Source organism: Tasmannia lanceolata, unplaced genomic scaffold (assembly GCF_043159265.1).
Source record: "Tasmannia lanceolata isolate RefF3 unplaced genomic scaffold, GAP_Taslan_0.1 ptg000019l, whole genome shotgun sequence".
NCBI classification, from domain to species: Eukaryota; Viridiplantae; Streptophyta; class Magnoliopsida; order Canellales; family Winteraceae; genus Tasmannia; species Tasmannia lanceolata.
This window is the reverse complement of record NW_027518696.1, coordinates 28448394-28520482: the sequence shown is the minus strand read 5'-3', so window position 1 is coordinate 28520482 and position 72089 is coordinate 28448394. Positions and strand designations below refer to the sequence as shown.

General features: G+C 36.8%; 5 protein-coding genes across 5 annotated transcripts; 3 read left to right on the top strand and 2 right to left on the bottom strand.

Annotated features, from left to right (window-relative positions):
• Nucleotides 1-26882: 26882 nt before the first annotated feature.
• Nucleotides 26883-28706, bottom strand: LOC143852729 (protein LATERAL ROOT PRIMORDIUM 1-like). The gene is made up of 2 exons (XM_077362300.1): nucleotides 27606-28706; nucleotides 26883-27497 (listed from the first exon to the last, which is right to left on the bottom strand). Exons 1-2 carry the CDS (start codon nucleotides 28204-28206, stop codon nucleotides 27178-27180), a joined length of 921 nt encoding a protein of 306 aa, XP_077218415.1. The 5' UTR covers nucleotides 28207-28706; the 3' UTR covers nucleotides 26883-27177.
• Nucleotides 28707-31010: 2304 nt separating this feature from the next.
• Nucleotides 31011-31436, top strand: LOC143852471 (uncharacterized). The gene has a single exon (XM_077361856.1). It carries the CDS (start codon nucleotides 31011-31013, stop codon nucleotides 31434-31436), a length of 426 nt encoding a protein of 141 aa, XP_077217971.1.
• Nucleotides 31437-32555: 1119 nt separating this feature from the next.
• Nucleotides 32556-33429, top strand: LOC143852470 (uncharacterized). Its single transcript, XM_077361855.1, has 2 exons — nucleotides 32556-33273; nucleotides 33380-33429. Exons 1-2 carry the CDS (start codon nucleotides 32556-32558, stop codon nucleotides 33427-33429), a joined length of 768 nt encoding a protein of 255 aa, XP_077217970.1.
• A 3462-nt stretch (nucleotides 33430-36891) lies between these two features.
• LOC143852469 (uncharacterized) lies at nucleotides 36892-38256 on the bottom strand. The gene has a single exon (XM_077361853.1). The coding sequence runs from the start codon at nucleotides 38254-38256 to the stop codon at nucleotides 36892-36894; it is 1365 nt and encodes a 454-aa protein (XP_077217968.1).
• Nucleotides 38257-41580: 3324 nt separating this feature from the next.
• On the top strand, nucleotides 41581-52983 carry LOC143852468 (uncharacterized). The gene is made up of 8 exons (XM_077361852.1): nucleotides 41581-41806; nucleotides 41866-41968; nucleotides 47594-47721; nucleotides 47891-47948; nucleotides 48035-48164; nucleotides 48437-48511; nucleotides 52458-52532; nucleotides 52777-52983. The coding sequence occupies exons 1-8, from the start codon at nucleotides 41581-41583 to the stop codon at nucleotides 52981-52983; spliced, it is 1002 nt and encodes a 333-aa protein (XP_077217967.1).
• The last annotated feature ends 19106 nt before the right edge of the window (nucleotides 52984-72089 follow it).

The following is a 72089-nucleotide window of genomic DNA, read 5'->3' as shown; positions in this document are numbered from 1 at the left end:
ACTTTCACGCCCAATTATAGCCATAAATCCAACCCCAATCTGGAAATTCCCAAACCCATATAACCTCTTCCATTTTTTGGTTTTTATATCCCATTCATCATCACCAATCTCAGCCGCTAGCACCACGGATTGCTGACGGTCATTCAGGAATTATAACCAGTTGCACTCAATACAGGTAATACCATACCCTCATCTGATTTTTTTATGCTATGTCAATCTTGGAAAATGGTATAGAATGAGTTGGTTTATTTCCATTTATTCGTTGGAACAGTAGGTGGAAGGGTGATGACCTTAGATTTTCTTTTCCCTCCCATGGAAATAATAAGAGAAGTGAAGGTGTTGTAGTCATCAGGGTAAGGAGTTTTCGATCAATGATCCCGGCACTACTATGTTTTAACAGTTGCGTAAACTCAGCTTGCATTCTTCTCTTTATTCTAATTCTAATCAGTTGTCTAAATATTCTTCAAAAAAATCAAAGACCAGTTGAGTTAATGCAACTGATAAAGCATGTTTGTGACGATATCACTTCCCTAAGGTAGTCACGAGTATTGATATTCACATTACCATAATTTTATGATGACGCAGATCTAGTATTTCGCCATATGGTAATTGGATTCCTTTCTTTATGGCAATTTTAAAATTCTTGATGTCTATAGCTTAGATCACATCCAAATGGGTTTGGGATTTAGAAGTTTGGGGGGTTTGGTAATGATAGATGACTAAATATGTTTAATAATTGCATAAGCCAAATGTGTTTATACTACCCTATTCGATCTTCCATGACCCCTGGATTGCCCAAAGAACTCTAAACTCATACAACAAAGATAGGCTTACTTGAGGATGGTGTTGTTGCTTAGGGGTTTGGCATCTCACTGATTCTTTGTGCAATTAGATATGAAGACCTCGAGCTGAACGATTATTCCCATTGGTTTTATTGTATCCTTGTATGGGCAAAATTTGAGAGCCATCTAGCACCCCTTTTATCTTCCCTTTTATCTTCCCTTCGGCATTTCCGTTGATATTTGAGTTTTATTTCATTCTTCTTAAGTTTCCTCTCGTCTAAGTGGCGATGACGGAATGATTCTTGAGCCAACCCTTTGCCCTTCACATCCTCTTTCCCTTCTTGGGATTCTTACAGGGTATAGGGGTTTTCCCTTCTTTATGAGGTCATCATTTCTTATAGGATTCAGGGGTTCCACCTTGTCTTCTTCTTGGGACTACTCTCTTCACGTTTCTTGGGATACTCTTTGCATTTCGGGATCCCATTGATTTTGGGAACACTTCGTCACTCCTCTCGGGTCAAGGCAACAACGGACGGAAACCTCCTGAGCCAAACCCCCCCTTTCAATCAAAGGGATAAAAAAAGCAAAAATCTAAAAACAACAAATAACATCAAAAACGCCAAAAACTTTCGAACTACGTTGGCTTGATCCCTTTTCACAGGGTACGTAGGTAGCTTGGGTCCACCCAAGTTCAGTCAAACCTTTTTAATAAATATTTTCAAACATTTCAAAACAAAAACAAAAATGGGCAAGGATGGTGATTGCCAGGTCACTCGGAGTCCCCTTTTCATTCATTTTTCGATTTTGATCATGGTTTTCTAGTTTTCATCGGTTTTTCGACGTTTATCGAGTTTTGGGACGGTCGATGACGTAGCGTGGCCCCTTCACAGGGATTAACCTCGCTGAGCCCAACGATAGGTCATGACGATCGCGAGACTTGTCCGATCTTCAGCAGATTAGGATCGCTGGGCTTGATTCCATTTGAATCGCCATGTGAGCCTATCGTGTGTCCGTTTTCTTTCCCCTGGCATTTTTGGTCATCGTTTACCTTTGATTTCCTGATTCCTTTATTTTCTTACATCTTGTTAGCTCACTATGGGTTTGTCTTTGGTTTATTATGAATTACTTTTTTTTGTTTGTTTACTGTTCTAGCATGTGATTGATTGCCATTTTCTCAGCCTTATCTCTTGCATAGGCTCGCATGCTAGTGTGTTTAATTTACTACTTTGATTGCTTAGCTATAGCGTTTATTCATTTGTCTTATCTTGATTATCTGTATAGTTATAGCTCTTTACTGCTTTCCTTATCTCATTATATCTATCATTGTCTGATTAGTTTCTGCTCTGCATGCGGATGTTACTGCTTTCCTAGAATGTGATGAGTTAGGTTTAGATGCGATGAGTTAGGATTCGGATGTTTATTTTCTTTTGCCCATACCCGGGTCATGCATGCATAGATAGACGTTTTCTCGGGGATGATTGTTCCCATTTCACATGATTTTCGCCCAAAACTCTTCAAAGTTAATTAGAACTGGCATAAGAGACCATGTGCTTGCACTTGGGCGAATTGGGGGTGCTCTTCGGATCTTCCTCATTCGTCACCAGGCACGGACCTTTGGTATCTCTAGTTATCCGTTGCAACAGAGTATTTCATGGGATCCAGGGCCGATTTCCTTGGATGGCGACTCTGAGCTATTTTTGGGTGCGTCTTGGTTTCGAGGCTCCTGTCTCCTGATCAAGAGGTATCTCATACATATCCATCGCCACCCATGATGTGAGTGGCATCATGTTTCGAGAGTTCCTTGATAGAGCTCTCCTTCACATTGTGGAGGTCTCAGAGGATTGACTAGGGGATCTCGCGTCCCTCGCTCACCGTCCTCTCGGGATCGGGGTCCACAGGCAGCTTCTCATCCCATATTGTTGGCCCTCTGTGCTCTCAAATGAGACGACACCTGATCTGGTGTGAGAGCACTAGATGAACCATCGTTTGAAGCGTTAATTGCCCTTGCAATGCCAGTAGGCCCAAACCCATCACTGTGCATTTTATCCATCAAGATCCTGCATGAGGCTTTCTTATGTAATGTATTATGTGAATGGTGCAAATGTGTCTTCAATGGAGATGTAAGATCATGGCAATGTTCGTCCACAAAAATTCTAACTTCCCACTTCTCCTCTTTTGTGAAATTGATCTCCATCTTTGCCTCGCAAGCCTCTCTTGTTTCACGACGCCGCTTCACATCCTTCCCAATCTGTCTCTTATCATTAGGATTTCTCAATCCCTCTTTATCACATATGTAACTCTTCCTTATAGGTTCACCTATTTTTATGGACCTATTGGTCCTGCCTTTTCGAATTCCAAAACCTGTAGTCAACGCATATGAGTTATAGAATGCATACGCATCTTCACAATTATCAAAAAGTTGGCCTTCAAAAGGTTTGCTAGCTAAAACACTCCCTGCATCATCCTTACTAGGCGTTTCTGAGGTACCAGATCCACCCTCGTCATTATCCACCCAACCTAGAGGAACCTGCAGTTCCTCTTCATCACCCATTTCTAATCTATTTCCCTTATCAACACATAACCTATCGGTTTGCGACAATGTATCATCACCCATAATTAATCTATTTTCATCAACCTCCACAATAGAGAGCCCCAGCAGATCCATATACTCCAAAGGCGGATGAAAAAATCTGAAGATGCAAGTGATCAACCATACAAACGCAAAATACATCAGATCGAGATAAACATATAACTTCAAAATTTAGAAAATTGCAAATTGATGAGAGATGTAATTAAATAGAAACCTGAAAAATGAATCTCACACCAAAAACCACCATCATAAAAAATAAAAAACCAAGAAGTGTATATAGTAGCTACTTATAGAAAGCATTGGTTCATCTACAACTCATGTGAAACCCTAATTGCGTATTTTAGGGGGATTTGGTTAGGCCCTAACCAAATCCCCCTACAATACACAACAACACATTAAAAAACCAACATCACAGCCCAAAAATCATTTGCAATCAATATAAGTGGAGAAAGGATTAGGGCAGATGGGAGGAGGAGAGATTTGGGAGGGCACGAATGGGTAGAGGGTGAGAAGTGGCTAAAAAACAAGGAAAAAATAAAACTTGGATTGAATGGTGTTCAAGGTAAACGTACGTGTGAAGGCCACTTGTTTTGTGATAAATTTAATTTTTTGCAAGGCTTTACCATACCCCAAAATTTTCCGACACTAGCGCATGTTTGGAAACAATGAAAATAAAATTCATGAAATATATTTGTGTATGCAAGGTAAGAGAAGGGTAGAGAAGGCTTGTGAGAAAGGGCTGTGAGTGAGAGCATGTGATAGGGTTGATAAACAAAGAAGAAAAAAAACTCCCTATTTACAAGAAAAATTGGATTTTTTGTTTTCCCAATTTTCCTTCCCTTTCTCATGTTCTCCTCATTCACCACCCCTCCAATATCTCTCTATTTCTCTCCCACCTCTTTGCCTCCCTTACATTATTTAAACAAATATTCCATGATTTTTTCCATGGTTGCCAACTATTGTAGACACCCCATTTTGACCGAACCCTAATAGAGTCGTTAGGGTAGAAACCCTATCAAATTAGTGTTTTGATGTCCCAAATTTGTTCCCAAGCTAAGTTAGGGTCCCAATAAAGTTCCCGTAAAATTTCGTCGGGATCCGAGCACGTTTGCCTAGTAAACGAACCGAGGTAAGTGTCGTGGTGCAAGTTTATAAGGGTGGCGATTTAGCCAGAAATAGGGGTGCGCTGGAACCTAGAAAACCAGTTCAAATTTTCTGTAATGGGCTGTCCAGGGGGATACAAGGGGTATACGGATTAGTGTGTAATAAAATTAGTTAGAGGAGAATCTTAGGAAGCTTTCTAGGTGGTTAGGATTTCTTTGATCTTAACCCTTGAATCAAAAGGTGATTTGAAGGGTTAAGATCAGAGGGAGAGGAGATATTTTTTTGCAAAGATTATTTCCCCCCTGTTTTCTACATGGGCACCCCCTGCCAGTATAAGAAGTTTTGAAAATACATTAGAAGTGGTTGTCTAAGTAAATAAGGGGGGGTGCGAATTCATCACTTCCCATTATAAAAAAAAACCCATTCTCGTAGGGAAGGAGCAAAAAAAAGAAAAAGAAGGAGAGAATCGCAGAGAGAAAAAAAAATCACAGAGAGAAGGAGAGAGGCCGATCGTCTTCTCCGACCATCCCTCTCGCCGTCGGCAAGCATCCCCGACTCCACCCTCAGCCATCATCTCTCCTATCCTCTTCTCCATCTCCATCATCCACCACCACCCTTTTCTTCAACCCTAAACCCATCTCTGCAACTCCCGAGCTCCGGCCTCCTTCTCCGGCAACCTTGTCGGATTCCGGCCTAGCCTCCTCCACCATTAGCCTCTTCTTCATTCATAGCAGCCCTAGACCCAAACCCCTAATCATCGAAACCCCATCTTCACCATCACCGACCCCATTTCCGGCAGACCACCTCTTCACAAACCCTTCTCTTCCCACCCTGCTCGACCTCCATTAAATCTGATTACCACCACCACCACTACTAACTCAGCCACCATACCCCTTTAACCCCTTCATTTCCACCATTACTCCTCTGCCATTTCCCCCAAAACCCATTTTTTCACCCCCAGCACCACCACAAACCACCGCCTCTGCAGATTTTCTTCTTCCCCTTTTCAATCACCATCCTTATCTCCTCCCATACGAACCATTTTTCACCACCATCTTCTCCACCAAACCCACATCTCCATCCCTCTGAAATTTTCTCATTCGAACCCCTTCTATTTTGCTTCAAAACCCATCTAACCCACCTCTAATCCAAACCCTCTTCTTAAACCCTTCACCTACACCATTATCTTCCCTTTTCTAATCCCAGCCCCCATTTTAGTTGATACATAGAGAGAGAGAGAGAGGCCTTTGTCTCCTTCTCCCGCGATCCCTCCGGAGATCCGATCATCATATTCCGGTCACCTTGCCGAAGCTTCGATTGACCTCCACCGCTTCTACTCCACTTTCTTCCCATCAGATCTAGTCAATTTGTTTTTAATCTAAACCCTCTTTTACTCACAAATCCTCACATTTCTATCGATTTCAGCATCTATTTCATTTCTCCGGCCGTTTTGCCGGAGTTCTGACATTGTCAAGGCTCGAATTGGCGAAGGAAAGCGAAACTGATCTCTGTGTGAACAAAAAAAAAGGTGTTAAGAGTGACAATCTAAAAGACTCAAAGAAGAGAAGATCGAGAGATTACAAAACGAGCAGGGTATGATTTTCCATTTCTTCTTTCCTTTTATTTTTATTTTATCACTATTTGTGTGATGGTTGGGCCTTTCATTTGGTTTTTCATGTTTTCTTTTAGCTTCATACGATCCTCAAACGTAATGTATGCATCTTCAATTCAATTGATTTTAGCTTTTCTCTAGTGTTTTGTTTTCTATCTCTAAAAAAAAAAGGGAACAAGAAAAGTACAGGGGGCATTAAATCATGGTTTCGGATCTTGATCTTTAGTCAATGTGTTGGGAATATTTCTAAGGTACTTCAAATCATTGATACATTTATTTGCTTATGGTCTGTGTTAATCTCTAGTAGTTCGAATGGTTTGGAGTGCTTCTTGATCTTCACTTTCTTTCCTCATTTTTACTTGTTAGGAAATAATAAAAAAGAAGAATTTTGAATAAAAGACATTAGTCATGTAGATCGTCTGTTTTCAGAATGGTTCTGCTAAGATGTTATCTTAATTGATTTGTGGAAGTTGGGATTTTGGCTTTTCTTTCAGCTAGTGGATTGGATCTGATTTATTATAAAGAATAATTAAGTGGTTTTAGCTTGTAGATATTGGGCTCCTGAATTTTCAAAGAAAGCAATGGGTTATTGGTATTGGCACTGTCATGAGTTGATAATTACACCAATTTAGCTTGTCCTTTTCCAATTAGACTTTCAGAATTTTAAGTATTTGTGATATTCCTCAATGGTTGTGTTGGTGATGGGAAGAAAAATAAGTTTAGTCCGGATATAAGGTGATGCATACAGTGGTTTATTTGCTTCAAATTCTTAATGAAGGGCATTACTTAATGGTTGTACAAATCTAGCTTATCCCTATCAACTGTTCCTATTGGAGGCATTTAATAGCATAGGTAGTAGTATATATAGGACCCTCAAACATTTGCTCTATTAAAGGAACAAGATGTGTGGTGCAGGTTTTTTAGGTGTACTGATATTCATGTGGTTGCTCCCTTGTGTGTTCTATATCTAGCATCACGCAATAGCACGAAAGTTTCTTGTCATTTTTCTGTTTCGATCAATTGCCCGTGGAATAGTTTGGGGAGGCAACAATAGTTTAGATGGTTGATTTGGAATAATTGTTAAGACATGTTAATGCCCATGGTGGCTCCTTCACTTGCCTACATTGATGCCAAAAATGATTTGGATTTCCATGGGAGACGGAGCGCAAGGGAATGTCGTGAGGGGTATTGCCGGCAGGCTGGGGTCTGCTCCTAGGAGAGCAAGAGAAGAGAGAGAATTTTTCAGGTATGGATGAACGAAGAAAGACATTTCTACCTTCAGGTCTTTTAGAATCCAAGAGGGCGATGAAGGCGTTAGCCCAAGCCCATCATTAGAGGGACTTACCTGGTTGTGGTAGTACCCTCTTCTCTCTTCTTCTCCTTTCAGGTGCCTTTAAATCTTAGATGGCCCTTTCTCTTGAAAGGGCGATGAAGGCGCTAGCCCAAGCCCATCCTTAGGGGAGTTGCTCAGTCCAAGTAGCATACCCCTCCTTTGTGTAGTAGACTTGCCTAGTCTTTTAGACGCCTTTTAGATATTAGTAGCCCCATTCATTGTGGGGGGCGATAATGAGGATACTTCGAGCCTACCTTTGTATATAGGAGACTTGCCCAGTCTCATCAGATGTTTACGTCATTTGTGTCTCGGAGACAAGCATTGTCTCGTATAGAGAGTTTCCCCTTTAGGAGACTTACCTAGCCTCATGTTAGAGTGGCCTCCTCTTTTAGAGCAAGTCTTTGACTTGGTAGTGTTATTAGAGAGTCTTTGACTCATTTGTACTCCCTCCCTAGTGTTATTAGTTAGGAGTTTTTTTATTAGAGACTAACTCAGTCTTATTAGAGCTTTGCTCGTTTGAGATCTTAGATTCGTTTTCTCTGTTCTTAGGACACTTCTTTCATGTTGTGGTGGTCCGTCTCTTTGAGACGCTAATTGCTTGTTGTTTGTTTGGGGTTTCCCCTTTAGATTTAGAACTTTGCCCTAGTTTGTGGTGTTACTTGCGTGTTCCCTTTAAGATTGAAAACATTTAAAGATCCAGAGCATTGGAAAAGCTTTAAAATCCAAAAAACATTAGAAATTTGAAACTAAAAAACATTTGAAAACTTTAAAAATATCAAAAACATTTGAAAAATATTAAAAAACCTTAAATCAGCTAAAGTGTTGAGTTTTATAGCGTATTAGGAGAGTTCACTTCGAACTACGTTGGCTTGATCCTCTTCCACGAGGTACGTAGTGCAGCTTGGGATCTTCATCCCAAGTCCAGCCAAACTTTGTAAATAAATGCTTTTAACCCTTTTTCTTCAAAACCTTGTTTTCAACAAGATCTTCCTCTAAAGTTAGAAGTTTGTCCTAGATAGAGAGTTTTAGAGTTAGAAGTTTGTCTTTGATTCGTTGTGTGCTTGTTTGTGTTTGTTTTAGAGTTAGGGGTTTATCCCAGAGTTATAGGGGCGCCTCCGTCCGGTCAGTTGGCGATCCACATCGCCGACTGATGACTAGAATAAGATGCGTTAGTGATCCCATTGTTTTCCTTAGGAAACACAGCCTAGTTACACATAGGTTGTAGGAACCACCTGCATTAGCTTAAGGCTAACTTGCATTTATTTATGGCATATAGGGTGTCCTAAAATCTACAATTCACTGAAATCTAAATGATCGTTCAAGAAGGAACTAGTCCGGTCTTTTAGGTCAAGTATAGGATAGGGGTTTAGGTGTCTTAGGCATCCTAGCTTAGAATAGGCGTGAAGAACTACGTTGCTCTGATTCTCGTGGAGGCGGAGATACGTAGGCTTCTTTGGATGAACATCAGACCATCCGAGGACTCGGGCTAAATCGTTTAGAGTTTTAGGATTTGTTGTGTTGTTATATTGTATATTTTGTTGTGTTTTCTTACTTTCTTGTTCAGACCTATACCCTTAGCTGTAGCATGTATGCGTTTGTCCACCAGAACTTAGACACCATTTAGGCATGTCACTCATAACCTAGCTATGCTTAGGCGACACATCTTTTATTTTATCTTATATGTGTTTAATATTTTATCCCCGAGTCATGGATGATTAGGTAGACGTCCACTCGAGGATATTTCGTTCCCATTTCATATGATTTTCGCCCAAAACTCTTCGAGGTTAATAATAAATGGCATAAGAGACCAAGTGCTTGCACTCGGACGAATTGGGGGTGCTCTTCGGACCTTCCCCATTCGTAATCAGGCACGGACCTTTTGTATCTCTGGTTATCCGTTGCATACCGAGCATTTATTTTGGTTCCATGGTGTATCTATGGATGGCGACTCTGAGTTATTTTTAGGTACATCTTGGTTTCAAGCCCTGGCTCCGGATCAGGATGTATCTCATTCGTTTTTTTTATCGCCACTCATGCTATGCTGTGAGAGTGGCACCTATTTTGAGAGTTCCTTGGTAGAGCTCTCCTTCACATGTGGAGATCTTTGAGGATTGCAGAGGGGGACCTCGCGTCCCTCGCCGCACTCGTCTTCTCGGATCGGGGTCCACAACTATGCCCTAAACAAATAATCCACTCCAAATTTAGGCCATGTTTTTTTATTTTTATGATAAATTAGTTTGTCAAGTGGAGAGAATGGGTAGAGGGTTTGTCAAGTGGAGAGAATGGGTAGAGGGTGAGAAGTGAGGAAAAACAATAAGGAACCGTAACCCCTTCCAACAATCCAGATTTCTTGAATTTTGAAACCCATCTTCCCCTCCCACCAAAGCTAAAAAAAGAAAAAGAAACCATAACCCCTATTCCAACGGATAGAATGGAAGAAAATGGTAGAAAACCCACATTTTAGGTCACAAAATAAAAGAGAAAAGGAAAGAAAGTGTAGAGACACCCTTACCTACGGGAGGGGGATGATATCCGTAGAAGGAGATGCGGGACGGAAGAAGGCTTTTGGATTTTTCGTTTTTTTTTTGTTTGCTATATCGTTGGTTTCTCCTCAAAACCAGTGAGTGAAGGAGACGACGAAGATGGGTTTTTTTCCTTCACTCGTTGGTTTTGGTCGACGCCCTAATTTTCTCAAACATACACGGTTGAGATCAAAGTGATCCAAAGGCTGTTGTTAAAAGGGGCTTAAGAGGTTACTATTATGTAGAGAGTTTATCTACACACTTGTGTAGGAACCGTTTTCTCTATCTATAAATATAGATGTCAGAAAAATATGATTTCAAATTCATCTGTTTTATGAAAGACTACTATATTTGAACTTAGCAGTGTGAGATTTGACCCCTTGAATCCTAACAGAATGTGACTAAGTGAACTCCGATAATCAACTTGTGATGCACTTTCAAATCCCTGATATCTTATCAGATTTTGACTTTATGGACTTTGATATTTGATTTATGCCTTCCATTAGAACCCTCTGAATTCTATTGGATTGTGACCATTTAAGTTTTATCTCTTGTTCTGTGTTTAGAGAGAGACTTATCTCGTATGTATTAAATCTAGTTTAAAATTTTATTCAATAAAACGTAAGGGACCTCTATCGTTATTATGAACCATTGAACCATTCACACTTTGGATTCTACCTTCAGGAATGTAATGAACCTAGAAATGAAAAATAAAATTCTATTTGAAACATATAGGTGTGCTATTAAGCTGTACTTTGAAAGCTATTATTAGCTACCTTAGTAAGGGGATTAAATGAAATTGTTTGAGAGAACACGGTGAATATTTTGTGAATCCTAGCCTAGAGCTATATTTTCTCCCTAGGATACTATGTGCTGGCATTATAACAGATGCCCCTCATTAGTAATTGTCCAAGTGTGCGAAGTGAATAAAAAAAAGTCAAGTATAGAATTATATCGCCCCGTGTATTGCAACTCAGCTTAAGAATTGTTTAGAATGAGAAAGCTAATTTAGTGGGTAAATTTCGAGGATGAAATTTTTGTAAGGAGGGTAGAATGTAAATACCCGATTTTTGCCCTCCCTTTAAAAATTCATTCCCCCATGTGAACCAAGGGTATTTTTGTCATCAAGAGTTAAATTAGAATTAGGGCTTCTTTAGAAAAGCCTATAAATAGTCTCTTAAGGAGAATTGAACAGCCATTAAGAAACCATAAACCATTTGTTCCAACCTTAAGAGGAGATTTGCGTGGAGAAGGAGAAGAAGATCACGATTTGGAAAGAGAGATCGCGGATTGAGGTAAGACTTATGATCTTTACTGGTTAGATGAATAAAAAGAACCCTAAAATTAGGTTCTAATGAGACTTGTTAATATGATTTAGATGATTAGGTTTGGCGTAAAGAATTGTATAAGAATTTAGGGATAAATTTATGGATCCCTAAGAAACTAAGAATTTAGTTTTGAAACTCTAAGAATCTAGGTTTCGGATATGCTCTAAAAGCTTAGATTAAATATGGTAATTAGATCTGAGGACTTCAGAGCATGAAATTGGGTTCTATGGATTCCTCTCGTCGATACGAGTCCAACAGATCCGACCACGTGCGATTTGGAGTTCAAACGAATGAGTTATGGTCGTTTTAGTGTCAGAAAGGGTGAAAAATCACGTTTCGAGAAAAACTGGGTCTGCACAGGCGCAGACTACGGGCAAAAATGGCGATCATCTGACTGTGTGCAGTTGGGCAAACTGAAAGGTTCCCGGACGTCCGGCGCTGCAGTTTTTCCCTTGACAGCTTAAACTTCAGAAATTCATAACTTATTCGTTTCTCGTCCGTTTTCGATGCTCTTGTACTCTAAGGACATGCTGGAAATACGTTCTTTCTGTTAAAAATAGTTTCAAAAGTTTTGAAAACTTTATAATGATGATAATTCCAAAATACTAAAAAGAACCATTAGATAGTTTACTGATTCTTTTCCGATTAAGCACCAAAGGGTGTCTTGTGTCAGTGGAATGATATATATGCCTAATAAGAGCGAAATTAATGATGAAACTCATGGAGAATATTCATACTCTTGATTGTAGGTAACTAAAGTGATTAAGAAAAGAAAAAAATTTCATTATCAAGGTACATAATTTCGTACTACTTTAGTGTTGCGATTTACAATTCGATATCAGATCTTTTAATCATAGTTGCCTAACATCTTTTGAACAAGAATAGAATTTCATATCTTTATTTGGGTCTTGCATGCTTGACCATTTTCGTTGATTAAACTTTATGGAATCTTGCTATTTGATATACTCATTGGATGTATCTCTCTTAACTTGGAACTTTTGTGAAAACCTTCACAGTCTCTTCAAAATTGTGAACCTTTGGACTATTAGACACTCTCTACTATATGAAACCATTGTGGAACTCATGTGAAACAATCACTTCGAACTTTGAATACCTTCTTTTGGACTATGTGAACTTTGGACACCTTTTGAGAGGCTTAGGTATATGTGAACTTTTGGACCCGCACTAATAGGGATAGTACGTTGGCTTTTAAAACCCGTCGTAGGTCTATATGCTGACTTTGTCGACAGATATGTGAACTTAGGAACTAGTTCTGACACTGTGGGCGGTCTGTGTAAGCAATAACACGCCTTTTGGACCCGTAGGCAGTCGGGGTAAAAATAACTTGCTTTTTAGACTAAGCCGATGATCTTGGGGTGGGATCGTACCCATATTGATTACCTTCAGTGATCCTTTGAATATTGTGACCCTTTTGTTTTGACACTTTGACCTATGCCTTTATAGACCTTACTCTTCAACATTGAACTTGTGTTAACAATCTCACTTGTGGCTTATATCCTTTTATTATGTTACGAACCTCTCTTTTGTAGCATGCATGATTCAACTTTTCTAGTGCGTTATTATGCACTGAGCTTTTCAGCTGACTGTGGTTATATTAACATTTTCAGAGTGTGATCCTCGTGCGGTGAATGAAGAAGAAGAAGCTCAGTTTTGAAACCGTAGGAGCTAGGAGATTTTATTTAGCTTATTTGCTTTTGTTTCAGACAGTGAGTGTTGGTAAACAAATGCGTAAGACTACGTCTATGCTATTTAGTTTTATTAAGGGGAGAGCTGATTTGACTATGTTAAGACAACATTATTTGAGAATTTAATATTTTAATTATGAAATGCCCTGTTTATTTATGTTATTACTTTGTAGCCTTGCATGCCTGTGGGATTTATCTTGCTGATGCACGGCGCTGCCACGTCCTACACCTAGGGTGGGGTTTGGGGCGTGACAAAAAGTATCCTCCTTAAGCTCTTGGATGAGCTTTATGAAAGCCCTAGACGAACTGTGACGGCAGGTCTTTTTTATCATAAGCTTTTTTTGTATTTTATTTCATCATTAATTTAGCTTCATTAATCAGAGTTTATATCTCAGTGATAGGGTTATAGTGTTTTACTTGATTTCTTTTATTAAATTTGCACCATTGATTTTAGTTTCCACAACCATAGTTCACGTCAGGGTGAGAAGGTTATAGTGTTTTTATCTCTTGTAGTCTCTTACAATCAGAAGGTTTTACTTGAAAAGGTTATAATGTTTTCAACTCTTGTAGTCCCTTACACAATCAGAAGGTTTGAAATTTACCATTTAAACATGGATGGAAATTTACCGTTCAAACAAAAAAACAAGAGTTCATGGATGAAAATTAAGACCGAAGAGAAGAGACGAGACGAGACGAAGAGGGCAAGTAGCTGTATATATCTATTGCCAAAATGCCCAAAATGTGTCTTTACTAAAAATGAGGGTTTTATTTGAACAAAACTTGGCTCCACAACGATGGAGAGGTACCTCAACCGCAATGCTCTAAAAGCAAGGGAGAAAAAGGGGTGTGGTAGTATCAATTAAAACAACAGACAATGTAGTTGACATTGCCAGACCCGATGCTGTTGGTGCATTGCGGACGAAGTTCTCCGCAACACTGCGGAGCCAAGTTATGTTTGTACTCAAAAGCGTATGAGACGTGGCCTTGATTTATTGCCAAAAGGCCCAAAATCGTTTCCTAAATTAAAGGAAGAAAACTTGGGCAAAAAGAGGGTTTTATCTCTAACTAGGAGACTTGTGGAACTGAATTATTGGGCCATGTAATTGGACTGCACAAACTTCCTGCAGCCCGTACTAGAGCGAAGTTTTGTTCCTGTTTGTATTGCTAAAATAGTTCGAAAAGGAAAATATTCCTAAAATTTCCTACTTTCAAAGGAAAAAATATAAACATAACTTTTAACTTTAACTAACCCTATTCAATTTTTACATGGAAGAACCTTCTATTTATGACAATATCACTCTTAATTAACCATAACATCATCATATCATCCTAAATCGTGAAAGAGAAAATTATCCAAAGATAATTTTCCTGTCAGAAATATTTTCTTACAACCCAAAAGTTAGCTAAAACGAGATTGTGTTTCTTACATTTTGTTTTTGAATATGAGATTATGCTTCTTACATTTCATTCTAAATTTCACTTTGCATCTATTCCTACAGCCTTTTGAACAATCTTTTTAAGCCCATCATTGCAGGATTTCCATCATTTTTTTAGAATATTGTCCAGTGAAAACGACCCCATTTAAGGGAGTGAACAAATTAATATTCCTATAAGGTGATATACTTTGGCACTTTCATCATGTACAAGAACCTGATACCGAATAGAATTCATAGTTTTAGAATGACAATAACTGCACAACATATTAAAGATAAGAAAGAGCAATACCTTAAACCAAGAAATAAATGCTTATGGTAAAAAAGGATTAACGCTGATTGCGGCATCAACTTACACCATTCACCAAGTGCTTAAAAATTATGCATCCCAATGAGAAAACATCCGATATATGAATCAGAATATTAAGATACTTTTTGAAATAAAAACTAACAAATAGTACAGTAATTATGCTGGATAGACATGGGTTTATTTAACATTTTAGTTTACATTCAAATCATACAATCACAATCAGTTCGATTTATTTTTCATGCAACATTATGGTTCTCTTGAAAACATAGTGGAAATCTACAGCATAAGTCGTTAAACTTTACAATCATATTCATTCCATTTCTCATTTGGAATGGTCTCTCTAATTAAAATTAGAATCTTGAGTTTTTTATATCGGACTGTGAAGACCTAGGTACAAGCAATGCCAATGTATGTTTATGTCCTTAGCTTAATCCAACAGTTATTGTTACACAGTTCATTTTCAAACTGTTCAACAAATTAAGAGGAGCATCAATATTTACACATCTTGAATTTCCTGGTGCACCGAGTTTTAGAGATTTCTGGTAATCTGGGATTTTCTTTATTAGCAATCACCAGTGCTTATATAAGCACTTACAGATAAACATCATAGAAGACAAAGATAAGATCAAGAGATCCCAATCTTAACCATCTGTCTAACTATTCTCTCATCTAGATCTAACGGTCAGATCCATCGATGCTCTCTAACATGCCTCCTCAAACGTATGTGGATTGAAAAATCTGCATACGTTTGATTACAATAAAAATATTCCCAAAAGAATTACTATCACGCCCCGACCCCACTGTGTAGATATTGTCTGGTTCTGGGTCATCTACCCTCCCCGGTTTTGTTTTCCAGCAGCACTAACCGTGCCCGACCCACTCCGCAGGGCCCGTCCCTTGGAGATGCTGAAAACGCGTCTACAAAGGGAAGGGGGAAATCCACATATATAGCCCAGTAACTTTTCCTCCCTTTCCGATGTGGGATATCACAAGCCACCCCCCTAGGGCCCAGCGTCCTCGCTGACACACCGTACTGTATGGGAGGTCCCGCTCTGATACCATTATGTCACGCTCGCATCAGCACTAATCGTGCCCAACCCAATCTGCAGGGCCCGCCCTATGGAGATACTGAAAACGCGTCTACAAAGGGAAGGGGAAAATCCACATATATAGCCCAGTAACTTTTCCTCCCTTTCCAATGTGGGATCTCACAATCCACCCCCCTTAGGGCCCACAGCATCCTCGCTGGCACACCGTACTGGATGGGAGGTCCCGCTCTAATACTATTATGTCACGCCCCGACCCCACTGTGTAGATATTGTCCGGTTCTGGGTCATCTACGCTTCCGGTTTTGTTTTCCAGCAGCACTAACAGTGCCCGACCCACTCCGCGGGGCCCGCCCCTTGGAGATGCTGAAAACGCGTCTACATAGGGAGAGGAGAAATCCACATATATAGCCCAGTAAATTTTCCACCCTTTCCGATGTAGGATCTCACAATCCACCCCCCTTGGGGCCCAGCCTCCTCGCTGGCACACCGTACTGGATGGGAGGTCCCGCTCTGATACCATTATGTCACGCCTCGACCCCACCGTGTAGATATTGTCCGGTTCTGGGTCATCTACCCTCCCCGGTTTTGTTTTCCAGAAGCACTAACCGTGCTCGACCCACTCCGCGGGGCCCGTCCCTTGAAGATGCTGAAAACACGTCTACAAAGGAAAGGGGAAATCCACATATATAGCCCAGTAACTTTTCCTCCCTTTCCAATGAGTTGTCCCTCTTCTTATGGTCGGTTAGATGCAGAGAAAAGAAAATATCTTTACCTCACCCTTCCCTAACCTAAAATAATGAAAGCTGAAAGGCTTCCTGATATTCTTTACGTCCTTGGAGTTTAAGTAAGCTTAGAAGCCACGAAAACCCTCGATGATTTGGGATTCGCTCGGTGACAAAGAATTGGGATTTCACTCCAAGATCCCATGACTTGTGAAATCAAAGCTGCACTCTTTTATTATCTACTATCGCCAGAGATTTTATAGTTGTGTTCTCACGCTTAAAAGATGGAAGAAGAGACAGGAGGGTTTGGGGGTGTGGTTTGGGAAGGAGGCGGAAAAAAAAAGGTTTTTTTTTTTTTAAGGAAAAGCTCTGCTTCTTTGGATAGGGACAGAAGCTTCTCCACCAGAGAGTTAGGGTAGTAAGTGTTTGGATTTGCAAAGGTGTGGTGGGGTTGATGGCTGCCGGCGGACGGCTAGTTCGGCCGTCCGCCGGAGAACGGAACTACTGGTGTTGTTGTCAACGCACGATCGGTGGCTCTGATTAAAGAAATCTGCTATTCTAAGATGTTTTCATAAATGATAATCAGTGCTTAATATAAGCAATTGGAGATAAACACAGTAGATGATAAGGATAAGCAAGAGAATGGTAATCCTAATCTAAACAACCAACCAAGAGAATGATAATCCTAATCTATCCTAACTGCCCAATCTATCAATACAATCTAACGTCCAGATTAAACAGATCTAAACAGATTTGATATTCTCCAATAGTTCACATTTGCTGTATACACTTTTTTTAGAGATCTTAGAAGTCTAAAATATGCTTATTAAGGTTCTATTTAACCTATTGAATTTTTTTCCTTCAGGCAACATTATTGTAAATCTACTAGCGGAAATTAAACTTTATAAGCACGCTATTTCTGCTATTCATTTTGAATAGTTTCATTAAGATTAGAATTTTGAGTTTGTCTGTGAAACCGGATGGTGCATGCAATATGACCTAATATGCTGTTCCATGTTTTCCGTTTAGTCAATAATTGAAATTTTTTTTATGAAGGTTTTCTCTAATCTCCTCACATTGGAGTTTCACTTCTTGTTTTTTGTTTATTTGTTTCGCAAGGAACCGGGAATATCTCACGAGTCAAGGCCAGGTTTGGAGAGGATGCTAAGATGTAAAATCTCGAGTTTGGAAATGGTAAGAAGAAAAGATTAGGCAAGTTTATCCAAATATTTCAGCATTTATATTGGCATCCATTATCCAAACGGAAGGATGAAATTAGTATAAACGGAGCCATGAATTCAATTCCTTCCATTAACAAGTCCTTGTGTCCTTAGTAACATTTTTCATGCATCTCTAGTGTTAGGGCTTCCTCAAAATAGATGCTGAAAGAAGAGAAATGGGTAGAAAGCACTAGTGATTGAAATATCTAGGTAAATGGTGACTGATAATTCTAGGAAAATGACCATTTATTCATGAAATCCATCAGATTGAGACATATTTTTGTCTGCAGAAGTTAATGATTCAATGATAAGTGGTATGGATGCCAAACTTTAGTTCGGAAATTAGCATACAGAATAAGAAAGGTGCTGATATTTTACGCAACCAACTTTTTCGAACTTCTGAATTATACAGTAGTTTATTCAAAAAATCAAAGAGCTAATTGTCAAAAGTAGGAAGTGCAAATGCTATTTCTAACAAAAATAAAGCATAGTGTGTGATATTTTCCATATTGTTTAATATATTCTCCATTGACATTCATTGTTCGCCTTTCATTTATATTGCATTCATTCGTCATAGATGCAGAAGCATTTGTGCACAATGCAAATGCGAGGTGTACAAGAATTAGGAAATCTCAAAAAAGCTGAGAAGTGATGAAATTCAAAAACTACTATTGATACACAAGAAAATGTACATAAAACAAAACAACATATTAGAACATAAACGCATAAATAAAGTAAATGATATGTATGAGATACTCATGATTTTTAATCAAAATTAAATTACTCATCATGAAGCGAATAGAAATTCATAAAATGAGAAAACAAGATTTAGCTAGAAAAAGGATTACTAATAGACTTCAGCATTAATGTCAGCAGACTCAAAATTTCAATTGCAAATATGATTAACAACAAAGGATGATTTTTAATTTAAAGTTTAATTGGAAATATGAAACGCTAAGAAACAAAATACGACGATTAATTTTATGAAACGTATTTTATTTTGGGTGTATGGTGCAATTCAAAATCCAATTCTCATCACGTGTACACGACATGCATCATCCACACACCTTTGTTACAGCTACAAAATTTCTAAATGATAGAAAAGTAAGTAAAATAAACTGAAGTCATAACAAATCAATATTTAAGATTTATTGGCATATATTTTATTTTTTTGGACATATAATTAAGAGTTGAGGGAAACAATGTCATGGAAGAGAGATGGCTAGCTAACAACATCATGGGTGTATGATGAGCCGTTTTAACTTGTTGTTTCCCTCAAGACTCTCCTCAACCACACATTAAACAACTTGTTGTTTCCCTCAAGACTCTTTGCTAATACCCTCAAGACTCTTTGTTTCCCTCCTATGGACCTGGGTGTATGATGAGCCATTTTAAATAGTCTCCGGTTGTTTATGGTCGAAAATTTTAGTTCATAATTTATAAAAGAAGAATATTTTAGTGGTGTTATTTTTCAGTGAATCAAGAAATAGAACAGCATTCTTCTCTAATTTTTCAAGTTGGTTTTTTGGCAAGTGTCCTATATAGTGAGCATGGAAAGAGAACAGGTTTCTTCTCTTTGTATCCCGAAAGTTGTTGCATAAAGGTAACAAGCATATTAATTTTTATTTATTTTATGCAGAAGCTGTTGGAAATTGTAGATCAAAATGAATGTGAATGGTTTTGTGAAAAGACTTTGCAGTCTTCTAGGAAGTTATTGTGTGTGAAAAATAAAAGGTGTTGTGTTTTCTAGAGTTTTTAAAGTCTAGCTAGACTATCAAAGAGTCAAATGGTAAGTTCCTATATAGTTGCTTAGGATACTTATTGTGTGTGGAAAATATAAAGAGTATTTTGTATTTTCTAGAGTTATTAAAGTCTAGCTAGATGATCAAAGAGTCAAATGGTGAGTTCCTATGTAGCTGCTTAGGATACCTAGAGGACTGATGGGAACTACAACTATGTGGTTAATGCATTTGCCATTTTTAGGTGTCTCTTGAGTCTACAAGTATGGAGTCTTTGTATAGAGATTGTAAGCTTAAGAACTTTAAGGGATAGCTAAGAGAGAAGCTTCAAGGGTGAAGTCTTAAGAAAGAACAAGTGTAGAGATCTCTTGCAAGTTGTTTTGATATATATAAAAGTTGTATAGTTTGGTGTTACACTTCTTTTTTCGGTGGAACTCTACACGTGCCCTTTGGCCGTGTATATCCCAAGCTCCTTTACCTTTTTCTTATGATCACAACACACACAATTGATCCATCTAAGTGGGGCCAACAAGTGGTATCAAAGCTAGACAACGATACCAACAAGTGGACTTGTATCAGAGCTTTGCTCATAGGATTTGTTGTGTTGAAAAACTAGTCCAAGATTGTTTTGCATGTTTTATTTTTGCATGTTTTATTTTATTTTTCCAGAAAACTTTTTTTCAATCAAAACGTTGCTTTAATACACCAAGTGAAAGATTTTTCTATCTAGTTTCCAACAAAAAAAACATATCATCAATCGGAGTTTTCTACAAAGAATTATTGTTGAGAGAGTTGAGATATGTCAAAGTGGACTATATTTTAAGATCCGAATTTTCAAGTAAAGAAATTTCCTTCAAGTGTTTGGGTTGGAAGGATTATCTAAAGGTTTTATGATGATTATAGTCCAGATTTTAAAGGTTTAACAGAGAGGATTTGGTTAAGATTTTTGTTAGAATAAAGAATGATACTCTTCTCTATATCTACTAGTGATGTTTCCATTTAATGAGTGGTGCAAAATTTTTGGTGTGTAAAAGAGAACGATACTCTTCTCTTATTCTTAAGATTGAAAGAACAGGTGTGTCCTCCTTTGTGTTCAACTCCTTTGTGTTCAAGAAAGAGAACGAATTTCTCATATTGTCCCAATGAGTGTTGGGAAAAAGATCAAATTTCTTTTTGGGGAGTGATAAATCGACTCCCCAAATTGATGAATCGACTCCCCATGTGCTTTTCTCTCTCCTCTAGGTTAGAGAGAGAAAGAGGAGAGAGATAGACACATGGGAGTCGATTTATCCATTAGGGGAGTCGATTTATCACTGCCCTTCTTTTTCTCCCGTTGGGATTGTAAAAAGGCAACGATAATGATTTTTGCTTATCCAGTTGCAGCATGAAAACAGTTATTGTCAAAGCTTCGTTCAAAGCATTTCTAATGGAAGCTTCGAAAAAAATTGAAGCTAAAAGCTCACATTTGCGATGTTTGTAAAGAAGAACCTGGCAACAAACTAATTTTCAAATCTTCTGTTGAAGTTGGAAATCATGGGATTTTCATTAAGTTTTTCAGGAATGTAGCAACTACAAAAAAGAAGTTGAAGAAAGCGTAGCACATGTCGCCGTTTATTTTTTGCCAGAATGCTCCCCTATTGGCTTTGTGAATGCTAATTATCGTAACCTAATAGAAGAAAGAGAGCGTATGGCAGATTTGAAGAATCAGATTGAATGATTATCAAAGAGTCAGATAGTGAGTTTCTATAGTTGCTTAGGATACCTACAGGACTCGTGGGAACAACAACTATGTGGTTAATGTATTTGTTATTTTTAGGTCTCTTGTGTCTATAAGTATGGAGTCTTTGTGTAGAGATTGTAAGCTTATGAACTTCAAGGTAAAGCTTACAGAGAAGCTTCAAGGGTGAAGGCTTAAGGGAGAACAAGTGTAGAGATCTCTTGTAAGTTGTTTTGACATAAATAAAAGTTGTATATTTTGTTATTACACTTATTGTTTTTGGTGGAGCTCTACGCGTGCCCTTTGGCTGTGTATCTCCCAAGCTCCCCTACCTCTCTCTTATGATCACTACACACATAATCGATCCATCTAAGTGGGGCCAACAGAAGGACAATATAAAGAGTATTTTGTTTTTTCTAGGGTAATTAAAGTCTAGCTAGATTATCAAAGAGTAAAATGGTGAGTTCCTATGTAGGATACCTAGAGGATTGATGGGAACTACAACTTTGCGGTTAATGCATTTGCCATTTTCAGGTGTCTCTTGAGTTCACAAGTATGGAGTCTTTGTGTATAGATTGTTAGGGGTGGCCAACCGGTTCGGTTCTCGGTTACTTTTTTTTCGGTTCTCGGTTCCCGGTTCCATGAACCGTAAGAACCGAACCGAACCGTAGTACATAGTAGGACCGGACCGAACCGGACCGAACAAAATCGGTTCGGTCCGGTTCGGTTCTCCGGTTCTAATGGCTAATTACTAATTACTAATTATAATTTATAAAAAACTTTTAATTAAAGTTATAATATAAGTTACTTTCTTATTATAAGAATAGTATTAACTATTACTTATTAATAATATAAGTAATTTATATTAATAAGTATATGTATAATAGAAATATAAAAAACATTATATATATATTCAAAAGACCCGGAACCGAACCGAATAAGTTCGGTTCTCCATCAGTGGAACCGAACCGGACCCAAAGTCTTTTTAAACAGTTCGGTTCCGGTTCGGTTCTTCGGGTCTGGTTCGGTTCTGGCCACCCCTAGAGATTGTAAGCTTAAGAACTTTAAGGGAAAGCATAGAGAGAAGCCTCAAGGGTGAAGGCTTAAGAAAGAACAAGTGTAGAGATCACTTGTAAGTTGTTTTGATATATATAAAAGTTGCATATTTTGGTGTTACACTTGTTTTTTCGGTGGAACTCTACACATGCCCTTTCACCGTGTATATCTAGAGCTCCTTTACCTTTTTCTTATAATCAGAACACACATAATCGATCCATCTAAGAGGGGCCAACAAGTGGTACCAAAGCTAGACAACGATACCAACAAGTGGTATCAGAGCTTTGCTCATAGGATTTGTTGTGTTGAAAAACAAGTCCAAGATTTTCTTGCATGTTTTATTTTATTTTTCCGGAAAACTTTTTTCAGTCAAAATGTTGCTTTAATATACCAATTGAAAGATTTTTCTGTCTAATTTCCAACAAAAAACCGTATTGTCAATCAGAGTTTTCTACAAAGAATTATTGTTGAAGGGGCCCAACCAGACCCGAGTTACTTAAGTTATAGTATGTATTTTTTTTTGTAAAACTTAGTTACTTTAAAAGTGAAAACCTAAAAGTAAAACTCACGCACGCACGCAATCACGGGGACTCTTTCCATCTTTTGTTCGTTTCCCCCCATTAGCTCTAGGGTTTCAAGTTTCAACTAAATAGTTAATGCACTAAATAGTTTGTTGTTTATCTCATATGAGTACAATCATTTGCATTTGGTAATGCATCAATTTATTCTCTTTGGACTAGTTATTAGTTAATGCACTAAAGAGTTTGCCATGCTTGAGTTTTTCTATTTCTATGAGTTGAGTTGCCTTGCCAAACAAGAGTTTTCCTTAAACAATTGTGTCAATGTAAAAAAACACGACCCGAGATTTATCATGGGTAGGGCAAGGTTTGGGAATCTTGGGTTTTCCGAAAAAAACCCGACACGACCCGAGATATTTCTCGGGTGGGGTTGGGTTCTTCAAAACCTGACCCGCTCGACCTGAGTTGCAGCCCTACTGTTTTTTAAGATCTGAATTTTCAGGTAAAGAAATGTCCTTCAAGTGTTTGGGTTGGAAGGATTATCTGAAAGGTTTTATGATGATTATAGTCCAAATATTAAAGGTTTAATGGAGAGTATTTGTTTAAGATTTTTTTGTTAGAATAGAGAATGATACTCTACTCTATATCTACTTGTGATGTTTCCATTTGATGAGTGGTGTAAAATTTTTGGTGTGAGAAAGACAATGATACTATTCTCTTATTCTCAGGATTGAAAGAACAGGTGTCCTCCTTTGTGCTCGGGAAAGAGAATGAATTTCTCATATTGTCCCAATGAGTGTTGGGAAAAAAATCAAATTACTTTTTCTCCTGTTGCCATTGCAAAAAGGCAGCGATAATGATTTTTGCTTATGCAGTTACAGAATGAAAACCGTTGTTGTCAGAGCTTCTGTTGAAGTTGGAAATCATGGGAATTTCTTTAAGTTTTTCACGAAGCAAGTACAAAAAAAGAAGCTGAAGAAAGCGTAGCACATGTCACCGTTTATTTTTTGCCAGAATGCTACCCTATCATCTTTGTGGATGCTAATCATCGTGACCTAAAGGAAGAAAGTGTGTGTGGCGGATTTAAGGAATCAGATTGAATTGATTGAAGGAGAAATTGCTATAATGAAGATGAAGATTTCATCCAGTGCAGATGAAGATTAGAAATTGTTTGGATTTTGATTTGAGGGGTGTTGTAAATTGTAAATCAAAATGAATGTGCATGGTTTTGTGAAAAGACTTTGTAGTCTTTTAAGTAGTTATTGTGTGTGGAAAATACAAAGAGTCTTGTGTGTTCTCTAGAGTTCGCTAGATTATCAAAGAGTCAGATGGTGAGTTCCTATAGTTGCTTAGGATATCTAGAGGACTCATGGGAACTACAACTATGTGGTTAATGTATTTGCTATTTTTAGGTGTCCCTTGAGTCTATAATTATGGAGTCTTTGTGTAGATATTGTAAGCTTAAGAACTTCAAGGGAAAGATTATACAGAAGCTTTATTGGTTAAGGCTTAAGGGAGAACAAGTGTAGAGATCTCTTGTAAGTTGTTTTGACATAAATAAAAGTAGCATATTTTCTTTTCTTTGTGGAGCTCTACGCGTGCCCTTTTGTCGTGTATCCCCAAGCTGCCCTACCTTTCTCTTATGATCACAACACACATAATCGATCCATCTAAGTGGGGGCCAACAAAAGCACAATATCCATGAAAATTATTTTTTCTAAAGTCCCCATTAAACCATTTTCTAAAGAAGCAACTAAACAGTTGAATTCTATGTCCCATGTATGTGACGCTTGGAAGTATAGGGGTGTCCATCTTTGTATTCAGTGGAATTCTTCACAGGCCTCTTGACCATGTATCCCTTTTTCTCATTTGTATGGTTTATCATGATATAGAAAGTTGCATATTTTATAAATACAAAGGTCCATTTTTTATAGGTCAATAAAATATAACGATATATACAAAAAATGCATTTTTAGAAAAGTAAACTCGAGTTTTTTATCGAGTCACCCATGACAGGTTTGAGTTAAGTTGACAAAACCCACTTTTGAGTTGAGTTGACTTGAGTTTTTGAGTTTTGGAATTATTCTGATACCAAGTGCTATTGAGCGAAACACATTAACATGATTTCACAAGTGTTACAATATTTGAAAAAAAAAAGAATGAAATTATAACTCAGCAACAAAACAAAAGGTCCGAGTGTGACATATTGCCAATGTATGCTAATCAATGCCTAAGCACAAGTTAACAAATCTTACACATGAAATTGTTTTAAAATGGAGTTTTTTTATAACATAATGTGACCAAGACATGCTTCCATAATACTTAAAATCCAAAACATAAGAACATTTCATATAGTAAAACAGGAATTTAATGGCATACATGTGCCACACATGCATGCAAAACACTTAACATGTATAAAGAAAAAGCTTAATATTTTGTTATTTTGTTTTTCTTATTATATACTTACAATACAGTTTGAACACAATCTTAATCATGATTCGAGAACAATGAATTTAATACAATACATAAATTATGATAAATATTTTGCATAATATTTTCAATGTTATCTAATTGCAAGAATGAGTTACCAAGCCACTTTTTCAGGAATCCAGGGCTAAACACATTTTTATGGTCTTCAAATTGAAGCTTAATCTTATACTAAACTACTCTAATAGCCGGACTACGTTTCGTTTAATGATCCAAGGTTTGTACTTTTTTTTTTTTTATTTTCATTGGACAACCAAAATCTTAGCGACCGTGAAGAGGAATCACAAAAAAATTACAGCACTCCCTCCTGAAGTTCCACTAGATGGAGCCAATTTTCAGGAAGATGATTCTCAAGTAGGGAAGAAATAAATATATTTTCTTAACAGTATGGTGCATTTAGAAACAGAAAAAGACAATTTGGACTTAAGTTTCTCAATGCTAACTAAGAACATGTATTTCAAAAGAATTAAAAATTAAAATTAGGTCAGCAAAGAAAATGAACATGCACCCCAGCCAACATCCTGCAATATCCTGAGATATGATAATGCATCAACGAAACAATTGAACAAATTTATGAAATCAATAATGCATTACATGGTACGAATAAACTATAATAATTCAAGTATTTTATGCATAAAAAGCTCAGCTAGAAGTACTATGTTCTGCCTGCAATAATAATACAAGGGCAGCTACAGCACCACCAAAAGGGTATATGTTTCCTTAAAAAGACATCACAGCATATAGACAACTTTTGGCAGAAGAATGCAAAATGGGTAAAGTCTTCATCGCCAAATGTCTAAACAAACAAATAAAAGCACAAAAAATGGGAATCACAAGCAGAAGAGAGCTCAAAATTTCCATTGCACTTATATTTGGGTCATGGTAAACAACCCATCAGACAGAAAACACTAAAAGTATTTATAAAAAACTATCACCATATGTTTACAACTTCGCATGTGCAGAAACAGTGCGAGCAGTGAAGTTGGTAGAGGACATGGACATGGTAGAACACTATGAGCTCTTTTTGTGTTTGGCAATAAAGGATAGACAGTAACGTATACAAGAGAATTTCTACATGGAAGTCCAATCTAATGACTAAACGTAATAATATTCCACCATTACCATTGACAAGAACTGAGAGAGAGAGAGAGAGAGAGAGAGAGAGAGAGATAGAGAGGGTCTAAAAAATGAGAATGGCCTAAACGATGCTAAATTTACTTTCAAAACACCCAAATAAGAATGAAAGAGAGTGAAGTAATATCAAAAAATGGGAACGGCCTAAACAATGCTAGATATTATTTTTAAACAACCAAATGAGAGAGAGAGAGAGTTTAGCATTGTAACGAAAGCAAACACAAACTAGCATTCAGTTTATGTATAGTTTCTGTCTAACAGCAACACTTCAACGCCAATACACTCGGCTTGGGTTCTTGTCAAATCAGTTGAAAAAGACAAGACGTTGAATCAGTGAACAGAAGCTAGAAGAATACACGTTACAGAATAATTAGATATAATCAGATACAAGAGAAAAATCAAACAAAGAACTGAGAGAAAGAGAGAGAGAGCAAGTAAAAGTCTCAAAAATGGTTCCCTAAACAATGCCATATATTACTTTCAAAACACCCAGATGAGAGAGAGAGAGAGAGAGAGAGCGTTGAAAAGAAGAAAGCAAGCAATACAAACTAGCATTCAGTTTATACATAGTTGTATCATACAATAATACTTCAAACGCTAATACATTTAGCTTGGGTTCTTTTCCAGCAAGCTGGAAAAGACTAGAAGTTGAACCGGTGAACATAAGTAACAAGACTATAAGTTCCAGAATAATCACATACAATAGAAAAAAATAAGACCATATTACTTCTCTCTCCCCTTGAATCAAACTAAATTTTCAATTCTCACCAACCCCAGAAAACTCAAAGAGAGATATATACTCTTCCATTCAGTTTTCAATTAATTTGGTTACCATAAGGCGTACCTCCGAGCAATTCTCCAGCACTGGAAGCCACATAAACGTCAGAAGGATCGAGAACTGGAGGAGAAGAAGACGAAGCCCCACCCAAGTTAAGGTCTGAAATGTTAGGAAACCCATCTTTTTCATTAACAAATTGATCGTAGAGAAATCCTTTGAACACATGGCCCCCTATCTTCACCACTGCCTGGTACGCAAACTCATCTTCCCCATCATCCTCCACGGCCGTCACACGTACACACTTGAAAACCGCTGGTGCTTGAACCTGCCCCGGTAAACTCCCCTTGAAACTCGCATCTAACCCACCAAAGCCCAAAAAGAAAAAAAAGTTTACTTACAAAGATCTAGAAAAAAAGACGAGCTATAGATAGATATCTAGAGAGAGAGAGAGAGAGAGAGAGAGACCTTGATGACTAGAGGATCCACTGTTGTTGGAGGTGGAAGTGTGGGAGGTTTGAGAGGTGATGAGTCTGGGTTTTTTAGAAGTGGATGTGGAGGCCGAAGAAACTGTGGCAACGGTACCGGCGGTGAGTTGCCGTTCCCGGCGGCGAGAGGCGGGGACCCACGTGCTCTTGACATGAGTGGAACAGTCAAAACCCCGGCTCTTGCAACAGGTTCTACACCGACGATGATTACAGTCTTTCTTCGCTTGGTTCCCACAGTCTTGACACGTGGTCGTACCAATCCCACCAGCACCACCACTAACATACATGCCTGGAGGAGCATTTGTGGTCGAATTTCGGCTATTATCGATTGTGGGTTTTTTTAGGTAATGGGTATTTTGCTGGTTTTGGTTTTGGTTTTGGTTCTGCCATAAATTGATCATTCCAGTTTGGTGGTGAGGGTTTTGTTCTTGAGAGGGTAGATAAGGTGTTGGGGTAAGAAGTGGAATAACACCGAGGGTTTGGGACTGAGTGTTATTGAGAATTTGAGGGTGGTGATAAGGGTGGTTTTCTTGGTGTTGTTGAGTGAGGAAATAAACGTCTCTGAAACCCACCATACCCATATCTGGTAAGGTGTAATTGATCGGACGTGAAGACGACGATAACCCTCCGCCTCCGGCATTGAAGCCGAGGCAGAGATCGTCGCCACCGCCGGAAGAAGACGAAGCCACAAAGTCTCCGAAAGTCCCTGAATCGGACGTTAATCTCCTTGCAGCAGCCACAGTGATAATTACTCAATACTCTACGTACTAGGGTTAGAGTTTAGGTTTAGGCTTACAGAGGGAAAAGGACAATAATGGTCTACTGTATGACAGAGTTATAAATGGGGCGGTGTAGGGTTGTGGGGACACTGAAATTCCTTCTGAGAGAGATTTTCTCGAAGATCTCTCTTCATCTCTGTCCCTCTCTGCTTACTGTAGAAGCAGGTTCAGAGATTTGATTGATTCAGCCTTTGTTCCGGCCCACATAACGAGCTTCATTACCTATATTTTCTATTTTCTGTTCACTGGTTCCCCTTTCTCTTTCCCCTTTCTCTTTCTTACTTCTCCACCTTCTACCCACTTATCTTTCTGTCATAAAATTATGCCTGCCTTTGTTGTTTACCGCCAAAAGAGTCCCCATCACCTTTTGTCTCTTTGGTAATTTCTCGGAAGCAGGGTCTTCGGCGTATTTCATTGCTACGCGTTAAGTTTTCGCCAATTTCTCGGACCCAAAATTGTAAAAGCCTCTTCCATTCCATGTCGCTTACACAAAACCAACGTTTTAAATTTGGAACGAAATTTCGGTTTTCGTTGAAAAACGAAACCGAGATTGGTAAAATCGAAACCTTTACAAATTTCTCGACCGAAGTTTTCCCCGAAATTTTAGGAAAATCCCAAAATATCAGCGATTATAATATCATTTAATATCCTCCCGAAATTTCGGGCAAAATCAACGAAATTTGCTCGGCCGATATTTTAGGAAGAGATAAAATATAAGTTATTTGGTTTCGACTAATTTCGCCCGAAATTTCTGAAATTTCGGTTTCAGTGAGTACCCCAACGCATTCTGAAACCGAAATTTAAAACCTTGACGCCAAAACCCATCTTTCTGGGTTAAAATTGTAATAAAGCTTTCGATGGATAATTGCGAAAGTAAGAGCACGTGAAGGAGAAGCATTTGACGATTCTCTGTCTCTTTCTCTTTTTTCCTACTGCCAGTCTAGCTATAGGTTCATTCACCTTCTTCTTTAAGCAGACAGAGAAAGTTGCTTTTCCAAAGAACCAGAAGCCCTCTCTCTCGCCCCCCCCTCTCTCTAGGTAAGTTATTTGCTTTTCGTTCGATTATTAAAAGCTCTGCTAACAAAAGCAGAAATGGCTTGTTTTCTGATAGCACAGTTAAAAAAGAAAAGTGGACAACTAGGCAGAGAGAACATTGGAATGAATGGTGAAGATCAATTATAGGATCCACGTCGAGACGTGCATTGGCAATCTGGACCGTTAAACCTAATGAGCATCATGATACAATCAACGGCATAGATTTTGTTATGGAACTCTAAAATAGCCTTAAATCGATGAAAGACTTGGGATTATACGCTCAAGGTGTTTTTAAAGGCGATTGGATGGACTTGTAAATTTCAGTCAGACCAACAAATCCGATCATCTAGTCGTCCAACGAGTGGCTCCAGAGAATGTCTGTTAGGATGGAGCCTAACAGCCACCGTAGTTTTAGCTTCTTACTTAAAAAAACAAATTATTATTTGGGATAATTACATTTACACCCCCTCTAGTTTCTGAAACATCCACTTCCACCCCTATAGTTTAAAACGTGACAAATACACCCCTGTAGTTTCAATTTGTTTAAGGTTTGCCCCCCTCAGCTGAAGGTTCGTCCATAGATTGAAGGGTTAGGATGATCCGATGGAGCTGAATTTTTGTTTGGATTCGGGTATGGGCCCACATTATTTGGATGATCCAAAGCGTTCATTTGATGGGTCCTGACATAGATAGGGTGTGCCCAAAAATTTAGCTCCATCAGATCATCCTAACCCTTCAATCTATGGACGAACCTTCAGCTGAGGGGGGCAAACCTTAAACAAATTGAAACTACATGGGTGTATTTGTCACGTTTTAAACTATATGGGTGGAAGTGGATGTGTCAGAAACTAGAGGGGGTGTAAATGTAATTATCCCTTATTATTTTACGTGAAGGTAACACGCGGTTGCACTTTTCATTTCGTTTCGGAAATTTAATTGCGCATTCATGATTTTTTTCAGGTAAAATTACATTTACACCCCCTCTAGTTTCAGATACATCCACTTCTACGCCTATATAGTTTAAAACGTGACAACTACACCCCATCTAGTTTCAAACTTTCAATTTGTATAAGGTAGGCCCCCTCAGTTAACTGTTCACCGACAGATTGAAGGGTTAGGATGATCCAATGGAGCTGATTTTTTAGGCACACTCTATCTATGTCAGGGCCCATCAAATGAACGCTTTGGATCATCCAAATAATGTGGGCCCACTGTGTTTTTGGTAGTGTTTGGATTCGGGTATGGTATAAGAAGATTAGGTCAACAAAATATCAGCAGTCGCACATTCATTGTCCCTTGTGACAATTTTACTGAGTTCGAAACACAATTATGCCATGAAAATGGTAAGCAAATATTTTTAAGTATCTTTTCAATTTTACGATAATAATTATTTACAAAATTATGCATTATAATAATATGTGACAAATTTTTGCACAGCAATAATCAGCAAAAGAGGCAACACCAAAGATGTTTCTTGCCGGGAATATTATGCTTTTATGTTCCAGATGAGAGATAATTATAAATGGAATATTATCTACGGTGGCCGATTATTTCAACAATATGTCGTTGACATGTATGTGAAAGTTGAAACGGGTCGATTAAATTATTTCTACGAGCATCAGAGTACCATCCGTGCAGATTTGTTTCAAGGTATTGTAGACAGTGTTGTTGCTGGGGAGACACATGGGTACAAAATAGGTAAAAGAACAGTGTTGCCAACATCGTTTATTGGAGGTCCTCGAGATATGCGGCGTAGACATTTAGATTCAATGGCTTTGGTTCAGCATTATGGTGAACTAGATCTTTTTTTGACAATGATGTGTAATCCAGAGTGGGAAGAAATAGTGCTACAATTAAAACCAGGAGAAAAAACATACAACAGGCCTGATTTAACAGCAAGAGTATTCAAAGGAAAATTCGATGGTCTGAAGAAACAATTGTTTGAAAAGCATGTTCTTGGTCATATAATATCTCATACACATGTTATTGAATTCTAAAAAAGAAGATTACCACCTGCTCACTTGCTACTTGTAATGGAAAAAGAAAGCAAGATGTTAAATCCTGATGAATACAATCACATTGTCAGTGTTGAACCCCCCGATGGAAATAATGAACCTCTATTGTTTGAAAGAGTTGTAAAACACATGATGCATGGTCCATGTGGTAACATGAGAACATCTTCACCGTGTATGATTGATGGCAACTATAAATTTCATTACCCAAGGGCATTTTGTGAAACAACAAAACAAGAGAAAGACAGCTACGTTACTTATCATAGAAGATGCAATGACTGACAAGTATATGTGCAGAATCAAAATTTGGATAACATATGGGTTGTTCCGTACAATCCATATCTACTTAAGCGGTATAATTGTCATATAAATGTTGAAATTTGTTCCAACATCAAAGCAGTTAAGTATTTGTATAAATACATATACAAAGGGCACGATAAGGTGGCAATGCAAATTATAAAAAGTGAAGCAGAAACCGTGATTGATGAAATATAATCTTTCCAAAATGCCTCGATGGGTATCTCCGCCTGAAGCTATCTGGAGAATCTATGCATTTGATTTATGCAAGATCTTCCCGTCAGTTATAACTTTACAGCATCATTTACCTAATCAACAGTTGGTTACATAAAAATCAGAAGCTACCACAACTTCTAGACAAGAACATATTACTCGTACTATGTTGAGAGAATATTTCAATATGAATATTATCGATGTAGATGTAACTTTATCGAGAATTTCCTCAGCATTATGTTTGGGATGAAAGTGGTCATCTCTGGACAAAAAGGAAGAAACAGAAAGCCATTGGAAGAATAAGATCAGTAAATCCATCCGATGGGGATCGATATTACTTAAGATTGCTACTAAATTCATTCGTGGGGCTACATCATTTTCTAATTTATTAACAGTAGATGAACGTTTATGCTCAACATTCAAGGAGGCAGCGCATAAAAGAGGACTTCTTAAAAATGATAATGACATCTTTTGCTGTTTAGAAGAGGCAACAATTTTTGCAATGGTATCATCTCTGCGAAAATCGTTTGCTACAATTTTAGTTTTCTGTGAACCAAATAATGTTAGATTATTATGGAATGCAATGAACCTCATATGGCTGAAGATCTGCGAACCGTTCCAGAAACTGATGTTAACGTCAAAGCTAATTATGTGTTAAAAGAAGTTGATGACCTCCTTAAAAGTATGGGAAAGAAACTATCAGAATACGATTTGCCGAAATTGTCAAAAGAATGTAGATCGAATGCTATGCTGGTAAAAGAAATCCTTGAAGAGCATTCTATTATGACTCCTGTTGAAGATGTTGAAGCAATTTCACAGTTAAATATCGATCAGAATCATGCTTTTAAAATAATAATGCAACGTATCCGTGATGGTAAACATGGAACTTTTTTCATTGATAGACCTGGTGGAACTGGCAAGACATTTTTATATAGAGCATTGCTTGCAAAAATTAGAGCGTCAAATAATATTACTATTGCTACAGCTACCTCTGGTATTGCAGCTGCCATCATTCCAGGTGGTCGTACTGCACATTCACGATTCAAGATACCAATTGATATTAATATGAATGATGCATGTAAAATAACCAAACAGAGTAGTATGGCAAAATTATTAACAAAAGCTGCATTGATTATATGGGATGAAGCATTAATGTCTAAAAAATATGCAATAGAAGCATTAGATCGTACACTTCAAGATATGATGGAGTCATCTTTACCATTTGGTAGTAAAGTTATTATTGTTGGAGGCAATTTCAGACAAGTTCTTCCAGTTGTACCGCGAGCTACACAAGAAGAAACAATCGATGCAAGTTTGATAAGATCATATTTATGGAACAAAATGGAAATTTTGAAGCTGAAAAAAAAATATGAGAGCAAAAAATGATGATGAGTTCAGCGAATACTTATTACGAATAGGTAATGGCACTGAAGAAATAATTTCTGGTAATCTTGTTCAGATCCCGTGATGCAAGCCTCTCCTAGGCTTCTTGGACTAAGGATCGGGAGAGTGACAGACACACTCAAATGCTCAAGAATTTGGATTCAAGAAAAATAGATTTGCGCAAGTTCGGTAAAATGAGCGTATCTCCCTCGATATAGGTCGGAATGACTTGATACAAAAGCCAAAATTTTAAGGACTCAAAGATCTACAACTTTGCTGACAAAGGTTTGTCCAGAAAAATATTGGAAAGGGCTTGAAATGGTGATGGAAGTGAATGAATGCGAATGGACAGGTTTCTGGAAATAGAGCGGGGCAAAATAGAGAAAGATAACTTCAATGGCTACTCTTCTAGGTTGCCAAGGAAGATAAGTAACATCAATTCTTCTAGATTGATGGTTGCAACTCTTCAAGGATGCAAACAATAGGGGAAAGCTCCTACTCTTCAAGGAAGGAGTGAAACTCTTCTAGGTTTCAAGGAAGAACTCTTCAAGGTTCAAGGAAAAATGCACTAAGCAAATTTTCATTCAAATATTCAACTAACTCCATTACATATGTTTGATACTCTTTAAATAGAGAAATACATGAGAAAATTCGTTCAAACTAGTCCACTAACTAGTTTAGAGACTCACATACATCATTAATAGTTTAGGAACTCTAAACACATTAACTAGTTAAAGCTAGCAAACACAGTCTACCAAAATAGCCATAACTCTTCAATCACTGAGCCAAATTAGGACTATGAATATCTGTTGGAAAGATAATTCAAAGACCTACAACTTCCTAGTTAAGCATTTTCTCTGATTTGTCCATATAGAGGTCTAAAAATGGACTCCAAAAAGTGGCCAGACTCATTAATGCGGGCCTCCAGCTCGATCAGCGTGTCCATGGTGGTCTTTATGCTTAATGGATTCAAGTTGGACATGAGCCTTGTGTTGGGCTTGGATGCGAGCTGACCTTATCACTTGCTTAGGATGGTTCATCTGGGCTTCAAACTTGTCAACCTCATGGGTGTGGGCTGCATCATTTCCCCATTGTTTGAAAGAATTCGTCTCTGAATTCGAGGTATTATCATCAGTGGAATCTCCCATATAAGGTGTCAAATGGCGAACGTTAAACACATCATGTATCTTCATATGGGAAGGAAGCTTGAGACGATACGCATTGGGATTGATGCGTTCAAGAACTTCAAGTGGACCAAGCTTTCTATCACTAAGCTTGTTGTAGCTTCCAACGGGGTGACGTTCTGGTGGCAAGTAAGCCCAAACAAAATCTCCAGGTTCAAATATGACTTCACGACGCCTCTTATCAACAGCCTTCTTATAGGTCTCAGATTACTTTCCAGCTTACGATGAACATCTTCATGTATAAGCTTCATTTGAGATACAAAATCTTCAACTTGGGCAATGGGCTTTTCAGCAAATGGAATAGCTAGGTGCAAGATCTAGTGCTGACTTGGGTTGTCGCCCATAGATAACCAAGAAAGGGCTGCAACCTGTAGAACGGTTCACCGAACTGTTGTAAGCAAATTCTCCAAGTGATAGGCGGTCTTCCCAAGAACGGGGATTGTCATCAATCAAGGTTCTCAACAAATTTCCCAATGATCGGTTTACAACTTCGGTTTGCCCATCAGTTTGAGGGTGGAACACAGTGCTATACTGCAGTGTGGTCCCAATACTCTTCCATAATTGACGCCAAAAGTGACTAAGGAACTTCGTGTCTCGGTCTGAAGTGATGGTATTTGGTACTCCATGCATTCTGAAGATTTCTTTGAAAAATAAGCTAGCAATGCGTGAGGCATCCATAATCTTTCGGCAAGGTATGAAATGTGCCATTTTGGAAAATCTATCAACGACCACAAATATGGAATCCATTCCTCGGTGTGTCCGTGGCAATCCAAGGACAAAATCAATGGATATATCCTCCCATGGTGCATGTGGTATAGGCAAAGGCAAATAGAGACCGGCATTTGTAGTTTGTCCCTTACCAATTTGGCAATTTCGGCATCTCATAACATAATGATGTACATTCCGTTTCTGATGTGGCCAAAAGTACTTTGCTGAAACAAGTTGGAGAGTTTTGTCACGACCGAAATGACCTTCATTATGTATCTCACCAATCACCTTTTGCCGAAGAGAGCAATCCGGTACACATAAGCGATTTCCTTTGAAGAGAAAACCATCACATAAGGTGAAATCAGCAAGCTTCTCATCTTGAGCATATGATATGAGTTTGGAGAAGTATTCATCCTCCATGTATAGCTGTTGGAATGAGTCAAAGCCGAGCACAGTAGTGCGCATGGTATTGAGCAAGCTTTTCTTTCGGCTGAGAGCATGGCAACCTGATTTTGTACACCCGCCTTGTGCTTGATGTTGAAGGTGAAATCTTGAAGATATTCCGCCCATTTTGCACGCCGAGAATTTAGCTTTTGTTGACCTGAAATGTACTTCAATGCTTCATGGTCAGTGTACAAAATAAATTCTCTATGGATTAGGTATTGCCTCCAATGCTCAAGTGTGCGAAACAAGGCATAAAACTCCAAATCATAGGTACTATATTTGAGTTTGGCACCATTCAACTTGTCACTGAAGAATGCAATGGGACGTCCTCCTTGATTTAGAATTCCTCCTATGCCGGTTCCGGATGCATCACAATGAACCTAAAAAATGAGATCGAAGTTGGGAAGCGCAAGGACCGGGGCTGTACATAACTTTTCCTTGAGTTGTTTAAAGCTTCTTTGGGCTTCAATGGTCCACTCAAAAACACCTTTCTTCATACAAGAAGTGAGTGGGGCAGCAATAGAACTGAAGTGTGCAATGAATCGTCGGTAGAAGGAAGCTAGGCCATGGAAACTTCGAACTTCATGCACGTTTATTGGGGTTGGCCATTCTTGGATCACCTTGATTTTGGCATCATCAACTGAAATCCCTTCTCTTAAAATGTTAAATCCAAGGAATAGGATTTGTGGCACCATGAAGTAACACTTTTCAGGGGCTGCAAATAAGCGTGCTTGCCTTAGCAAGCGTAACACATCTTGAAGGTGCTGCAAGTGCTCATTAGTAGTCTTACTAAAAATCAAAATATCATCAAAATAAACAACCACAAAACGTCCAAGATACGGTTTTAGAACCTGTGTCATGAACCTCATGAAGGTGGAAGGTGCATTAGACAATCCAAATGGCATGACTAGCCACTCAAATAGTCCATCTTTGGTCTTGAACGCCGTCTTCCATTCATCTCCGGGCTTGATTCGGATTTGATGATATCCACTCTTTAAGTCTAACTTTGAGAAGATGGTGGCACCGGAAAGTTGGTCCAAGAGATCATAAAGACGAGGGATCGGAAAGCGGTATTTGATGGTGATTTTGTTGATGGCTCTACTATCAACACACATTCTCCAAGTGCCATTTTTCTTCGGCACCAAAAGGGTTGGAACGGCACAAGGGCTGAGGCTCTCCCTTATGAAACCTTTGTTCAATAGTTCCATGATTTACCGTTGTAGTTCTTCATGCTCCACTGGACTCATCCGATAGTGAGCTAGGTTGGGTAAAGATGCACCGGGCAGCAAGTCAATTTGGTACTGAATGTCTCTCATGGGGGGAAGGCCAGAGGGAAGGTCTAATGGAAATATATCTTTAAATTCTTCCAAAAGAGGCTTGACTTGGTTCGGAATGATTGGTGCAACCACATCTCTAATATCGGACTTGTTAAGTAAGATGTATATAACACTAACCCCTTCCATAGCACTCTTTACATCTTTCATCACAAGACAATTAGAAGATGGGGAGTTTTCAACCAAAGGAGTTTGAATTGGCTCTTTACTAGGTGCTAAAGTAATCTTCTTTCCTCCATAGTCAAAAGAGTAAGTGTTGCGATACCCGTCATGGATTGTTTTCTTATCAAATTGCCATGGACGGCCAAGGATGATATGACTACAATCCATAGGTATAACATCACACCATATCTTGTCAAAGTAGATGGAAGCAATAGAAAGATTGACAAGACAACGTTTGGAAACGGTTGCCTCTGTACCTCGCTTTAACCAAGACATCTTGTAAGGGGTTGGATGTTCTTTCAACTCCAATTTCAGCCTGCTTGCCGCCGCCTCAGAAATTACATTTTCACAACATCCGGAATCAATGATTAATCGACATACCTTTCCAGAAACGGTGCATGCCAAGTGGAAAATGTTGTTGCGCAACCAACGATTTCCAGCTTCTTGTTTTGGAGTTAGAAAAATTTTCCGCATCATAAGGAACTCACCGGTATCGGCATTAAGCACTTGCTCATCCTCCAAGTTACTCTCATCATCCTTTGGGTCAATATCAGTGTCTTCCTCACCCGGATCATCAGATTCATTTTCCACAAGTAATTCTTTAGCCGCTTGTCGCTTCCGACAATTGCTAGCACGATGTCCTATCTCACCACATGAATAACAACGCATATTGGTTGTAGAGCTTTGACCGGTAGGAGGGGGTTGATTAGAACCCTTGGGTGGGGCAGAGGCTTTGTTGATGCTATTAGTGTGTACACCTGTGTTTCCGGCTTTGTTGGTGCCAACCGCACCTTGAACTGCTCGATTTGTGAAGGATGTGGATTGTTGCTTTCGAGAGCGTGAACACTCCACCTTGAGAGCTCTTTGGTGTGCATCTCCCAAATCCCAGATGTCAAGAACATCAAGGGTGTCTTGGATATGAAGTTGAAGGCCTCCCAAATACTTGCGAATTACCAACTCATTGAATTCATTGGTGTATTGTTCCACCGATCGCGTACCTTGCCTCAAATTTTGGTATCGTTGGTACGAATCCCTCTTATAACCTTTGGAAAGGAAGTACTTACGGATCTTGTCCTCCATCTTTCTCTATCGAGTGATAGGATCTTTACCGGCGGAGTGGCGGGTTTGCTTTTCACGTCTCCACCAAGCTATGGCCTTGCCTCGGAATCGCATGGCAATGATGCCAACACGACGCTCTTCCGGGACATTTCTTCAAAAACTTCATTCACAAGTGTTAACCAATCAATGATTTCATCAGGGGAATCAATTCCTAGAAATTCTAGAATGTCTCTCTTGATTTCCTTTTCCCAATCCGATTCTCGAACGCCTTGTGTGTGGGGTTGAGGGCGCCTATCTTGTCGCAAAGATTGAACACTCTCTGAAGAAGAAGAATCACCATTGGTTCTTCCAGATCTGAAATGGGGAGGAGGATTGTTTGCTTCAGCACGAAGACGTTCAACTTCTCGAGTCAAATCATTGATTTGTTGTTGCATATGCTGTTGCAAGTTTTCAGCAAGTGTGTGTACTTCATCCAAGGGGATTGTTCTACCACCTCGACGTCGGGCTTGTCTTGGAGGCATTGTCCTCTCCTCCAAAGCTCTGATACCAAAATGATGCAAGCCTCTCCTAGGCTTCTTGGACTAACGATCGGGAGAGTGACAGACACACACTCAAATGCTCAAGAATTCGGATTCAAGAAAAACAGATTTGCGCAAGTTCGGTAAAATGAGCGTATCTCCCTCGATATAGGTCGGAATGACTTGACACAGAAGCCAAAATTTTAAGGACTCAAAGATCTACAACTTTTCTAACAAAAGTTTGTTCAGAAAAATACTGGAAAGGGCTTGAAATGGTGATGGAAGTGAATGAATGCGAATGGACAGGTTTCTGAAAATAGAGCGGGGCAAAATAGAGAAAGATAACTTCAATGGCTACTCTTCTAGGTTGCCAAGGAAGATAGGTAACATCAATTCTTCTAGATTGATGGTTGCAACTCTTCAAGGATGCAAACAATAGGGGAAAGCTCCTACTCTTCAAGGAAAGAGTGAAACTCTTCTAGGTTTCAAGGAAGAACTCTTCAAGGTTCAAGGAAAAATGCACTAAGCAAATTTTCATTCAAATATTCAACTAACTCCATTACATATGTTTGATACTCTTTAAATAGATAAATACATGAGAAAATTCGTTCAAACTAGTCCACTAACTAGTTTAGGGACTCACATACATCATTAATAGTTTAGGAACTCTAAACACGTTAAGTAGTCAAAGCTAGCAAATACAGTCTACCAAAATAGCCATAACTCTTCAACCACTGAGCCAAATTAGGACCATGAATATCTGTTGGAAAGATAATGCAAAGACCTACAACTTCCTAGTTAAGCATTTTCTTTGATTCGTCCATCTAGAGGTCCAAAAATGGACTCCAAAAAGTGGCCAGACTCATTAATGCGGGCCTCCAGCTCGATCAGCGTGTCCATGGTGGTCTTTATGCTTAATGGATTCAAGTTGGACATGGGCCTTGTGTTGGGCTTGGATGCGGGCTGACCTTCTCACTTGCTTAGGATGGTTCATCTGGGCTTCAAACTTGTCAAGGGCTGCATCATCCCGACTGATATGTTAATTGAATACGAAGATAGTAAAGATAATAAAAAGAAATTGATTGATGTCATTTTGCCAGAGTTGGATAAACAAATGTTGAGTAGTGATTTCCTTGCTGATGATTAACAAATGTTGATGATTTAAATAAATGTATCATTAGCAACTGTAAAGGAGATGAAGTTACATACTACAGTTATGACAGTGCTATAGATGATACCAATGGTTATTACCCAGAAGAATTTCTTAATTCACTTACTCCAAATGGATTGCCTCCACACAAATTAGAGTTGAAAACATGTTGCTGAACTTAGATCCAGTAAATGGACAATGTAATGGGACAAAATTAACTTGCTTAAGTTTCGAGCCCAACGTTATACTTGCTGAAATTTCTTTCGGGCAGCACAAAGGAAGAAAGATTTTAATACCGAGAATACCTCTCTGTCCGGCTGAAAATGAAGCATATCCATTTCGGTTGAAGCGAAAACAATTTTCAATATGGCTTGCATTTGCAATAACAATCAATAAAGCTCAGAGCAAAACAATTCCGTATGTCGGGATATATTTACCATAACCGGTATTTTCTCATGGCCAACTTTATGTAGCCTTGTCGAGAGGTGCATCAAGACATACTACAAAAGTACTTATCAAGCCAACAAGCATGTCAAAGGCAATTGACATATACGAAAAATATTGTTTACAAAATTTTTTTCTGTACATGATATGCAGATCAAAAATATGCAACCATTCTTTATTTTCATTGGTAATTATCTACTTAGAACAAATGATTCATATATTTCATAAATATTGTGAATTATTTTTATACTAAATAAAAATTATTTATATTGTGCAGGTAAACATTGAAGAAGGATAAAAGGAAAGAGATTCCTCAATCAACTTATAAATATGCTAAATCCAGGCGATTTGAATTAGACGATAAAATGTTCGGTGCTCCTGAAAGGAAAAAATAGATGCTACAGCAGTGAAAAAGGATCCGGTTCAATATTGAACATCACTTTAATGGATGGGAAAGTAAGCATCATACAAAAAAAAGCAAATGATAAATGCACCCATTTTCATTTCTTACTGGTAGTTGTTCCATCTTCCTAGGCTGTTTGGACGGAGTCGTGTCGCGTGCAGGATTATGATTATCAATACCATAGTTGTGCATTCCTTGAATTTTAGTCGCAAAGTTCTTGTATATTTCATGAATAATGCACTCTTATTCTTATATAGACTATCAATAGTAGTTCCATCGACTAGGTTTTCCCATCTATTATGAGTCTAATTCATGTGTCTTCGGCCATTAATATTTTTCAAGACAAAATCTTTGTAAGGTTTGAACAAGGATCGCATAGCATAAGCTAGGTCTCAATAACCTTAGTGTGTAGTGGGTTCTGCTTTGGTAGTTGGCTCCCCATTAAAGATGAACAAAACTTCTATCTGCAGGTCTCCACTCTAGAATACATAAAGAACATTTCTCGGAGTTTTCTTCAAATGCAAAACTTCTATTTATAGGTCCTCACTCTAGAATACATAAGGTATAACAATTCAGATTGATGTTCCGACTGATAAAAAAGAAGCACATTTATCATCTCCTTAGAAAAACATATTAATCTATCTTCTATATTATTATATTATCATTGAATAAAAAAATAATGTTGACATTTAATAAACATGGTAAAAAAACATGTCAATCTATGTTCATTTTATTACTATATTATAATTAAATAAAATAATATGCTGACATTTACTCTCTTGATTTTTTTTCAGCATACTCAGATACGAGCAGTCTTATTTGTTGAATGAATGAAGCTATTAGGCGAAAAGTTACAGCAGGGCCAGATATATTATATATCAGATGGTGCTGTAAAGAAATCAGATTACCCATACAGTAGTGGACGTTCGATCGAAATTATCTTCAACAAATATACTACAGTAACAGAGGCAACCATTGAGGAACAGATTCCCGGAGGAATTCCGTTCATTCCATTATGTGACGTTGCTCAATACCTTCAACCCGACAGTTTTATAGGTAACCAAACTAAAAATATATATGAATATTTTTCATTTATATGATTCAACATTTTGAAGACATCATTGCAATTGTAACCAAAGTGGGTCAAGCGTTACATACTACACGGAAAAGAGATGGAACAACAACTACACGCAGAGAACTTCAAATCATTGATTCAGAGTATGTAAAGATCTCTCATTGCTCTTCCTAACATTATAGCCCGCGTTAAATCTGCATTTTTAAACACTCGTTTACTTTCATATAGTAAAAGCTTATAGAGAGTTTTAATTATATCATATATATTTCTATTTTTTTAACTTTCTTTTGTTTTTTTGTTTCTGATTGTTGATCTTGCTGCTCAAATTTTGGGATGACTTCTTTTCCATTTGTTGTCAGCAATTGTCATTCATTAATTTAATTTTACATTAGCCTATCCTTTCTAATCTATTTATTCCACCTACTTTTGTTGGTGGTGGTACGTTGGTTATGTGTTTCCTTCTCTTTTCTTATGGATGTTTTTTGATATTTATAGATTTTTCCATGAATATCTAGAACATGACTTATAACAACAATTTCACCAATCACTATTATGGACATGTTACTTAAGTGTAAGGTTAAAGGAGTTAAACAACAAGCCAAATGATTCCCATAGATTTTGGATTTCAATGACCAGTTTTCGCATATATCTTATGAGTACGTCAATGCCCTGTTTTCTGTTTAAGCTTTGCATTTTCTGCATTTCGTAAGTAATATATTGTAGTATTAATTTGTATATTACTTAAATGTGAGGTTAAAGGAGTTGAGTAATAAGCCAATTCAATTCCCACATATTTTGGTTTTCACTAACCGGTTTTAGCAGCATATCTTGTGAGTATGTCAATGCCTTGTTTTCTATTTAACTTTCAAACTTGCATTTTCTGCATGTAGTAAGTGATGTATTGTAGTATTAGTTATTATATGTGGGATCTGATCCCGTGAGAGGGGGCGCGACCTGCCTCCCTCTCTTGGTCTCTCGTACCCATGCGAATGGCGTATGCTTTTTATTATTGATTTAATTCATCTTTTCTGTGAAATTGGGATCACTAAAGCAATCTGAATTTCATGCCAAAGAGAATGACCAGAGTCGCCACCTAGGTAAGGGACCTAGGACCCATAAATGACACTACAATGATCTGCGGTCCTAGAAGTCTAGATTCGTTACCTGATTACGAGAATGGAAGGTATGAAAAATTACCACCACATGCACCATTCTTGCCCGGTAATCCGGTCTTCAATTTCAAAAGTTAACTCTTTTGAATTTTTTTAAATGGCTCATTTAAACTCTTTTGATGTGTGAACTATGTGACATGCATCCTAAAATCTAATTTCAATGTAATTCTTAAATGTGTATTTTAATTTTCTTGATTTGTTGAGATTCAATATATGTGAAAGTTCTCCTAAAATTCTAATTTGGAAAAAAAATCCTAAATGATTTAATCAATTTAATTTAGGATTTTAAATGAGAAAAGAAATAAAAAAACTACCATAAAAACCCTACTGATTGTGTGTGGGGCCGACTCGTGCGAGGAATGTCATCCAAACATCCAAGCTGCCTACTTATCGAAGCCTCACTGAGATCAGAGTCGACGTAGTCCGGTGACCTAAACTAAGCTATATGCCCAAGACATCTAGGACACCGATCTAGATTGAATTGACTGTTTCAACAGTTTAAAAGATATTCTTTAGTTCAAGTTGAATAGATTTTATTATCCTAGGACTTCATCTAAGATGCTATATAGTCCTATCTAAGTGCAAAATGTTCCCTAAACTAATGCAGGAGAACCTACATCCTAGGTTAACTAGGCTTGTCCTATAGGGAGATGGGTTAGCTAGTGTAACTAGATCTATGGCACGGCTACTATCCATAGCAAACGACCGTGATGAAGCTGAACTCCTAACTCTAGGACACCCTAAAACCTAGAACACGGCGTGATGTAAGTGTTCCTAATCAGCTTTAACCTACGAGGTGATACCGTTATCCAACGGTTCAAAAAACATGGGTTTGATTAACCCAGATTGTGAAGTTAATAATTTTCAGTTCTTTAAAGGTTTCTAACTCCTAAAATCTAAGGAATACTAATGGCTCTAAGGCTGACAAGTTTCATCATTGGGTTTCATCCATGGAAGGGAATCGGGCTTTCCACCCTTGCACAATTTAGCATATAAGTTATAGTATATTATTGCCTGGCATGTTTCTCAGGATTTTCGTGGACTACAATCTCAGAGCCAACAACATACTATAATTTAAATGCTCAAATTGTAAAAGGATTGATCGCAATTAGGATACGATTATGAATGCCACCTTGGCATCTAAACTATCCTTATATGGCAAGTTTACAAAGGAGATCAATGATTCCTAAGATTTCTATTTCAGTGGCTTAAGGATTGAATACATGATGAAAAATTATAGTTTTCTGAAAATTTTCATGACACTTTGAAATAATTTCAAATTTTAATTGATTTTACCAGTTTCAAGCCAGGTAGGTGATTTTACAAACCAACTCATAGCAAACTAAGTTATCTATTCCAGAAATTTGGGAATATGATGTGTTTTGTACAATTATGTTCTTTTTGAATTGTTCACGATTTTAGAGATTAAAATTTGATTTTTAATTGATTTTACCAATTTTAGGCCAGATTGGTGACATTAAAAAGAAATACATAGCAAACGAATTCCAAATCAAACCAAAATTTAAATAGAACATGATCATAATAGTAGCAAATCATGGTAAAACTTTCACACATTAGTTCGGGATTTTACTATTTTTAACAGATTTATTTATGTTCTAGTCAAATCAATTAAAAATCAATACAAAATAGTAAAACATGCACACAAATCTTGAGAAATTCACAATATGATGTTTCTGGCCCATTCATCTTACTACGAAATTTCAGCTTTTGAAGAGTCTATTTGGTGGTATGTCCTTTATATATGTGAAAATCAGTGGTTTTATTTAAAAATTCTCATAAAATAATGAATAAACTCAAAATCCTTTGAAAAGTTTTTCATGATGTTCAAATATTAAAAGGATTTTGAGAACAAAATTTCGTCCAATTTTGAATGGTTTTGATACATGAACGAATTTTTATTCATCATATTTCCCATTTTCGAGTTTTTTTTAACGAATTTTAGAGTCATCAAAATAAATGAATTTTATTGGAACTTTTAGATTTTTTGTACTCTTTTAACCCAATTAGAACTCAGAAAATATAACTTTGTGAAAAATTTTTAGTTTCGAAACACTTGCTTTGTAATACGATTTCACCAAAATTGGTAATAAAGCAAATTGACTCATAAAAAATCATACATGATCATGCAAGATAACTTCTCATGAGATTCTCTACAAAAAAACATGAAGAAAATGAAGAAAAGACAACCCTAAACATGTTTTTCTAGTTCTTAGAGAACAAAAAGGGAGAAAACCTACCGTTCATCGCGAATCCTTGTCTCTAGGGCTGGTAATCCGAGATATACGCTTTTGTCCAGCCCTTATAATTGCTAGAAAATTCCGTTGATTGATCCAAAGATCTCCAATATCACAAATATAAAGGAAAAATGGAAGAGGTTTAATGGATTTTTGGAGAAGAACACCGTATGAGAAAAAGAAGAACAAGAGCTCTAAAAAGGGGGATGAATTATTAGAGTAGGAAGACCTAGTTGGAAGTTTTTTCAGCCCTTTCTCAAGGTTGAATTGATTTGCTTTATAGAAAAAGCTATGGTTTGCAAAGAATAAGTAGTTTCCTTTGTGAGGAGTCTCACATTAGCTAGTTTGTTATTTCTCTTCCTTAGCTTTCCTTCCTTTTAGTTTTCAAATCAACTTGAATTCTAATTGTGCTTACTTTCAAACCAAGGCATACTATTTTACATAAGGTAGATATTTCAAGACTCTTCTAGAAGCTGTCACACAATGGAAATAACATATATATATAATATTTTCGTCCAAAAAGGACTGCCCAACGTTGGAGCTCATTTTTGACCTATTTATGGGCAGAATCAAGAAAAGTCGTAAACTAGAAAGTTGTATATCTCTTCAAGCCCTTCGAAACAAGTATAACAAAAATTATTTTAGAGAAGTAGGTAAAAAGTTATGGCAATTTACTAACCTGGCCATACTAGCCCTTTCTAATTATAAATCTTACTTCTTTTCATTCTTTTATTCTTTTTTTCAAAACACATCAAATATGACATCACCATCCCACCTCATCCATGTTCGGCGCCCACTTATGTGGCCAACCCACATGGGTGGGTCCACTTGGGCCCATTCCTTTGTGGGCTTTGCCCAATGGGCATTCTCACATGGGTTTTGGATTTTTTTCATAAAAATTTAATAAAATTCTTTTAAATTCAATATTTTATGGATGAACCTAACCCATGTGACCTTTATGGTGCACCCCTAACATATGGTTGAGCCATCTCTCTTGGAAAATATAAAGTTTTGGACCAAAACGCTCTCATTTGACCAATACGCACCCGAAAAGGGACAAAGTGCATTCAAATCAAGTTGCCCATAAAGGAGGAGTTAAAAATGAAAAGTCTTCGTGGTCAAACTTCAAAAATAGAAACTTTTTAAGATGGCTCCTTTTGATGGGTGATATCAAACATGATTACTTGGGATTCCTTGAAAATGCCCAAAATGCCCTCGTTTAACAAAATTTTAAATTCAAGTCAAACCCCTAAGAGTTTCTAAATTTAGCAGGTTTTCAAAAACTCGTGAAATCATCTAAGACTCCTTAAATACACTCTAAAGGTTAAGTAAATTACCCCCGAGGTGCAAAATAGGTGAAAATAGGGACAACCTTGAGAAATTTCAAAAATGGCAGTTTTTTTCACTTGATTGGAAACTTAAATTCTCATCTTCCGGAGACCATTGGAACACCCTAGAAATCTTTAGGATTGCGAATCAACTTCAAAACACCTAAAATGAGATGAAATTTACCCTAAAATGCATTGATGCCTAATCTAATGCGGAATACGGACTCGAGACTTGACAAACCAACTAAATCTTTCGCTTTTTAAAGCGTAGCAAAATGGGGGTGTCTATAGTATACTACAAATGTTCTGCAATCTAAGCTGAATGATTGTCCTAACAATAATTTAGGACTGACATAGAAAAGAAGATAAGAAAAATGAAATAAAAACAGATCATGTTCATTGGCTGTAGTAGGTAAGAAACACAACATTGTAGAGACTTAATGATATGCACATGTTAGTGGTGTACACGGGATTAGTTAGTACATGCTTGTCGCCATATAACTATGCTTTTGTTTGTTGAATGATGTTACCGTATGTTGTATCAGTTATAATCAAATGATGTATATATGAATATGGATATATGGTTTGTGAGGTACAGCTCGTCTCCGAGGTATCTGTCTTGATTGGTTGGAATTTGATCTGGATGATGTTTTAATGACAACATGCCTTTTCATTCATCTTTTCTAGGTTCTCTTTTGAAGAAGTTTGCATGTTCTTTCATCAATTTTAAATTCCATGATAATTTTTACTTGTGTTAATATATCTTGTTTTAATGAGAAAAATAAATCTCATTGAATGCTATCGTCATTTACAAAGAATGTAAAAGCTCATATATACTGATAACTTATATGTTACAAATAACATATGTTGTTTTAGACCATGTTTACTTATCTAAAAATGTTAAAGTAACAAATCAATCATTGAAGCTAATTATCATACCAATTCCTCATCAATTATGTTCCAAATATACGTACACGATGTATCTAAAGTATTAATTTATGTATTCATTGTAGGTGTACACTGCCTGTACAGTTGACATTATGGGGGCGTTTCGCAACAGAAGAAGAAGAAACCATATCTGAGAAGGTTGAAGAATGTCCCATTATAATTGCAACGTCTATCAAAGCTCAACCATTTCAAGGTAAACATTATCTTCAAATGTTTATGTCTGTCTGTATATATCAAAAATCATTATCTAATCATAGAATTAACAAAAGAACTAATAATATTAACAAAAAAATATACATTTCATTTCATCTTTAAATATATTTTACTACTTTGTAATACAAGAGTAACTCTTTCCACAACAGTGAATACGATCATTGACATCGATCCAGACATAGAAGCAGCCAAATCATTAAAGCAATGGTATAATTACATAATACATATCCAAATATTATATATTTCAGTTTTCAATTGAATTTTAAATGTTATATCTAACATTATTTTTACAGGTCTACAAGTCATCAACTGGTGATAGAAGAATCCAAAAAACTAAAAAAGAAAGTACCATCAGCAAAAAGTTCTTCAAATAATGTTACTATTGACACAATCGTTGATGAAAAAATAAAGGTTGATAAAGATGTAATATAAAATCCTTTAAATTATTAGCATATTATATTCATAAATAAAAAATAATGGGAAGTGATAAATGCGCCCCTTTTCATCACTTGGGACACCCCCAATAGTGTATCAATGACTACAGAGGGGCTGATGTACTTCACATCAGAAAGATTGAATGAGGCCGATTGCCACGTACATTGCTGCTGGGTGTCCCAACTAATCAAAAGGGCCGTATATATCACTTCACAAAATAATTTACCATATATCAAAAATTATTATTTTTCCTAATGCAGAATCAATCTTACATGGTAGAAGGATGGATTATCGACGTTAACGATAAGCAGAATCCTTGGTATCCTTCTTGTTCAGTATGCAAAAAAAAGGTAGACAATCGTACTGGCACAGACAGATGTGGGAACTGTTTCTCTAAAATTTTTGAAGTTGTTGACCGGTACGTGAAGAATACTACACTCACATGAGCCCTTGCAAGTTTGTTTGTTGTAATTGATTGTATCAACTTATTTACTAATATACGTAACTGATCGCTAGCTTAATCTATTTCAAGAAAAGCTACTTTCAAAATTTAAAGCAACTGCTTCATGTCCTGTTCAGTACTTATCTTCTCCTTCATAGAGTATAACTAATTCGATTCCAGTTCCAAAGTAAGAAATACTTCAATCACTCACCTAAATGAACAAAATTATAATCTTCAACAAAGAAATACATTTCTTTCCACAATTTAGACGGATATGTCTGTCCTAGAAATGCTTTGCTCCTATTTATTTATTTGAAATGCGTTTGTTTAATCAAATTCTCTACTAAACGTTGTTTTTTTAATGTGGTTGTTTAATCAAGTATGTGGTCGTTTTCTCCTTCATTCAAGTTTTTAATACATTTTTTATTTTACGTTTTCAACCAACTGTTGCTTATAAGTATTATATGGCTTTTAGTTGGGCTGACCTTGATTATTTCTCCACATTTATACTCCATGCTTATGTTGCTATCACTAAATTCATATAGAAATATAACTTTTCTGCTAAATTGCTTCCAACCAATTTAACTTGCAATTTGATGCTAATTTAGAACAGAATATCAGATCTAATTACTTTATTCACTTCCTAATTTCAGTGGCTTCTTCATAAATGATTTCCCCCCAGTTATCTACTAGCTTTGCTACTTCAAAGAAAAGTATGCAATTAATGGATGTTTTTTTGCAATTCACCCATAAAAATTATCACTTCAAGCTTTAGAAAACTTCACACTGAACTCCTACGCAAGTTCAACACCTGAAGCAAGAGGTGCAACCTTTAAATATGAGTGTTTTACACTTCCAAACCCTTGCTTTCCCTCTGGTTCAGAGATTGAATCTACACTCCGTCACATCATCACCTCCATGGTCTTTGTGGCATCATTGGATCACTCATTCAAACTCCGGTATCCTTTTTCATTTACTTTCATTATCTTCTAATAAAAACACTCCACTCTTTTGTGTATCAAAGTTATGAATTCAGTAGACATATCATTTGCCATTCTTAATAATGTCATGTCTTCCTTTTTATCATTTTATTCGAACATTTGGGTTCCAACCCCTATTGCTTCTCGATCTAGATCTATTTTGTTTCCTTTTTCGTTGTTAATTCTCAATTTCTGTTTAGGAACTACAGTTTTATTATAGCATTGAAAATTTATCATGTAGAGATATGATGCAGACATTTTTCCTACTCTTAAATCGTGTCATACTCATAATTTTATTTGACAGATATTTGCTAAAAATAAAAGTTGGAGATAAGAGTGGGGCGTTATGGATGACAATATTTGATAAACAAGTCAAAGTAATATTCAATTGCGAAGTGTCCAAAATGAAGGAAATTAAGGTACAAAAAGTAATGCAATTTTTTTAAATACTATTCCAAATTATTAATATCATGTATTTCTTCCTTTATTACCATAGGAAAAAGACGATGCAGAGTTCGTTAGCCAGGTCTTACAATGTTTGTGGATGCCATACATTTTTACAATCAGAATTTCTGAAAAATAACTTTTTGACGCACCCTCCCGGCAATTTACATGCATAAAAATTGAAAAACTTGATGAAGAAGATTGGAGAAAGAAAATGACACCAGCAGAAATAGCATCTTTCCTAAGGAGCACTTAAATATAATGGTTTGTAACTCATTTATTTTCTCTACATTTTCCTTAAATAGTATTTCATATTTGTGTAGAGATTTACATCATATAATGAAAATTATTTGTACATCTAAATAATTAAATATTGTAGATTAAATTAACTTCTTCCACTTTGCTTTCTGCAGGAGAAGAAAGAGATGAAACGAACAAGGCAAAACTCGAAGCTACTTCTGTACTTATTCTTCATGTATATAAAGGACGGTTCTCGGCTACTTTTGTACCAAGCCTTGATGTACAGAAAGAACAATATGATCATACAAGAGCAATTTTTATTATGTTTTTTTTATCAAATTTTGGTTATGTAAAGAACCATATGAAAATGTTCTGTAAATATTACAAGTGAAGATGTTATGTAAATTTAACTAACACTTTACAGGTTTTATATATTACCTGATATGTGTAAATTTAACTAATGCTTTACATCTATTGTGTATTGCCTGATGTAAAGAAGCTTCTAAAGTTCTTTACAAATGACATGTGTTGTTTTCTTTTAACAAACTCATGGCAGGTGTTGTCTTCTTTTACACACTTTGTCACTTATGTCATTCTCCATAAGGACAAGAAAATCATGGACTTTGTCTCTATTTTACTAAATGGTGCTGCTTTTCTCCTTCGAATCTGAAGTTGATCAATTGTTTTGGTGTTGGGCAGATTTGTTTAAGATATTCAAATCTTCCATGAACTCTATAGCATCATCATATACATTAAAATCTTGAGGTATAAAACCATTACGAGTTTCTATTGTGCTTGGTGAATTTCACTAACCTAATTTTAGTAAGTTTTACTTCCAAATGTTTTCTTCTTTATATCATTTAAAAGAAAATGTTTTCTTCTTTATGTCATTTCACATTCTATGCCTTTTCTTTGTTGAATGAACATGACTTATAGCAATCCCTGACCTTCCTTCTAACTGATTGCTGTATAAATGCCTCTCATAGATTTTTCCAATATAGTTCCATGAATATCTAGAACTTCAAAATAGTTCATTCAGACATCGCACGTGCAAAACATGTGCCTTTTTACTAGCTCATTAAAGGGGGTGAATTTATCCTCAAGCAGTGAACCATTCTCAAGAAAACCGTTCGGGGAGGGGGGATATCATCTCCCTATATTTAACATCAGTTAGGGATTATCTATCTATCTATCGATCTATCTATAATACATACTAAGCATGTTTCTTTCCCTTTGCCATTCGCCTTTTCTAAGAAAACATTTTATTGCAAAAACTTTTCCCTTATGCCTCGTGTTTTGTTTTCATAGAGTAGAGCGTAACATGTTAGAACCATGCCTTAGCATGGGTTGAGCCCACCCTTTTCACACCTCCTGTTTTGATGTGGGGGATCACCATCTTCACCCAAACCCATGCATAGGGTGGAACCCAGCAATTTACTCCTAATGTTATTGATGAGGTGGGGTCCACCATCTCTACTTAACCTATGCATTAGGGTGGGTACCCCATCTTATTCCTCGTGTTTTGATTGTGTAGACCTATCGATTTACACATGCATAGCATGGTTGAGAATACTAGTCTTTCTATAAATAGTTAGATTTGTTTTTTGCAAATATTTAGATTTTACTTTTAAGTGGATCTGTGAATCTACAGTGTTTCATGATTGTATGTAGGTGTTTTAGTACTTATTGATGTTTGTTTACAGTTTTGACCTGAATTCAGTTGTATAATGTTTTTTGTTTAGACAGATCTTTCTAGTTTGATACACAGTGAGGGAAAAGATGGCAATGAAGATGCATTTAATATATGATTATCTTAATCGAATTAATTATTTTCTGGTTTAGTATGTTTATTTTGATTGTCTTGATGTAAATTGTTTTGTAGGAGAAATACATTATGTCAAGATGCTCTCATTTAGCAAGGACAAAGTATTTAAGGTTGATGGAGCCCATTAAGAAGCTCTTCCTAATACTCTTTTTGGACAGTTGCTTAGACTAGACGGGCCTGAACTTTATAAGACCATTCTAGTTGCATTTGTTAGAGTATGGGATTAGAATATCTTTTACCCTTAAAGGATAAGATATTACAATTTAAATTAGAATTAGTTTTATGTTCCGAATTTATTGATCATGTTAATATCTACAAACTCAATATTTTTTGTCTTGTTTGAATGGTAGGATCCTGGGATAGAAGCTGTCATAGAGGGGGTACAATCACTGGACCATTCCATTCCTCCTGCAAAGCCAACTATGGTAATGGTTGCTATTTATTTTCAATGCATATGTCTATCCTTCTTACCATAACTTTCATTCTTTTATAGTTTCAAGTTACCATGGTCCAAATCCTTCAAAAAAAAGTTACCATAAGATAAGCAGTGGAAAGAGAATTGAAGAATTTTTAGAAAAAATAGAGGGGAAGATGAGGGAATGAAGGAGAAAATTAGTTAACTCTAAACAAAAGTAGAAAACTTAAAGAAGGGAAGGACTCTACCATTAGGTGGAGAGGAAGGTGGGGAGGTTCTGGATGAGTGAATACCTCCAAGAGAACTTGATGGGTGAAGAAAAATGTGGGAATGTTCGTGATGAGGGTATACTTGCCAAGGAACTTAAGGGTGAAAAAAAGGTGGAAAGGTTCAGGATGGAGCAATACCTATCCTTGGAAATTGACGATGATGATGGTGGGGAATTACCTAAAAATGATTAAAAATTGGGATCATAGAACGAGGAGTAAAGCGCAGTATGAAAGTGAAAGGTAGCAGGTACTTAAAAACACCCTACCAAGGGAAAGAAATGAACAATAGCAATGACCGCAGAGGACCCAATGGAAGAAGAAACTCCCCACCAATCAAAGGTGAGAAGATTAATAGCGACACTCATGTAGGCAACAAAGAGGGGGATGAATTGGTGCTCTTGAAATAATTTTACCTAATGCTTTTTAATTCCCTTTTTTGAAAACTTTGAAGAAGATTAACAAAATGAAAAATACAGGGCTAATAATAACAAAATCATAATCAAACTATAAGAGAGATAAAAGTATGGGGACAAGAAGGAGAAGTAAAGAAGATATGCATTCGGGTTCATAGTGGTTCAGCCTATCCCCCAGGCCTACATCCACTCCCACAAGCAAAATTCACTTGTGGCTCCACTATGCGCCTTCGTTCATGGTGAAGACAAACCATGTACAACTCGTACAATCTATCCAACCTCTCTCCATGAGCTCCTACTACTCGGGTTGGTCCGGTGCCCTGCTCACCATGCGAAGGCTTTAGCCCCAAGACTTACAACTCCAAGGTTGATACAGTAACCTCTCACCAATGCAATGAAAGAAGAAAAACACGAATGCATACCTCTACAATAGGCTAGTATACAAATCAAGCTCTTCTCAAAAGATTTGTAATGAAAGCCTATATAAGTTCTCCTCAAAGATTAGAAAATCAATGGCCCAAGAGGTGTATTGAATGTGCATAAGGGCTAGGCAAGGTTAGGTTTGTATTCTATCTCATATTAATGTCCCAAAACACTTGTTTTTATAGAGAAAATAAAAATATGACTGTCTAGAATTTTGGACCAATCGGATTTGTTGACAAACTAGCCCTTACAAAGAAGATTTTACGTGCGATACGCGACAAGATGCCTGGTTTGGGCCATTAGACGTCTGGCTCCTTGCACCAGATGTCTGTCAATATTATTGTTGTCTTTTAACATTGACAGACTATTGACAGACGTCTGGGTAGACTTCTAATGAAAGGTATGTTCTCTTTTTTTGGGATTCGCTCCAGATTTGCTTAGTTAACTTCGAAAACTCATATCTCTCTTAGTTTCCTATCCGATTTTGATGATATTGTTCTCTACAGAAAGCTAAGAGAGCTTACTTTCTGTTAAAAATATTTTCAAAAATATTTGAAAAATATCGGATAATGGCCTTTGGTTAACCAAGCAAAAACCAATTTGGTTCTTTTTACATTTTAAGCTATTTTGGTACTTAGACTTTGGTTCACTTGATTTATTTAATCCAATTAACTTATTTTAAGACCCTTTGAAAGAAACTCCAATGAGGTTTTATGAAAAACTTATATTCTAGTCAAGTTTTGGCACATTTGGGCTTTTCAGAGAAGCTTGTTTCTTCTCCTTTGGATGTGTTTTAGTTGGTTTTCATTTAGGCCTTGATTTGCACTCCTTAAGAAGAAACTTCTATACATTCTAAAACAAATAAACATTTTACTTCTTTGATAGCAGCGCACACTTGGGAATGACTTCACATATGCTTCTCGGCCTTAGCTTCAAGAAGTCTTTAGTTGAGTTCCAGCTTCGGTCATTGATTCCAAGTTACAGGCTCTGCCTTTAATGACTCATTGCTTCAAAACTAAGAATACACTTAAGCACAGTAGAAGCATTAGTATGATAACAATTCAAACATAACATATTGTGTTTATTGTCATCAAAACAAGACTAGGGAAAGACCAAGGATGAACCCTTGGGCTAAGATTTAGCATAAGAAATAGGCAAAATTCAGTTCGTATGTATTTAATGCAATGTTGATTCTAGTAGATATTCGAATAGTCTCAGGGCTAGGTTTGCCGTGAGAATTCCAGTTTTTCACCCGCTTTCCCAAATCTTCAAAATTTCATATCTTCTTCATTCAGACCCCAAATTATGCGAGGTCGGATCCGATGGATTCCTTACGGCGAAGGGAATCCACCTAACCCGATTACACGCTCCAAATCATCACACATAATAATTGTAAAATATTCTAAGCTTTTAGGTTAAACCTTCATAGATTTTCTTTTCTAAAACAAAAACGATCCGATCTTGGGTTCGTTAAGGATTCCATAACAAAGCGGACCCTAAGGAATCAAAGATCAGTCCTAAGGTATGTCATAAACAAAATTGCATATCCACTTTCTTTACTTAGATCCCTAAATCCTTGTTTAGGGTAAAGGCATAATAATCATACAAGAACGTAGTTCTTACCCTGATCTTCACTCTCCTCTTCCAAAACTTGGTTTTCTTCTCTTCCCACACGAAGATTTTCTCTTAGGGCTATAGAAAACAAGTTTAGGGTTTAATTAAACTCCTAAAAGATGTATTTATAGGTTCTCTCTTAAGAAGCTCTAAATAAATAAACTACTCGAGGGACAAAAGCCCCCCTCCCAAAAGGGAAAAACGATTTTTTGTTTGGGGGGTGTTTTGGGTACTTACAATAAAAGTATTACAGAAAGAAGCACGTACCAAAATCAGAATTACTGAGAACCCTAGCCTTGAGATTGAAATTAGAAAAGGCAATGGGGGGTTGGTACGTCCAATATTGTTCCTATTCTTGTAGAGAACATGAAAGTAAGAAAAAATAGGGAGTGGAGAAAAATCAATTGGTTTTTAGGGTTTGAAAAATAGGGAATAGAAAACCATTTGCTTATTTTCTCTTCTCCTCCTCCTCCTCCTCCTCTTCCCTTCTTCTTCATTATAGGTGATATGAATCCCTACGAAGTCTGTAGAAATCCCCTAATCTGCATTACAAACAGTAAACCCTAAATTTTTGCCAAAAAATACAAATAACCCCAAATACAACATGAGATTAAGGTGTTTCCAATGCACACGATGTTAGGGTTTTTTTTTTTTTTTGCAACAAATTCGACGAGAGTGAATTGAGTGAATTGTGCATCAAAAATGAAAAATACACATAACTCTAATCTCGATATTTTAAGCTTTTCCATTTACCATAAACCTAAAAAAATGAAAATACAAAGAGAGAAAGAGAGGGATCTGAAGGAGAATGAGAGGAGTTCTTTACCTAGAAGATGGGTGTAAATAAACGAGACGAATGGTAAGAGTTCTTTACCTAGAAGATGGGTGTAAATAAATGAGACGAATGGTCCTTGGCCGATCATTGGTAGAGAAGGAATTGGGATTAGGGTAAATCGAAGGGAAGAAGGGCGTGGGAAGAACTAACTGGGAAGAAGGAATAGGCAAAGGAAAATTAAAGTTTGCGGGCAAAAGGATTACAGATCGACTTGGGTCTTGTAAAGAGTTTAACGGGCGGTCTTGAAAAATAAATAGAGGCGGTCACAACCTTCTGTGTATAACTAAACCGGGAATTTATTTTCGTTTCGCGCTTTTAATTGATAGCAGAACGTGTACAAGCGGTTTCTTTTAGACCGCATGTGTTGTGTTACGTATAGAGGCTGTTTATATGTCAAATGTAACAAATGAATCGATTTTGAGGATCCTACAGTGGCAATTCTATGTGGACCACCTGTATTACTACACCTATAGAGGCTGTTTTTATGACTGCCTCTATAAGTCCGCCGGTGAAAATCAAGTTTCTTGTAGTGTAATCAAACTGATGAAAACTAATACAAACATTTAAAAAATACAAACTAATGAAAACAAATAAGAACTAATGACAATAGAAAAAAAAACAAATTAAAGCAATTCATAACTGATAGTAAACAACACAAATGGATTGAAAAAAGTGATGTATACTAGTAAAAACTAATTAATAGGTGATAAAAATTACTAACAAAGACTTGGGATCATCTCGGTCAGACTCGCGGTCACCCCGACATGACTTGGGGTCATCCACTTATCTTGGCCGAACTCGGGATCATCTCTGCCAGACTCGGCATCAGCCTGGACTGACTCAAGGTCATCTCAGTATGACTTGGGATCATATCTGTCTTACTCAGATTCGTTCACCGAGATGACCCCTAGTCAGACTAAGATGATCTCAGGTCAGACAGGATGACCCCAAGTCTAGTAACATTAAGGATCAACAACTGAATGGTTTGAATGATCAAATAAGGTGGACTTCATTGTATTTTTTGAAATAAATGCTCACATACTAACAGACACAATATACATTGAGGCCCACCTCGCCTCGATGCATACATCATATAAAGCATATTTTTTAGATAATTCACTGGGCCACTTTGTTCGAATCGAAACCATTTGTTTGTTGAGCTTCAACGTAAATAGTCTATGTTCCCCCAAAATCATCTCGATGATCGTAATCCTTTGATCCAATACAACGAGAAAAAATATGAATCTCCACGGATCGAAGAGTTAGGATCATCCTAGGGAGATGTTTTTTGGGGCAAGGTCTATTTACTTTGGTTCGCAGCAAATGAATGGTTTGGATCTTCGACAAAGTATGCGCAAGTGATTTGTTTTTTTAAATATGTGTTTATGATGCCTACCTTCTTGAAAGATTTAAACCATTCATTGTTGGGCCCCGCCAAGGGTTTGTGTTAAAAGATAGAAGGGAGAGAGAGAGTACTGGTTGTGAGAATATATTTTTTCTACAGTGTAAGCCCTATTGTCAAGTATACTTCAAAATGGATTGTACATCCCACACCCTAGGATGATCCGAACCATCCATTTGATGGGCCACAATGTAAATAGGTTGTGACCCATAAAATCATCTTCTATCATAGCCCTCCAATCTATAAACGTCTTCATAATATCTTGTTTCTCTATAGACGAAGGGGTAGGATCATCCCATGGAAATGATTTTTGGGGGCACACTCATTGTGGTCAATCAATTGGATTGTTGGGATCATCCTATGGTGCGGGCCATACAGCCCATTTTTAAAAATACTGGACTACACGGGCTTTGCACCATATAAAATCTGACGAGGATAAGTATTGATGGGGCCTACCTTGTTCAAATATTTATATGAATCAATTGTTGGGCAGCACTAACGGACCAACGGCTGTACCTGTTGTGTACAGGGGGGTGAATTTATCCTAGAAGATGGGGTGGTGTATTCATCCCAGCCCTTTTAATTACTCGGACCTTCAATTTATGTTTATATCACTCTAAATTGAGAAATTATATGGTGCCGGATTAGGGCGTTGATATTTGATCCAACAGCAGCTTCTTAAAAAGTTGAAAAAGTTGATGGCTGTTGGATCAAATATCAAGGGTGGATGCCCCGCTAGTGTACCCGATCAGGCACATAATGAAATCTCCTCTAAATTAAGGATGATTATAGAACAAAAGTTCCTGATGAAAAATTTTCCCTCAAATTTTTTTTCTTTCACCTTTTTTCAACAATAGGTGTAACGGTTGTTCTGCATGGGACCAGGTCCATGAGGTCATCTCACAATGGGACCAGGTCCATGAGGCATCCTATCTTAGGTGGGTCCCAAAATTTGATCGCTAGGATTGATCCTCGGCATCAAATTCCACCCAGTGGGACTCTTTTCTCTCGCACAATTCTAAACTTTCAGGGTGATTTTCCTTGGAGGGTTTTGCTAAACGAGTGCCTAACCATCATTTAATGACCCACGGGATCATGAACTTACACATGCTTTGATGAAGAAACCTCAAAACGGGTGCAATAGCATAAAAGTGTGGGCGATGATTTTTTCGCCCCCTAGGATTATGCGCCCCGCCCCTTTTAGCGTGATTTGATGTCAAAAAGCGTTAAACGGCCACAGTTCATGTTAAGAGTGGGGCGCATAATCCTTCGTTAGCAAAACCCGTCCTTTTTGTCACGAGAAGCAACACAAAAAAGGAAAGAAATTAAGAAAAATGAAATAAAAACGAGATAAAAACATAACGGGGAAAAGGCGACGGCGGTCAATAGAAAAGTCACGACGCAAATATTCTGTCACGGAAAGTGTTGCGCATCTTCGTGGGCATCTGTATTTAAAAAAAAAAATAGAAATTATAAAAAAGAAAAAAAAGAATAATAAAAAACTAAAAGTTATCAAAGTAGGGGAGGAATTATTGGAGGTAGAGGAGAGTGGGGCCCATTTATGCATCCGTACGGCTTTGTAACGCGACTCTTCCCTCCGTAATTTTTGCTTCGCTGGTCTCGATAATATTGCTTCTTGAGCCCCGAGCTTCTGTCCGTGGTCTACTCTTTTTCTATCCACACACTATTTACCTCTCTTTTAAGTTTTTGCTTTGAAAGCCTCGTCTTTTCAGTTACGTGTTAAAATCAAAATGATTTCTATCATGCCAGCAAGTTGCATGGTCTCACGCGTTTTAATAATGACAGTTTGATGCATCGTTCCTATTTACATTGTGTTCCAACTTATGGACGGTTTGGATCATATGAAATGGGGGACGATATTTTCACCCTTCTACAATACGCATTCGCCCCATTATAACTTGAACAGTGAGCAACTTTAACGCTTTTTGACGTCAAATCACGTTATAGGGGGCGAATGCGTACTGCAAGGGGGTGAAAATATCATCGCCAAAATCTCTTCTTTTAATTCAGAAATTTTATGATTAAAGGCCTTATAATTTCTCCTTTCAATTAGTTAATAAGGGCCGGTGACAGACTGACAGTTCTCATTTCTCAAAATGCTACACAAAAGCCATTATCCAAATGCGAGGAGTTCGGATATAATTCAATAAAATCCCGTTTCTAATTTCTAATCACTCTTGGTTCACCGCTCCCTACCGAACGATGAATCTAACTGTCCGATTGTTACCCGGTTGCCTCAATGGATGCACAAGGTCATGTTTGTCAGCCACGAAAAATTATTCCATGGAATACTAGTGGGGCCTTGTGGACTCGGACAGCAACCAACCAACTTGAAGTAGTAGCCTATTGATCTCTCTGAGCTTTTCTCTCACAATTGCTAGGCCCACTAATATTTCATGAAACAACTTTTGTATAGTTCCTGAACATGCCCTTAATCCCTCTTTAGATTGCAAGGATTTGTAGGAAAAGTTTGGAGAGGAGAAATATTACTTTTGGGACTCGAATCTAGCCCACTCAAATAGGTCCCGTGGCCTAGTTGTGGCAGAGGGGTGATAGGCTCGGCTCGGCTGGAGGACTTGCGCTCAAAGAACACGATCAAGAATGTCTGAAGTCAAAACTTCAAGGAAACCCTCCGATGCTTAAGACAAACGAGGTAATATGACAAACTAGCCAGGAAATGAAGAGATCGGGAGCCTAGGTGCAAGGGATCAGTTATGCGTACCTGCATTACCTTAACATCAGAGTAGGGGTTTTCCTTTTATAGACAGAGGTTTCGAAAATCGCATGTTGATGACGTGATGGCTGGCATAGTGCCGGTACCCTCGTCAGTATAGTGCTCGAGCGATCTTTCGGGAAGCACGAGCCGAGATTCCGGGTTATATTGTCATATGCCAGAATTTCCAATGAGCTCTCGATTTTTGTGCGCCTGGCCGAGCATAGCGATTATTGTTGCACTACGTGGCAATTTCTTGTTGGAGGTCGGTCTTGGCCCCATGCAACATCTTGGTCTGTGATTGAAGTTCAGGTTTGACCCTAACATATTTCCCCAAACTTCCTTAGGTTGATATGAGCCGAGGAAGTAGCTTGAGCTTATTCGGTTGGCCTACAACGAACCTCCTTAATTTGTTCTCGGGGTTACACCTTGGCGTGGTGTGTCAAATGGCCTTGGACCGACGGGATGTCATAGGTTGAGTCAGTGTAGACACCCTCATTTGCTTAACTTTAATTTACAATATTCCACAAATGATCCGTAGAATTTTGCTAATTTTCTCAGTCCCAGAATCCAAAATGTTCAAAACGGGCGACAGAATTTACCCGCTAAGCTAGTTTGACCAAAATTGGTAAAATGCCCTATTTATGGTACAAAGTCATGTGAGAGGCCTATTACCATTTACTTATATAATTTGATTTATTTAAACCATGATCCAACCATACCAGTCGCTAATCAGATCAAAATTAATTACGGTCACTTCACAGTCTGAGCCATAATTCCATTCCGAGACCGGATTTTTAGAAAATCATCAAATCGAGGGCTGTAATTAAAATGGGTATTTTTACCTTTAATTTAGGGTCACTTGATCAAAATCAAATCAATCAGCGTCAGTCCCAATCCCGATTAAATATTGGAACACTTAATTGAGCGAAAACCCTGCAAAAAGCCACGGACCAATACTAATAAATGTGCGCCGTTGAAGTTCTTAAATCTAATGATTAATGACAGGACTTTAAATACATTAATTGGTGTCAAAAATATAATTTAATGGTTGGGATCATTGATCCAAAATTAATTAAGTTGACCGATTTAATTGGATCGTCAATTTGATCGATTTTTGGAAAAATGATCCGCCATTAAGAATCGACGGCTCTCATTAATCCAAATAATTAAATTTGATATTTCTATGGCAATTTTATGTTTTAAATATCAAGTAAAAATTAGAAATTAATGATTGGAAAAAAAGTTTTTGAAACTAGCAACAAATTCTCTTAAAATTGCAATTTTTTCCATTTTTGGGAGGTTACTTTCTCTCTCCTCCTCACACACTTTTTTTCAACATGGGAGATCATTCCAAACTTATTTTCTCCTTATTTTTAGGGACTTGGGAGGTATTTTGGGTGATTTTTAAGCTATTTTCATTAATTTAGAGTAAAAAAGATAAAACTAGTCAAAATTGCCAAATTAGGAAAAATAATTTTATTTCCAATCAAACACAACCAAGACTTTCTATTTTCCAGCAATCCTTTCCATTTTGGATATGTTTGGTTGTCCCTAAGAGGGTACCAAGTATAATAAAAGAACATTCTAGCCTATTCTCATCTCACATTGCTATATTTTCAATTTTTTATCTTTCCCTAAAAGGTTACCAAGGCAACCCAAGCTTTATAAATACCCCCAAAATCCCTCTTAATAGAGAGAGCCACGAAATTACTTCCCCCCACCCTCTAGAAATTCGTCCACCCACTCTCCCTTTTCCTCTTTCTCCCTTCTAGTTTAGTTTAGTTAGTTAATTTTTCAATCCATCTCTCATTTTATTTAATCCTTCACTCCCAAACTTTAATATCAGATTCAAATCCATATTAAGTTCTCCCAAACACCCAAGCCAAACCCATTTGCTCATCTTTAAAAATTGGCCTAATCTTTTCTTGATCTAATTATTCAATTCGATCATTTTGGCTACTTCGGATTGCGAATTATATTAAAGTGAGAAATCACTAAGGAGTCATTATCAACAAAAGGAGTAATCAAAAGAATTCAAGTTCAATGGTAGATCATCATCATCAAACTTCAGAAAAGGTAGGCAAAAAGATTTATTTTTTATGATTTTTTCTGAAAAATAAGAAAGTCATGCAAATTTCTCCTTGAAATTTTGAATTTGGGGCGGTTTCCAAGTTTGAGTTTTCAAATTTGGAAAGTTTCCAAATTTGAGTTTTCAAGATTAATAAGCCTTCGAATCAACAAAGGGAAGTTGCCAAATTTAAAGCTTTTTTTAATTTGAATCTTTACAAAGAAAATCATCAAATTTAGCAAGTTTCTAAAGTTGAAATTCTAAAGTTGAAAACAAAGTTATTCAATCTAGCAAGTTTTCAAAGTTAGAATTACAAAGTTGGAAACAAGGTTTTTTCATTTAGAAAGTATTCAAAATAGAATTTCTAAGTTGGAAACATTAATTTTCAAGAATAAAAAGTTTCTAAAATAGAATTTCTATGTTGGAAGCATTGATTTTCAAGAATAGAAAGCTTCAAAAGTAAAATTTCTAGATTGGAAATATTGATATTAAAAAATAGAAAGTTTTCAAAGTAGAATTTCTAACTTGAAAACATTGATTTTTAAAAATAGAAAGTTTCCAAAGTAGAATTTCTAGATTGGAAAGATTGATATTCATAAATAAAAGTCTCCAAAGTAGAATTTCTATGTTGGAAACATAGATAAAAGTATCCAAAATAGAATTTCAAAGTTGGAAACATTAATTTTCACAAATAGAAAGTTTACAAAGTAGAATTTCTAGATTGGAAACATTGGCTTTTAAAAAATAGAAATTTTCAAAAATAGAAAGTTTTAAGTTGGAAATTAGGTTTTAAAAAATAAATTTTTTTTTTTGCAAATTAGAAGGTTTTCAAAATGGAAGGTTCCAACTTGGAAGCTTGATTTTCATGAATTGAAAGTTTTCCAAATAAAAAGTTTCTAAAATCGAAAAGTTCATTACAAAATAGAAAGTTCTCAAAATTGGAAAGTAGATTTCAATATAGAAAGTTTTTAAAAGAAAATTTTAAAAATAGAAAGTTCTAAATTTAGAAAGTCTCAATTTGAAAAGTGATTCAAAATTGAAAACTTTCTAAATTTACATATTTGATTAAACACTTTTTAAATTCACATATTTGATTCAAAGTTGAAAACTTTCTAAAATTACATATTTGATTCCAAAAAAGAAAATTTTCAAATTTACATATTTGATCCAAAAAAAGAAACTTTCGGGATTTACATATTTGATTCCAAAAAACGGAAGTTTTATCATATTTACATATTGGAACCAACAAGGGAAACTTTCTAAATTTACTTGTTTTAAATTGGAAAACTTTCATAACTTTTTAAATGAAGTTCTAACTTTGGAAACTTTTGAAAACAAATTTAAATTTAGGAAATGGTTCCATCTTTGGAAACTTTTGAAGAAAAAGTTTAAATTTGGTAAGTGGTTCCAAATTTGCAGACTTTTTGAAAACAACTTTGAATTTGAAATTTTTTTAGAACAATCTGGAAAGTGATTTGAATTTAGAAACTTTCCAAAATTGCTTAAAAGGTCTAATTTTAATGAAATTCGCATGTCTATTCATTAATAGTGGAAATTCATGGAGATTGCATATCTCTTATGTAATCGTTTACTTTCTCTTTTTCTTTCCTTTTTATTTTTACTTTTATCGTCCTCCCTTATGTACCTTAAACTCATATACAACACATACCCCTATTGAACTTCTCCTAGATCCCCTACCTTTAATGCAAACCAAACCTTTAAGTGCAACCAAACATAATTGGCCGAATTCCCAAAGTCCAAACCTTTAAACCCAATCCTTAGATCCAAACATTTAGATCCAATCCCAATTGGCAAACATTGTGTCACTAACCCATTGGCCGAATTTTTAGATTCAAAACTTAACTTTTCGATCTTTGTTTCCAAAATCTTCATTTTCTATCTTGATTTTCCAAAACTCAAATCCCCAATCCAAGCTTTCAATTCTCAATCCTACCTTTCAAATTTTTGTTTTGGTTTCCAAAGCCTATCCAAGTATCAAATTCTAAAATCCAATCCCCAAACTCAAGCTCCGAATTCAAATTCTAATCCCAATTCCAAATCCAAGCTACCTCTCAACGGAACTATGTTTGGCTTGATCCCTAATGGTTATGGTACGTAGGCAACTTGGCAGCTCTCAAGTTCAATCATCTCATTCTTCAACCATTTTCCTTTCCTAAAACCACTGTTTTCATATTAAGAGCTTTCTTTTGCATATCTAGTTCTTCTCTTTACATACTTGATTGTTCTCTTGCTTTGTGTGCTTATTTGTTTCCTTTATAAGTTTTAGTTGCATGTTTAGATGTTTGCTTCCTTGCATGATTTTTGCATGATTTGTTATGATTAGAATTTGCATGTTTGGGTTGTTTGCTTGCATAATTGGTGGCTTAAAACTTTTAAAACTAAAGACTGACATTTGTCGGGCAAGATTGGTGCCTATTTATCCTAGGTGTGCATATTTGACATGGTGGGCTGGGCCATGGAAGGGTCAGTCGCACTGTGTCGGAGTTACATCCCACTCTTAGCCTAGTACCCTTATGGTGCGTAATGGATCCGTTGATTCACGTATTTCTACCTGGACACTGGTAGAGTATACCGAATGCTGATTCATGCTAAGGAAACTCTTAGACTTACCCCCTGCATTACCCCAACATGCTCATGTAGATCGGACATGTGTACTATGGAGGCCTTTCTCATTTGTAGAATAGTTAGCCAATCTTCTGAAGCTACATCCGATGTCATAGGCACACGAACAAGTCATGAACCAATCATCTTGGTTCTACTAGATTAGGAATTACGAATCGTACCCTCCAAGTAAAGCAAAAAGAAAAAAAGCCTTCGAGGTTGGGACACAAATCTCTTTAGATTTAGGGAATCTTATCAATCCTTGTTATTCCTTGATTAATCTTCAATTCCAATCATCATCCCTAAGGTGCAATCTTGCTAAATCATTTGATCATAAATTTAGTCATTGGTCTATTCCTGTCGGTATTCCTTCTCTTGATTTTCAAGAACCATGTCTCCCACCAAAATTCTAGCTTGGATCCGTGGGACTTTGAAAGAATCAATCCATTTCGCTTTGCATCATCACGAAATGGATCTCTATAGTTACTTGACTACCATTGTTGTTGATTGGGATCTACTATACGCATATTGGAATTTTGGGATCCCAATCATCATGTCTTTCGCTTCGGTGATCAAGAGGTTTGTCCTACCTTCGAAGAGTGGTGTACCTTATTGCAGCACTCCATTAATGGCCCTCTTGTCAGACCTTCTTTTCAGCAGGATTATCGTGCTTTGTTTCATCGCTTGATGGGCACTCCATTTGAATCCATTGATTCCTTCATAGATAAACGAGGAGTGTTCATGCAACAGTTGATCAATACCTTTACTGCTACCGGATCACGTACTAATTGGGAACTCCAGAAGTCTCGGCACCGCGCTTTGCTATTCTGTATTTATGCTCGATACTTCACAATCCATCCCTCTCGCATTGGTTCAGCCACTCTTCTGGATATTGTAGATCAAATCAATCGTGGTACCAATCCCATCCCAATCATGTTGGCAGAAACACTCAATGGATTGGATGGCATCACCAACTCCCATACCACTTTATTTTCTGTTTTTCCGGTTCTGCTTTATGTGTGGTTGTGCCATAAGCTAAGGATCAGGGTTCCTAAGGATAATAATCCTCTTCTGCGCAAGGCAACACGTTATTTCCCCTCAAGGAAAATCTGGTTGGGTCGAATGGTTAAAATCTTACCAACAAGAGCATATCTACTGGTAAATGCCAGGATTCCAAAAGGCCGTCTTCCAAACCAAGAACGCCTACTATGTTCGCTTCCTTAGCCTAAAAAAGACTTCATTCTACATGCCCACCAGAATCCTTCGCCAGTATGGAGGACCACAAGGCATTGTGCCTTCTCTCCATCAATTTCATCCTTCTAAAGAGCTCAATAGCAAGATCGCCAAAACCATCGCACTCTCATGGAATGACAAGATTATCAATTCATTGGAAGAATTCCCTCTTGAAGATCATCATCCAAAGAAGAATCTGTTGTAGTTTTCTCATTTGTATTTCCATTAATAAAAGGAGTTATATATATTCTCTTTTTAAAGAATCATCAATAGATATAATTTTTATGAGTGTGTGCATATGATTCAATCATGATGATTACATTCATTCAAAATAAATACATGGTTTCTAACTTTCTAATCTTTTTACTATCAAAAGTCTTGGTAATTCACCATTGATAGTCCAAAAGCAACTTCGATCAGAGTTTCCTCTCTTCTTGTGAGAATTTCACCATCGTCTTCTCCCACTCTCGTTTCAATGTTTGAACCAACAGAAAAATCTCAGCCTCCTCGCATTGAGGATATTCTAATCAAACTCACCCATCAAATGAGCCTACTTTGCAAAGAAAATAAGATCATGAAGGCTCAGTGGGAGGAAAATTTTGGTACTTTCGCTTCAAAAGGCAAATCTATAGCAACCACATTTGAGGTTCACCCTCAACCTAGCCTATCTCCTCTCACCATTGAAGATCAAGAGCAATACGGCGAAGAAAATTGCACTCCAGTTACTCCTCCAGAAGAGAAATCCCTTGTGAGAAATCTGAACTGTTGCTTCAAGAAGTGTAAGCCCAATGGTTCTCACCTTGGCAATCTTCTATGTTTTGATGATTCCAAACACAAGTTGAAATGTGTTGTATTTCTAACGTGTTGTGATGTTTAAGTGCATGTATTGAAGATTCAAACATTTCAAACACTTAGATCAAGGAAACGGCATGAATCGAGGCTTGTACATCCTTGAACACCATTTGAAGCCAAAGGATAATGAAGGCTTGGAGCATTCAAGGAGAGATCTTGAAGAGCCAAAGAAATGGAGGTGATCCATGCAAGAGTTCAAGACTTGAAGATGTGCTTCAAAAGTAGAAGATTTGAAGGCTTAAGTCTTGTGTTAGATTGTACATCTAATCTCTATTAGGTACCCCATGTTGAGGCATAATCAAGTCACTAATAAGGTCCCAAATAATATTAGAATATAAGGAAAAGACCCGTGGACCAAAGCCCTGGTGCCATAGATAGCTTAGAATTGCAAAAGATTCAAATCGACACACTTAGCACTTGAATTTTGAGATCAGGAAATAAATCCTATCATAACTGATCCTAAACATTTTTAAATATTTTTAAAAATATTTTTAACAGAAAGATCTCATCGTTTCCATTTAAATCAAGTTTAAGAACGTCGAAATCCGACGGAAAACGAGTGAGATATGAATTTTTCAAAACCGGGTCTGAAATTTGAAAAATGCCAAAAATGCCCTGAAATAGATCCGTTGGGAAGTTGCCCAGAATTACAGAAATGCCCCTGTAACGGCTAGTTTTGGGTTTTCTCTATATATAAGGGTTCCTTAAGCATGTGAACTCATCTCTCTCATTCCTAAACATGTTCTAAACATATTAGAGAGAGGTAATCACCCTTGTGCCTCAATTTGGGATATCTAAAGGGATTAGACCTAAGCTTGAATTTGTACATCATTTCAAGAGTGGAATTTGTGTGAGCTTGAGAGCTATCTACCCTTGAAGAGGGAAGTTGTGATTTTCTATTTTCTTTCATTGTATTTGAGCAAGTGTTCGGAGAAGCGTAGCCCTCTCTCCGTGGTGAGGATTGCCACCAAGGTTAAAGCGATTGTAATTGGCACCGGTCTTCGCCAAGGTTAAGAAGATCAACATAGTGAAGCCATCAACGGGTTTGGTTGGTGGAATGGAGTAGGCCTTGTGTGTTTGAGGACCGAACCACTTTAAATCTCGGGTGCACTCTTTCTTGTCTCTTGCTCCTTTCTTGCATTGCACTTTAGATTTAACTTGCTTGCTTAAATTGTTTTATTTTTTGATCTCTTAATTCTTCATTAGAGAGTTTAAATAATTGGGTTAAAATTTCAAAAGGTAAATTTTATTTTTATAAACCTAATCTCTTTTTAGGTTGCCACTTGGGCCTATTATTAGAATTTCACTTGGTATCAGAGCTAGGGCTCTTGTTTCAAAAGCCTTAACTGGTAAGAGTTAAAGATCATTTTTGGCAAGACCCATGAATTTTAAAATTGGTCATGACATCTCTATCCCTCCATCCTTTGATGGAACCAACTATGGGAAATGGAAAACCCGTATGAGGTTCTGTAGACACCCCAATTTTGCTACGCTTTAAAAAGCGAAAGATTCGGTAGTATCATCGAGTCTTGAGTCCGTATTTAGCATTAGATTAGGCATCTATGCATTTTAAGGTAGATTTCACCTCATTATGGGAGTTTTGAAGTTGATTCGCGATCCTGAAAGTCTCTAGGGGGTTTCTTTGGCATCTGGAAGATGAAAGTTTAAGTTTCCAAGCAAATGAAAAAACCTGCTATTTTTAGAATTTTCAGGATTTCCCTCATTTTTGCCTATTTTGCACTGCAGGGGTATTTTGGTCATTCCCGTTGTGTCTCGTTTGACCCCTGAGTTATATTTGAGAAATCTTGAGTGATTTTAGAAATTTTAAAAAAGCTGCTATTTTTAAAAACTCATGAGGCTTCCACATTTTCATCATCTTATGGATATTTCAATCATTTCTCATATGTCCAAAACCATCTCGAGGGTACGGCTGATGGATTAGGAGTAATTTCGTAGGATTTGGGAAACCTGCTAAATTTAGATCTCTCAAGATTTTCTCTTAGTCTTCCACTTCGGGGGTATTTTAGACATTTCCAAACATATCATATTTAGTCCCTAAGTTGTGTCTAAAAAATCTTGAGTCCGTTCATAAATTTTCGAAAATCTGCTATTTTTAGAATTTCTCAAGGTTTTTCCTAGTCTCGCCAAATTCTAGCACCTCGGGGTAATTTGGTCTTTTTCTGTGTAATTCTTTTGATCCCCGAAATATGTCTGAGAGATTATGAATGATTTCCTGAATTTTGGAAAAACTCCTAAATTTAGAATTTCTCAGGAGTTTCGCTTAATTTAGAAATTCTAAGTGTTTAGGGCATTTTGGGTATTTTCAGGGGATACCAAATGATCCTGTTTAATATTGCTTACCGAAAGGACCCAATTTTAAAAGTTTCTATTTTTGAAGTTTGACCACAAAGACTTTCCATTTTTAATTTTTCCCTTTAGGGGTGAACCAAACTGAGGGTATTTTGGTCGCATTTGGATGTCTAACAGTCAAATAGGGGCATTTTGGTCCGAAAAGTTAGTTTTTAAAAAAGATGGTCCGATCATGTGTGAGGGACGCACCATAAATGTCAAATGGGTTGGGTCCAAATATAGAATGTTGAATTTAGAAAGATTTTATTGATTTTTTACGAAAAAACCTGAAACCCGTGTGAAATGGCCCATTGGGCTAAAGCCCGCAAAGATGGAGCTCATGTGGGTTCACCCATATGGGTCAACCACCATGGTGGGCGGCCCACATGGTTGACCCACATGAGTTGAGCACCCAACCTTGATGATGTCACAATGCTGACATCATATTTGTTAAAAGAAAAATAAAAAGAATAAAAAATGAAAAGAAGGAAAGAAGGAAAAGATGAATGATTGCTTAAAAAAGTTTTCTTCCAAAGAAGTAATGTGGAATGAGAATAGCATGTCTTGATTGACAAGAAATTAAGATTGGAATCAAATCCAATTTGGAAATAAGAAAGAAAGAAAGCAAGAGGGAAAAATTGGAAACAAGCCAAAAAAGGGAGCTCTCACATTGGAAATTACTATTTATCTCTTAACCCTAGCTTTTTTTGTATAAAAATCAAAGCAAACAATGCTAGAAAGGATTGAAAAAAATCCAAATTCGTCCTTTTTCTCTCTCCTCCCAAGAAATTTTTTTTCTCTCTCTTTAAGTGTGATCTCTCTCTCAAGTGTTCTTCAAAAAAGGAATTATTGAATTCCTTTTTCTTCTCCAAGGCATCACACAATCAAGAATTATTAGAGTGTGTTCTTTTTTTAGCGTATAAAAGGGTTGGACAAAGCGTATATCTTGGATCACCAACCCAAGAGACAAGGATCGCGATCAACGGTAAGGATTCCTCATCTTTGTGAAGTAGAAAAAGCATGCTAGGGTTTTAATTTTGATAGATCAAATCAACGAGTTTTTCTTTGAAATTCCAGTATGTTATAATATAGATTATGAGTTTTTAAAATCCAAAATTTGATCCAAAAATTAATTTTCCTAAATTTAAAAATGGTTTTCTTTTGTTTTTATTCAATATGGATTTAAATTAGATTATCAAAGCAAGTGTTTGAAAACATGGTTCTTTAAAAATTGATATTTTTTGTGATTTCTATAAAATAAAATACTACTGGAAACTTAATTTCCAATCACGGTTTGGCCGTTTTAATTTTCATTCTATTTTTCAAACAATAACCCCGAAAGGGGTTATTTCTTAATGAACGAATCCAAAAGTATATTAAACCATGTCCAAAATTTATGAAATCTTATGTCCAAACTAATGTTTTGATTTTCAGAATACCCAAAAATTTTTGGATTTTTTTGAATTTGTTTAATCCGGTTTTAAATTATTTTAAATTTCGGCCATTTTTAATAAATATCAAAATATTTTAAAAATTGATGAAACTCTCTAGAATTAATTTTCAATAATAAATTGAATTTTTCATGAAATTATTTTTTTGAAAAAATATTTTTTTATTTGTTTTCTAATCGCTTTTTTGTTTTACGTGCCGTAATTCTTTTTCGTATTAAATTAGTAAATTTTTGAAATTTTTCTTTACAAACCAGTAACTTAGGTTACTGGAGTGTTAGATAAAAATTTTCAATTGGTTTTTTAAAGTTTTAATATGGTTTTGTAATTTATTTTAATAAATGGGTTTCAATTTCTAGGAAATAAATTCCTCTTTTCTATTTAAAAGTCAATTTTACGGAGGTGATTTAATTTTTAAGTTTTAAAATTATGGTAGAAAATTTTATAATCTATTATATATCTACTAGAATTTTTTATTTGATTTTAGGATACTATTAAGTTTGCTTTTTAAGTAATTCTTTGGTTTCATTTATTGTTTGTGTGAATTTCAATTGGCATCAAATCGTAATAAAAGTTCACAAAATTCATAAAGTAGTCTAATTTCATGATTATCTTTATTCTGTGAAAGTTTGGATTAATTTGAAATTGATATGCTACAAGTTGCTGTGTTAATCTATAATCTGATTTAAATTTTGGAAAATTGAAAATTGATATCAAATCCTAATGATAATTCATAAAAAATTTTCAGTAATCTACAATCATCCATATCTTGTTACTGAAAAAGTTTCAGCTGATTTGGGGTTTGATTGCTTAGGGTTTCTGTGTAATCCTAGCAATCTGGTCTTAATGTTAATAAATCATAATTTAATAGCAAATCAACACAAAAGTCAGTAAAAACTTCCAACAAATCTTAAATTTACATCATGAATTTAATCCCTAACTTTTTTGAAACAGAAACCTTAGGGTTCATAGATCTCCATTGTAAATTCGTTATAGCGAGATAGTCCAACTGTCGAGATCGCAACCGTAATCGTATACTAATTGCGATTAATCCTGCATAATTGGAGTGCGTAAATTATAATATGATATTGGCTTCGAGGTCCACTGTCCACGGAAATCCTGAGAAATATGCCAGGCAATAAGATACTATAGTTTACGTGCTAAATTATACAAGGTTGAGAGCACGATTCCCTTCCATGATTGTGATTCGAGGCCGAAACTTGCGAACCATAGAGCCTTTGGTATTCCGTAAATGTTTAGGAATAAAAAATTCTCAAAAATAAAAAATCATTAAGTTCAGCA

Bases quoted from the DNA above. Each gene is read 5' to 3' on its own strand.
- LOC143852468 (XM_077361852.1), top strand. From the start codon at position 41,581: ATGAAGCTATTAGGCGAAAAGTTACAGCAGGGCCAGATATATTATATA. The intron at 41,807-41,865 runs GTAACCAAACTA...AACATTTTGAAG, and splicing joins TCAACCCGACAGTTTTATAG to ACATCATTGCAATTGTAACC. The intron at 41,969-47,593 runs GTATGTAAAGAT...TATTCATTGTAG, and splicing joins CTTCAAATCATTGATTCAGA to GTGTACACTGCCTGTACAGT.
- LOC143852471 (XM_077361856.1), top strand. From the start codon at position 31,011: ATGTATGTGAAAGTTGAAACGGGTCGATTAAATTATTTCTACGAGCAT.
- LOC143852469 (XM_077361853.1), bottom strand. From the start codon at position 38,256: ATGGAGGACAAGATCCGTAAGTACTTCCTTTCCAAAGGTTATAAGAGG.
- LOC143852470 (XM_077361855.1), top strand. From the start codon at position 32,556: ATGGCTGAAGATCTGCGAACCGTTCCAGAAACTGATGTTAACGTCAAA. The intron at 33,274-33,379 runs GTTTGATAAGAT...TATTACGAATAG, and splicing joins AGAAGAAACAATCGATGCAA to GTAATGGCACTGAAGAAATA.
- LOC143852729 (XM_077362300.1), bottom strand. From the start codon at position 28,206: ATGGGTATGGTGGGTTTCAGAGACGTTTATTTCCTCACTCAACAACAC. The intron at 27,498-27,605 runs GTCTCTCTCTCT...TTGGTGGGTTAG, and splicing joins TGGATCCTCTAGTCATCAAG to ATGCGAGTTTCAAGGGGAGT.